This window comes from Lontra canadensis, unplaced genomic scaffold, assembly GCF_010015895.1.
Source record: "Lontra canadensis isolate GAN:19392208 unplaced genomic scaffold, GSC_riverotter_1.0 scaffold86, whole genome shotgun sequence".
Lineage (NCBI taxonomy): Eukaryota > Metazoa > Chordata > Mammalia > Carnivora > Mustelidae > Lontra > Lontra canadensis.
This window is the reverse complement of record NW_022631080.1, coordinates 8,396,304-8,467,737: the sequence shown is the minus strand read 5'-3', so window position 1 is coordinate 8,467,737 and position 71,434 is coordinate 8,396,304. Positions and strand designations below refer to the sequence as shown.

General features: G+C 50.2%; 1 long non-coding RNA gene across 1 annotated transcript; it reads left to right on the top strand.

Annotated features, from left to right (window-relative positions):
• The first annotated feature begins 37,028 nt into the window (after positions 1 to 37,028).
• On the top strand, positions 37,029 to 51,608 carry LOC116882640. Its single transcript, XR_004385678.1, has 3 exons — positions 37,029 to 37,132; positions 49,215 to 49,518; positions 51,523 to 51,608. It is a non-coding gene; the product is annotated as an uncharacterized LOC116882640 (long non-coding RNA).
• The last annotated feature ends 19,826 nt before the right edge of the window (positions 51,609 to 71,434 follow it).

Sequence of the window (71,434 nt, the reverse complement as noted above, 5' to 3'; positions counted from 1 at the left end):
AAAGCAGTTTTTATCAGAAGAAAAACAAAAAGGGAGAGAAAGCATTTGAAATTTAGGCTAATGAAAAATCATTTATTTTCTGCACAAATAATTGTGCCCAAAGCTTTAGCTATCTGAGCAGATAAACTGAACTTACTCCAACTGTTGTTTTAAAACTAGAGAATTTCCCATTGTCATACCTCTCTCATGGCAAACATTGTAAAATGAAACCATAAGGTCTCGTGTCCGTCTGGATGTTTGTGTGTGTCTTTATATGTATATTGTGCATGCACGGTGTTTCCCGCCACCGGACGGAATTGCCGGAATGAATTCATGCATAAGAGAGCTCTATTTCATTGGCTTAAAAATTAAGTGCTTCTATATACCGAATATTCAGAAATAGAATAAAAACTAACCCAACTCCTTTTTCAGTTCACAAGACGTGGGATAATCTTGGGCAAATAAAAGCGAATTTAAGGTTCGTTTAAGCAAAATAAACATGTCTTTGGAGTTACCAGCACTAAATGTCAACTAAGCTCGTGTTAATCTGTTACAGGGTTTGTCAGCAAGAAAGAGAACTTCAGATGATGGTTAGATATTTAATGCCTCGTGAAATTTTCATGACTTATCTAAACATAACTATTGAGACCAAGCGAATTAAACAGATGCAAGTAAGATAAAAGTTTATAAATAAACTTTTCAACAATATTTATGTTTTATGGTATGTCCACCTAAATTAAAGTGTCTCCAAATCCTTTTGCTAAATTCAAACCTTAGAGTTTTGCTAAGTTGAATTAGGTGTTGGGTAGTCATTAGATACCTAGATCGTTTCCAAATAAGAGACAATATTGAAGTATCAATTACTGAACACAGGTTTATCTACTTTTGGCTTCTTATTGCAGAGAACCTATAAGACACTTGGATGCATCAGTGCTGCATTGATTGGAAAATTGATAAAGGCATATGCTTCTAGAAAATTGTGTGAAATGTACTTATTAATTTGCCAATCTAAAAGATGTGGATGTAACAGACAGGTTATAAGTGTTCATTTTTTAAAAAATTTTCTTTGTTTTTCAGTAATCTGTACCCACAACGTGGGGCTCGAACTCACGACTGGCCAGATCAAGAGTCGCACTTTCTTCCAACTGAGTCAGCTAGATGTCCCTCTTTACTTTTTAGTTTTCACTGGAAATTAAGGTTTCTAAGAATTAAGCATTCTAATCGGTGAAATTTAAAGTATTAGAAATAATAAGTGTAACAATTCTGTAGGCAAGGAAGGTAAGACTTGTTTTCGTAAAAAGAGGTATGAGATAAGAAGATGCATTTTTGTTAAGGGAAAAAAAGTGAATTTGCTTTAAACTAAAACTGGTATAGAAGTGCGGGCAGAGAGAGAGAATTTTCCCTTGTATAATCAAGCTAGCTAAAACTGAATTGTTTATGATGTAAAGTGAACTTAATTTGCTTTCATCTGCTGAAAGGACAAGTTTTCTTTAATTGTTGGTCTGCTCTTAGTAAGAAATTATAAACAAAAATTTTGGTTTATCTTATAAGTAATGTGCCTAGAAAAGAAAGATTTTGTGTCTTGTCAAAATAATTTCCTGTGTTTCATACCAAGTCTTTGATTACTTAAGAATGCTGGGTGTTCCCTATCAAAAGAACTAACATTTTTTTTTGTCTTTTTTTTTTTTTTACAACTATGTAACTTTCTGTATTAGCCTGGAAAGTCTTTAATTGTTACTATGGTTACATGAATAACAATAGTTTCACAACGACCCAAGATCCTATTTGACCAAGTGTTTTAAAACCTCTTGACATTTTTGACAAGTTTCCCCCAAATCAAATTCTAAGCAAAGTCTTTTCACCTCAAACTAATTCTGGAATTTTCCAGAGGTCCCTGGAAAATTGCCAAAGATTTGTTCTCTCTCTTTATATATAAAATACGGGAGATGTTAAACTAATTAGGCTTATTTGATAGGTTAAGTTACGTGGGAAGCTTTGTCAAATAAGAAATAATACCAAGTCTTCTTCATGTTGTATTGTCTAGGTACACGATGTAACTGTTCTACAAATTGTATGAAATTCCTAAAAATCTAGTGTGTCTTGGTTTAATATTATCAATCATAATTCTAGTTACCATCTTAAAATGTATGTCACAAAGGGGCACCTGGATGGCTCAGGTTAAGCGTCTGACTCTTGATCTCAGCTCAGGTCTTGATTTCAGGGCCATGAGTTCAAGCCCCACATTGGCTCCACGCTGGGCATGGAACCTATGTTAAACAAACAAAAAAAGTGTCCTCTAGTCATCTGTGCTAGATGTCATCAGCGCAAAGATAACCAAATTTCCTTGTCAATTGCATTAATGAGTTCCCAGCACATCTTTTTTTTTTTTTTTAAAGATGTTATTTATTTATCTGACAAACAGAGATCACAAGTAGGCAGAGAGGCAGGCAGAGATGGCAGGGGGGGAGGCAGGCTCCCCGCAGAGCAGAGAGCCCGACTCGGGCCTCCATCCCAGGATCCTGGGATCATGACCCGAGCCGAAGGCAGAGGCCCCAACCCACTGAGCCACCCAGGTGTCCCCTCCTGGCACATCTTTAACCGTGGCCATTTTTAAGTCTTTCGTCATTTACAGTTATTGTTTCACTGAATGCTTTTGCAAAAGTGTTTATAGTAGTGTTTACTCTTCAAGGAGATTCGTGGAAAGTGCTCTTGAATATCGATTTCTGATAACTTTAAGATAAAAAAGGAAAAACTACCTGAACTGGGTAGGAATTTTCAGAACTAATGAAAAAAACTGGCTTTAAGCAGAGCAAGAATTAAACATGGAACAGAACAAACTGATGAGGTTGATTGCAATTTTTATGACTTTTGGTTTAGAATATTGCTGGGTCTATTTTGTAGTTCCAGATTTAAGCAAGCCTTTTCGTCTTTTCTCTTAAGCTGTCAAAAATTTGGGAAGATATACCTTTGTGAACAAGGATGAAACAATTACTTTTTCTCCCTACCTGATCCCTCCAGAATTGGGAAACCCAGTGAGCATTCTTACTTTCCTGGCAATATAGTTATTTGCATAAGTACAATAAGAATCTGTTCTCCTCCTTGTAACAGGACACAATTGGACGCATTGCTTATAGTGCCAAGGCTTTGACTGGAATGTCATATTTGAGAATGTGCACAGACTCAGATATGACCAGACAGCTTTTAGAAACTAAGGTTGACTTAATGGAGCCATTAAAGCCCCTTGGAAATCGCAGCCTGGTACCTTGGTCTACAGGGTTCTCGGCAGCCTTACCCAGTGAGCAAAAAAGGTCACTTCCTGGCAGTCTCATGAACTTCAGGATATTTTGGGGATCTTGAGAAGAGAGGCATTTACCCAAATCTATAGATATTGCAGGGAAAGGCTATTGGCAAGTCCTTGGTGTGGTTTCTTGGCCTCGAGAGGCGTTTGAAAGTTCAATCTGAGATTCCTTATGAAAAAGTCCAACAGCACAGACTTAAAGAAACTCTATGGTCCATCACTGTTCTTGCTGCACTTGGGCATATAATCGGGCCAACTTTATCGAAGCTAGACTTGGTTTTCAGGCAAATTAATCTCATTGTGGTTCTCTTTGGGAAAAAAAAGGGGGGGTAATTACAGACAGAAAAATAATGTCTCAGAAATATACCTTTGTGGCTATCAAATTCCAGTGTTCTGTGTCTTTGAGGTTTTGTTTTTTACTGGTAAACTGGGCTAGATCCTGAATTCTTCTAGTTTCCTCCAATATTTGGCTTTAACTCTTCAAGCTAACATTTACAATTTCCTCCCACCCCTCCGATTTGGAATCACTGAGAACTAAAACTGTCCTTCTTTTGAAGCCACGTAAGCTAACATTAGACAACTTGAGATAAACTTAAGTGAAATCACCACGAATGTTCATGTATGGACAGTCTTTGTGTCGGTTGCTGTTTGGGCCATGCAGAAAGATCTCCAGAGATGCTCATACTGCAGAGCAGGAATCACACTGTCAGACGGCCATGGCCCGCCCTCAGTCCATCTGAAGATGCTTCAAACTGGACATCTACATGTCTTCTCGACTGTCTGCGTTCGCAGCTCAGATACAGGGATTATAGTCTGCTCCAATCATTAACCATTGTCTTTCTTTGTCCATAAAATGCTTTCGATTAAATACCTCATTGCTTGCACCATAGGCCTAACTTTGAGAGCCTCACCGGTATCACCACTTCCTGAAGCAAGACACAACTATTTAACTGAACTGATCTATTCTTAGCACTAAGCGACTGGTTCAATGAGATGGAGAAATCTACCAACTCCCCTTTCTGGGCTATGAAACTTCTTAGGGAAATTTCAAAGTTGGGACTGAGGGGGAGCAAAACACATGACCACCCCCCCCAAATATGCTACTTTGGTATGTGGATTGTTTTGAGCCAAAGGCAATCGAGACCCAGCAGACTCAAGAAAAGCTTTTACCTCTCCCCTAACTACGTAAAATAATTTAGGGGCCCTGGCTCACAGGGAAAGAGAAGGCTATTACCAGAGACAACTTTTATCTGAATGACCCATTGGTACAGCAGGGTAAACATCTAAATTACCAAACATCTGCTTTTCTTATCATCTTGTGAATTACCCTCCTCCCCTTTGAAGCCCCCAGACCCCTACCCCATTCCTTGACTCAGAATGGAATAGAAACATCATCTGTCCTTGGGTCTCATAGTCTTAAGAGATTCCCATATGTACATCATCAAATTTGTTTTCCTCCTGTTAATCCGTTTTGTATCAGTTCACCAACCAAAGAACTGAGAAGGGTAGAGAAAAAATTTTTCCTCCCCTGCAGGTTCCTAGCGCTCCATTTGGTAACCCATCCTCCCACACTCACTGGCTGGAAACAGGACCATCTACTTTGTGCTAATAAGCTGCCTCAGTTCTAACAGGCCCAATATGATAAGAGCGTGGAGGAATGAAATATCTGGAGTAGTTAAGTAATCAAGGCAGGAATAATTAGGTAGACTAAATCCCAACAGAAATAATCCATCTTTCGGAAAGAAATGACATTTTGAAAAATTTAGAAATCTTCATCAAGCTATTATGTTGCTGAAATACGTAAGCACTTTGCATTATGTTTTCTTTCCCCACAACGCACAACACATGCGAGAGTAATTAAGGGATTTCACTCTGTCCTGAGCACTTCATCTCAATGATGGCAGCACTGGACACTGGAGACTCATATATATAACCCATCAATTAACTTTTCTAAAGAAATCGTCTGTCCTTTAAAGAGAATATTATTTTGTATCCAGGTATCAAAAAGAATTTTGCCAAATGTTACAAACCTTTGGGATGTTTTTATTTTTGTACAAGCAGGGGAGGCCAACCAGGTTCCATTTCAAAAGTTTCCCCGGACCGAGGCTTCCTTCTCATCTCTGCCCTTCTTCCCACCTCATCAATTGATATTTGTGATTAACCCACTCTGTGAAATATGGGAGCTCTTACCCTGGAATGCAGGAGAAGATTTTAGCAGATTATATCCTCCCATGAAAAATGGATTTGTCATCAGGGACTCAGAGAGGACACCGTGGTGTGTACAGATATATGGATTAGCGAAGAGCACCGTGTTGTGATAGAAGAAGAGAGTGCTGGGCTGTGCACAGGGAGTTTAGCGGTGTGCCCTTGAACTCAGCAGGGAAGAAACGTGAACCTCGGTTTTCTCATCTGTACAACAAGCCTGGGAGGGGGTTCTGCTCAAAGTCCTCTTGCTGCTTTTCACTCTTGATTCTACAAGGATGGATTTCAGGTGCTCAAAATATCTTCAAAATGGCCCCAGAGGAAAAATCACAGGAACGAGGTCTTGTGTTTCCATGGGGAGGGTGGGTGTGGGTATGTCGGGAGCCGACACTTCTGTGTCCACTCTGGCACACCTTTTGGGAGGTTCGCCATGCCTTTTCTTGGCTCAGGACTTGGGCTTCCTGCCGGGAGTTTGAAATCACTGTGCGACAACGATCCACCTGGCCTTAGGAAGCAGAGCACATTTATTCCCAGTCATTGCTTGGAGCAAGTGGAGCGAGGAGTTTAAATGACTTCCCCTAAGCTGCTACAGGAATGTGGAGCGGAACAAGCAAGAGGACCGTGGACCTGGATTCTCCACTCTGGGAGGCCACCTGCTGCCTCCATCCTTGACCCCCTCCTCTACCCCCCCCCCGCCTCCCCTCCATGCTCCCTGCAGCTCTGGGGGTGGGGGGGCGGTCACCGGAGGTCAGAGATTCTCCTCCCTGAGGTGCCTCTTGGTGGCTGGCTCTCCCTGGTGACGGGGGCAGAGACATCTTGCTAAATCCCACACCAGCCGTCCACAAGTCTGGTAATTTTCACAAGAGACCTAGTGGTCTCAGCCCACCTTTCAGCAAGATTTAATAGCACCAGACTGTTGTGGGGCCTCAAGCTACCGGGAAGAGAAATGTTTGCAAATCTGTGGTTTGGAGAAAGCTGCGCTCAAAACAACAATTCAGATCTTAATTTACAGCCTGCGGATTTGCAGGGAAGAGGATTTCTGGTAAGATGGCAATTAATGGGGCTTTATCCCAAAGCCTAGTTCATTTCCTGCCTTTTAACTCCTTTGCTGCTGTCTCTTGGAGCCACTGCCTTGGCTGGCAAAATCATTTCACGAATGAGCGAGAGCGCTCATTCATTCGTTCATTGACCCAACATCTGCAAAACAAAGTACAAGGGTGGTACTAGGTTCCTGGAACAATAGATGAATGCCACTTTGGTCCCTTGAAGTCCTTGAGGAATGGTGAGCCCAGTGGGGAGAGGTGGGTGGTAGAAACATGCTACTAGCATGACAGGAGCTACAGAAGACATGGACAAAGGAATATTGGTTTTGCAAGCAACAAAAACAATAGTTCAAGGACCAAATCCCAGCCTGAAGACTGGCTTTTGTTGACCCGCAGGACATTTAAAAAAATGTATCCAACATTTAGACACTGAAGGATTTCACAAAATAAGTCATGCTTCTTGGCTTCTCTGGAATCATTTGAAGATCAGGCAATTTGGAGACAACAGTATCGCGACCGATGCTGGGTTGTGGTTGCCCCGTTTCAATGGGACTCGTGTTGTCTGGCTAGACACAGTGCTCCCGGCGGCCGTGACCTGTGTCCATGTCCTTTCTCACCCCAATTCTCCCAGCAGCCAGCAGCATTTAGGTTTGCAACTCTTGGAATCAAGAACAATGGAGGGGCAGAGGTGAGATGAGTGACTTCGCTGCGGGGATGGGGGTGTCTGTGTCGCTGTGGGCGGTGAGTGACCCAGCCAGGCTCACGAGCTCCTCTGTGAGGGGGTCTCTTTTTTTCTTGACTCTTTCCAGTAGCTGCTTCAGGCACCCCACACTTCTGCTTCCCATGACCACTGGCACTTCTGGGGTGCTTTGTGCCTCGGGAGCTGTTTTCTGTTCTACTCCACTGGCCGCCAGCTGTGCGTGCATATTTAAGTTAAAATAACTCAACGTGAAATAAACCTTAAAATTCTGTTTCTCAGTTGCATAAGTGCTCATTAGTGATTGACTACAGTTTGGGACAGTGCAGATATAGAAAATCATCATCATCACAGAAAGTTCAAGTGGATGGCACTGCTTTGGGGTTTTGCTGAAACTGACGCTCTTTCTTTTCGTGGATGAAATCTCACACCTTGCCTGCAAGCAGCCAGCCTTCTTTTAAGAGACCATGCAAGCATCTGTCCTCCTTTGGAAGACTCCCCAGACATTTCCTTCTAGGTGGACTGGTCCAAAGCCATCTTTCTGTCCCCATTGTTTCTCCCTTATGAACCCGTCACGGCACAGAGCACACTTGGTTTTGACATCTGCAAGCTCCTTTCGGTGGGAACAATGTTATTCATGGCTTGTTTCAGCCAGAGCTTAGACCAGAGGTAGTTCCATTGGCACATGGTAGATGCTCAGCAAATGGAGAATGAATGAGGGCCTGGCGTTCCAGGCAGTGGGAAGGGTGGGACTGGGACCTCGACGGAAGAAGCAAGAGCTAGGGAAGCTTGGGAGCTAGACGGGACAGTTCTTTGATGATCAGCCTAGTGGTCAAGAGCTTGAGGGCAGGGTTGCTGGGGCTCAGGGTCAGCCACCCCCAACGGAGTACCTGCTGTCCCAGACCTGTCAGTGAGGCAAGGATGCCAGAGAACTCTTTTTACAAGCTCAGCCTCAGGTGGAATGCACATTCGCAGCAATTTCCAGGTCGAGCGAGCTGTTACCGCAAACCTCTAAGAAGTCAGTGTCTCGCAACATTGAGCAATGAGCAGCCAGCCTTGTGGGGATGAACTCGGAGTCCTTATTTATCAACTCGTCTTTTTTTCCCCTTCCCTTCTCTGTTTCCTGGTCTGTCTCACAGGCTCATTCCTGCCAACCCGCTGACCCTCGCTCCCCACCCAAAGCGGGCAATTTATACAACCAGTGTTTATACCTCAAGGTATCTGGGCTTTTCAGGTAAAAGAATTATGTAAAATGGCATGGAGCAGGAACATTGATTAAAAGAGAATTTATCATTAAAAAGGATGAGAAATGGAAAGATGTGCCTCCACAAGTCTGCTCCATGTGGGTAGGAATTCAGGCATTTTTCCTTATGGGAAGGAGTTCTAGTCAGTGCTGGGTCCTAGAACCCATGTCGGCGAAGGTGGTGGTGGTGACGGCTGGGCAATAAAGGCGAAGAACTTGAAAGGGCTATGTTTGTGTGTGCGTGCGCGCGTGTGTGCACGCACACTTGGGCACGCTTTGGGGCTTTTCATCTTGAAACTGCAATTTTCCCAAATTTGGCTAGGGACAAAAAGTAATAGGCATTTCTGTTCAAATGCAGCATGTGTCGTCTTTGATTTGGTTTCAGGGAAACACAGCTTGAGATGGAGATACGTAGCAGAAGGGTTTTTTTTTTTTTTATTCAATAAGCTTTATTGAACTACCATTTACATTCTGTAAAGTTCACCTGCTTGAAGCATACAGTTCAAAGATTTCTCATAAATTCGCACAGTTGTGCAACCGTCACCACGATCCAACTCTAAAACATTTCCATCACCCTAAGAAACACCTTGCATCCATCAGCAGTTACTGCCCATTCCCGCCCCTGGCCCCGGACAATCATTAATCTGTTACCTGTCTCTATAGAGTTTTCCTTTTCTGGATGTTTCACGTAAGTGAAATTGTACAGTACATGGTCTTTGTGTCTGGTTTCTTTTACGAAGTATAATGTTTTCAAGCTTCTTCTGCGTTGTAACACATACCAGGGTTTTTTCCCTTTTTATGGCTGGATAATATCCCATTCTGTGGATGTACCACAGGGTATTTTATTCATCTGTTGCTAGGCATTTGGGTTATTTCCACTTTGGGTCTCTGCTCTCGCTGCTGACAGAGGCGGGAGGCGGGAGGTCCAGCCATCTGCAGTAGGAACTCATAAGGAGCCGGCAGAGAATCCAGAACATTCTCCACCTGACCTGGAAAGTCAGTAATCCTGTGAAAAGTGAAATAAAACGAAGCAACGACGATGACCCAAACCTTACTTTGATTTTTAAAATTTCAGGTCGATCGCCTGGGCTTTAAAGGGTTGCCTACTACCAGCAAAGTTCTGTTCTAGGCCTTCGGTGGAAAAGAAAGCACTCTCCAGCTTACTTTCCAACTCTTGGGGGCTGTAGTTTGTGACAGCAGTTGGCAAACCACGGCGCACGAGGCCAGTCTGGCCGATAGTAGGGACAGAGATCATGCAGCCCAAGAAGGTGACAATTTTTACAGTCCAGTCCTCTGCAGAGCAAGGTCAAGGGCTTCTGGCTCAGGAGGCTAGGCATGCAGCTAATCAGATAGTAGCCCCTGTAACAAACAAATCCAAAGCCTTAGGGGCTTCGCGGTTGGAACAATAAAGGATGACTTCTTGTTTAGGTCACAGCCAATGTGTCTGGGGGGGGGGGAGGGGCTGTGCCCCACGCAATCAAGCAGAGACCCATTGTAGTGGATGCTACAGTAGTAGGTCCTTTCTCCGTCCCCCTTGATCAGGTCAGTGCTCCTGACTAACACGTGTTGTAAATGGTTGGCTGCTAATTGCTTACCCTCTAGCCACGATCCAGCTGTTTGCCCCCGGGCGGACAGGCAGCCACTCTACCTGGAAAGGATAGGCAGCCCCAGGGGGAGTCCCCAGCCAATGACCAACCAGCCCAGGGCACAGATGCCTGGCTCCTTGGCCTCCAGTGGACACAGATTTTCGGGGCCGTGAGTGCTCCAGAGCTCCTCAGGGGATCGGAGACTTAAGTTTATCTCAAAGGACCCATTTGCTTAGATTCTTCCTTGCCTTCTCCTGCTCCTCTCATTCCTCTGCGGGTTTCACCCAGGAGCTTTCTGTCACTAAACCCCGTGCACGGGAGCTGTCATATGGACCTCTGCTTTTAGGGAAACTGACCTACTCCTAACGTGTAGCTGTGCCATCTGCAAAGCATGCCTTCAAGATTAGTCCAGCATCACCGGTTAACAGATGGGAGAGAGAGCAAGAGCAAGAGAGAGAATGAGTGAGCGAGCGAGAGAGAAGACACCGTCATTCTGAACTATTTCAGCCCCTCTGCTCACACGGGGTGGGTGAAAGCTAGTCTCTCATCCAGATGAAAGACGGCTTCGAAATTAGTTTAACCGTGTGCCCAGGAAGAGGAACCAGGTTTGGGGGCCATCTGGCACGTCTCTGCCCCAAGACATCTGCCTGACACGATTGCAGAGTGAAATCTCAGATCAAGACGACACTGTGGGCCAGGTCACACGGCAGAACACGGCTACATTCTCCGCGAGTGGAGGAGCCACGGAAGCCTCCACTTCTTCGTGGCATTTCTGTCCATACCGCTGTCCCTGGCTCCCCTTTCAGGGCAGTGACAGGCAGAGACTTGTCTCCCCAGCTCCTTGCCAGGGCCATGCATGGGGCATAATAAAGAACGAAATAAATGCTGGGTGAGTGAGACCGCTGTGGGTCAGGGCAGTGCCACAGAGGGCCAGGAGTCAGCGAGGGCCTGGGTGTGGCGCAGCGGTGTGCGGGTGGCTGGGAGGCATCACCACGGACAGCTGGGACAGCTGATTTTCAAAGATGGGCTCACTGAGTAAGCAGAGCCTGCAGGGCACAGATCTAACCCTCTACGGCCTGCCTGTTCTCTCCCCAAAGGCCAGCGGCTATAACCTCCAAGACCTCCAAATGAGCAGCTCCTTCACCTGTAAGCAACTGCAAATCTTCGGATAGTATTAAAGTCGATCCCTCCTCTTCTTGATAGCACTCCTGAGTTCGTCTTGGTGGCCTCTCTCCCCAGAGCTGCGCTCCACATTCTTAGTCCGTGTCGGTTTCTCTGCCAGCTCATTAGTTTCTGAGTCTGGATGTTTCTTGGCTTGATAATCAGCAGCCCCCTTGGCTAGGGGCCTGCCTGGCTCTCATTAGCAGCTCCAGTCCTTGTAGAGATCACAGGGAACCCCCATAGAAGTCATATTTGTAAGTATCTGCTGGAATGATAACAACAAGACCGTACAGAAAGGGAACGGGAATACGGTAATTAAAAACATCGCCTGGTCACCAATGGTGGCTTGCCCTTAATGAATCACATCAAGACAAGATTCAAAGGAGATTTAAGTTTGTGTTGAGAGCTAGCAAGGGGGTTGAGTGGGTTCTTAATGCAAACCAGGCGCTGTGGGGTTAAATGCGGCATTATCGTCTTCAGGATCTTGTACTTAATTTCCCTAAAACCTCCACGTGTGTTGTCTTATTTGTCAGAGACAACTTGCCACGCATTCCGTATATCAGGTATCATAATTTGCATGTTGGGGATCGGCTCACATGTGTCTGACTATTGGCAACATGGTTTCATCGCCATCTTGGAAATTCCTGATGGAAGCATTCTGGCTGCCTTGGAGATGTCTCCTCTGTATATTCTTAGAAACAAAACAATAAACAAGGACACTTGGGAAAAAAAGGGCAACATGTTCTTTTCTCCAGCGTATTGAAAAAAAAAAAAAAGTAAGACGCCGGCTTCAAATTAATCCACAGAACTTTGAACTAAAATGAGGTTCCTTTCTCGAATGGAAACACTAGAAAACAACACAGCAGGCTGCTGGAGGCCGGAGTAGGGGAAATCAGAAGGGCCGTAGTTCCTGCAAGGAGAAGTTTTGCACTGCCATACCGTCCCATTTCTCAAACCCGGGTTCCCAGGCGCTGGTCTCTGTTAGCCCACCAGAGGTGACTCACTCTCCAGGATGTTTTGGGAGACCATACCCAGTGCCTCACAGTCAATGTACCTCTTGGAGTTCCTGAGGAAGATTCAGAATCGGATACTCTGTCTTCTTTTGCCTCAGCCACTTGTCACTTTCTTAGGTATGGGCCACCAGGAAAGACTAAGCAAGGCCCAGTTGGCTGTCATTTTGAACAGACACATCTGCCTGAAGGGGGTTTGGAAAGGAGAATGAAGGAGAAAGAAGATTCTAGAATGTTGCATCATGAGATCTATATCTATATCTATATCTATATCTATATCTATATCTATATCTATATCATGGGTTATAATGTAGTACCCACTGTTCCAATTTGAGTTCAGAGCTGGTCCTAGGAGGCTTGTTCGGGAACAATTTGAGCAGTGATTATCTTCTTGGGAGGTCTACAGGTCCCTGCTTGCCCTAAAGAAAGGCCCTAAGGAGTCGTCATTCATGAACCTCACTTCCTCAACCTTCTCCCACAAATAAAAACTGGGTTAGAGAACCCGTGTCTTCTGTTCACTGGAAAGTGGGCTGTGGGACTCCGAAGCATGCGTGCGCTAGGCCTCCTTTGGAATTCCCTCTCTGGTCTTGTTATTCTCTGTGAATCTTCTGACAGCCTCTTCCTCCCTGGTGATGCCTGTGCCCATCACCCCCCGAGCAATGGAGTGGATATGTAAGGGGCCAGGGGTCAGCAAGGCTTCAGGAAGGCGGGGAGAAGGAGGGAAGGAGGCTGCGTATCCCAGGCTTTCCGTTTCAGCCTCCCTCCTCCCAACTCAGTGGCAGGGTGGCGGTGTTCTTAATGATAATTTTTAAAAGTGTCAGGCCTCTGCTCATTTGCAAATCATTGTGTCTAATTTGCATACCCGATCCAGGAGGCCCCCTGCTCCGCATATGGAAAATGGAACACGGTATAAATAAGATAAATGGATTAGGTCAGCTGACTGCAACCGTAGCCACAGCTGCCCCACGGGCCCTGTGCGCAACAACGACGGAACGACGGAGGAGGTTTGTCAATCCGGCAATTTATTCTGCTCCTGGAAGTGGAGAAGCAGAATGTACACGCACGCACGCACACACACAGACTCGCCGACCACCCCTGCAGGGAAGTAGGCCATCACAGAGTCCCTGCACGCGGCCAGCGTGGCCTTCTGAGCCTCCCGTAGCGGTGAGGGGAAGCTGGGGGACACCTCCTGCCTTCAAGGACCACCGTCAGAGAGAAGGTTTGTGCCTGCAGATCGTGGGTGGCCCATCGAGAGCCAGTCTCTGAACTTGCTGACAAGTGAGAAAACATTTCGTTCGAAGGAGGGGGCTGGGATTCGTGCAGGCTCTCTCACCTGTGTCTGTCCTCAGAGGCCCGCTCTCCCTGGGGCCACAGGGAGTCTTGGCCCTTTCTCAGCTGGAGAAACAGTTGTCCTAGCAGCTAGCCTCTCGCTCCTGCTCCTGTGCACCTGCCAGCCCCCGTCTTCAGCCTGACCCACCCCCTCTTCCGGACGCAGGCCATCCATCACAGCAGGGCTATCCAGGCGAGCCGCAGGCGCCTCGCCTCGGTCCTTTTTTATCAGCACAACTGAAGCCAGGCACGGGGTGGGGCAGGTGGCCGCCATGGGATTATGGTGATGGGATCCGTACCTTTTGCAATTAGTTAATGGCTTGGCTATGAGGGGTATGCTTCTTTGGCCTTCTGTTTTGGGATTAATGACCTAGGATGACAGATGGAAACTAAAAATCGCACAGGAAAGGAAAACAAGCCTGGGGTGGCGGGAGAAGTGGGAAAAGTGGTCCAACTCCATGGGGTGGGGGTGCTGGGGTGGTCGTGGGGACACGGAAGATGGCATTGAGTCTGGGCGCAGGGAAGGGGTTTGGTCCAGGAAGTGTCCCTGCGGTTGGTTTAGGAGCTGGGGTTTTGCAGGAGCGGTAAGCAGGTGTGTGAGCGTGCACACACAGGCAGGCTGTGTGTGCATATGTAATTGCGAGTGTGTGCCTTTATATGTGTGTGCGCCGGTGCAGGTGTTTGCGTGTCTGCCTGTGTAGTGTGCCAGGTATGTGTTTGTGCACGGTGTCTCTGCAGTATGTGTTTCTGTGGAGTGTGCAAGTGTGTGGTAAGTGTGCATGTGCGTGCGCCCAGGCTGGATCTGGGCAAGCAGAGGTTAGGCAGGCGCTGATGAGGGGTTGAACCCCTGGGCCCTCCTCGGCAGGCCACCCTCTTGCCTCAGGACCCCTTTCTGTCTACCAGAGGGCCATCTGTCATGCCATGTGTCTGTCTCTCTTTCTCTCCCATCCTCCTGGGGCTCAGCCCACTGACCTGTCCCTGTGATGGGTCACCCTCCTTACCCCGCCCAGCCCAGGGTTCAGGATGAAACCACAGTCTCTCCTCTTCCTCCTCCCTCCTAGAATGTCTGCTGTCAGGGTTTCACGGCCATCAGACATGGGAGAAAAGATGGGAGGGGAGGGGTGGTAACTAATGTGCGGCAAATGAGGGGGACAGTCACGATCAGGAAAAAGATTTGGGGAGTGACCCCGAACACAAGTAGACACTTCAGAAAGGGTCAGAGGTTCTCAAGGGTCTAACGCTACCCGCCTTTGGGGCTGGGACTACGCAGGATGCCCTGGAGAGAAGGGCTTAACAGGTGGGCTCTCCAGTGGAGTGCGGAGGCTGCCGGTAGCTAGAAGCGCACCGTAATGTCACCGTAATGTCCCTGGGGGCGCAGGCACTGTCATGCCCTCTCTCAACTACAGACAATATGGGGGTCTTCTGTGACTCGCTGGCCCCGCTCCTCCTCAGAGGGCTGGTGTGCCCAGGTGGCCTGGGCCAGCAGCACTGGCAGGATGTGTTCATTTGGAGACCTCCAGGCTGGAAGGGAGCTATAGGGGGGGAAACATTATTTTCCCTCTAATCCTTCTCTCAGCTGAGATCCTCCCACCCCCCCCCCGCAATAGAAGACTAATAGGAGAAAAACAGACATTTGATAATATGCATACCTCCAAGGTACATGGGAGACACCCCGGAAAACTGAGGAAGTCCAAACTGGCCCAAGCCACCCCCTTAAATACCATCTCCAGCTAAAGACCAGAGAAGATGTTGGGGGAGGGGAGGCAGGTTCTGGGAGGTTTTTGGGCAAAGTACAGTAATCAAGAGTAAAGGTGTTACACAGATTTAAGTTATTGCCTTCATCATCGATAAGAGTTTCTAGAGATTTCCTCATCATCATCCTCTTCCTGGTACAGAAAGGGAGATACTCTTAACGAATGCAAAGTTCCCTTGTACAAGGAAATGTCTCTACGAAAGGGTAGCCTCTACCTGGTTTTTCGAGCTTCTCCTGTGTCTATTGCTCCTTAAAAATCATCAGCCTAAAATTAATCCTGATGCCAAAGAGGCGTATTTTGGGGTGGCAGTTTCTGCTCCCCCAAAGGGCCAATTGTAAACACTTGCATCCTAAAATTCACAATAATGGAAGCCAGAGGGTCCAGCCGCAGATTCATGATAGTGACAGTGGGGATGGGGAATTCTCTGAGCTTGTCGCCCAACCCTTGGGGTGCCCCTGCCCCCACCGGCTGGAGTCGTGACACTTAACCCTGGGGAGACATACCCTAGATGCCACACATTCTGTTTGGCAGGGGCTGATCGGGCTCCGTGCCCTTCCACCCGGGAACCATGAAAAGACTGATCCCCTTTTGGATGGAGAAAGCTTGCCCTTTTATTGGTGACCATCTTAGGAATTCACAAGTGGAAGATAATTTCTCCCAAGCCCCATTTCAGGCACGGCTCCTCGGGTTGCTTGAGGGAAAAACCCAATTCAAACGAGCTAATGCAATTTTAGTTTTATATACCCGGGGTGGTTTGGGGTTTAGGCATGGCTGCATCCAGGGGCACACACTGTAATGTCAGCTCTCTTTTTCTGTCTCATTCTCTCTCTCCCATTATTCTTGCCTCTGCTTCTCCCTACATTGTGGTCATTCTCTGCTGTAGCTCACAGCTCTCTCTGGGTAGAACAGGAAGTTCTTGCCTTCACAGCCTCCCCATTTAGCCATCTCATGGAAACAGAGCTCCTTCCCCTGCAGTTGTATGTTGGTAAATGTCTCACAACTGGCTCTTGGAATAAAAAAGCTTGGATTTGTAGCATTTGCCAATTTCTCCATGGTACCAGTATTCCCACGGGTGGGCAATTTCAAGTCACCCGAGAGTTGCGTGTCTGGCTCTCCTAAGCTGCTGCTCCGGGCTCTGCACACCCGTTCCAGGAGATCAGTATGATTACTTCTGTCTGGAGTTGAGACCCAGCCCAGGACTGAGCTCCGTGTCCAGGGGGAATGGCTGTGCTGATTGGCCGGGATTTGGTCTCTTGTGGTTCTGAGGCTGGGGTTGGAGGGAGGGGGCACAGGAAGGTGAGCTCAAGAACCAAACTGTAACGGTAGGGAGTGGGGGTGAGGACCACCAAAGAAGTTCCCCCCAAAACACCCGGCAACAGCATGTGTTCCCAGGAGGCCTTTCCCACCGCTGACACTCTGTGGGGTGCCTCGTATGTGACTCTAGCAGCTGCTTAGTGACAATGGAAGACAGGACCTGCTGCCAGGGTGACACTCTCCAAGCAGGAAGCTGAGATAAGGGACGGGTCAGAAAAGGAGCCGGGTGAGAACGAGAAGTGGGGAAGCAGCTCTCTGATGGGTCCCAGCCCATTGGGGGACCCATGAAAGGGGCATGGTTGACCCAGTTTGGCAGGGACCCGGCCGCCTTCTGTGTTCATTTCCCCTAAAACAAAGATGTCAGGGGAAGCTGCAGGCTGGCAGGGCTGCCTGCAGAGAGGCAATGTCGCGTGACCAGGAGTTGTGACCTCCTGGCCCGAGCACAGGATGTCGCATGGCCCCGAGGAGTGGTTGACTCATCTTCCCCTAGGAAACGGGCCAGGCATCCAGGTGCAGCTAATCAGTGTGTGTGTGTGTGTGTGTCTGTGTCTGTGTCTGTGTGTGTGTGCGCGCGCGTGTGTGTCTGTGCACGCCCGTGTGTGTGAGAACTGCCTGACAGGGTCCGGGCCCTCGGGCTGTCGGCTGACGGCAGCTGCGGATGGCTGTCCTGGGTCCTGTGGCCCCTTGGTGCTGTCCCAGGGCCCAGTAAGAGCCAGTTCAATGCTAAGTATAGGGAGAAGGGGCAGCTGCTCGCCAGAGAGGCTGTGCTGTAAAGCAGCAGACCTCCAAGTGCGGTCCTCAAAGGGGCAGCATCAACCCCACTCGGGAACTGGCCAGAAATGCTGATTCTCGGGCCCCACCCTGGCCACTCTTCAGGGTGGATCTGCAGGTCTGCTCTGACGGGAGAACGGCATTTGTCCAGAAACAGCTGGTGCGTAGCAGGATCTCAAGAGCCAACATCATGGTACAGGTGTGTGCTCTTTGCCTTCCGAGATCCACTCTTGACCACTTTCCATGACGTTCTGCGTTCCAGAGACCCAGCTCTGTGGACTGACATCATCGGGCTTCTTGCCCGCTGACTTTCCTTTGGTCTTGGCCTGTCCCAAGCCACAGTTGGCAGGTGGGAAGAGGAAGAGGTCAGGGTGTTTCTCCTTCGGCCCCTCCCTGCTACAAAAAAACCTGGGTCCACCATCCCATCCTCCCATCCCCGGAGCTGCAGCTCCTGCTCGAGGCCCCCCCCCCCCTTCAAGGTTCCACCTCCCCACCGGACTCTCCCATCACGCCGTTCCCTCTCCTTGTCCCTAAGGGTGCTAACGGCTTCCAGCTGCTCCTAGTTTCTGAGTGCCTCGGTATCCCTGTGTGGTTCCTGCCACCTGTCAGCATCTCTGCATGGGTCGTCTGCATCGATTTCTGTTCATCAGCCTCTCCGGGGGTGAAGGGTGTCTCCTGGCACCTGACAGATACCAGGAAGGGCATAAAGAGCTGGCCTTCTGGAGATGACAATCCATTCCTCCACGGCTCGAAGGAGACGAGGAGGAGCTGGGATGGGCACAGCACCCACTACCTATGGGGAATGTTACCAGTGCTGGTGTCCTTCACCCCTTTCCTTACTCGACCATTGTAGGTACTGTGCAAAGATTTTATTTATTTATTCGAGAGCCAGAGAGAGCAAGAGAGAGCATGAATGCAAGGGGAGGAGCAGAGGAGAGGGTCTCTAACAGTCTCCCCGCTGAGCGCAGAGCCCAGTGTGGGACTTGATCCCATGACCCTGAGATCACGACCTGAGCTCAAACCAAGAGTCGGACGCTTCTGCACTGAGACACCCAGGCACCCCTGTAATTTCTGGTTTAATAACAATCCAGGTCTGACAACTGGTAGAGCCAGAGTCGGGATTGAAATTCACGTCTGTCTGGTAACTAAGTCTGCATTTGCCACATATATGGGGTGCCTCCGCCTAGATTACAACAAAGGCCTGGAATCATCTATGGTAAGATGATGTTCTTGAGATAGATACAGACCAAGAAGACCAGGGGCATTACTGAGGAGCCACAAGGAAGATGCTTCTTCTGAGCATTCACTGACTGGGTGGTTTTTGTTGGTACAAGGAGGGACTGTGGAGGGCGCAGTTATTACTCACTTTAGCTACACTATCTAGAGTAATTCATCAAGGGAATCCGATGAGAGGGAGATTATTCCCCACTTCACAGATGAGAAAGTCGAGGCTTAGAAAGGTGAAGTGATTTTTCCAACAGCAACTCCCTCCTCCAGTCCCTATGGCTTTTCTCTATTTAGAAGTTTTCTTTCATGACACTTACCTGTAACTGACATTGTATCTTTTATTGGTTTATCATCTGTCTATTACCCACTAGAATGCAACTCCAGGATAAGCAACTTTTTTGGTCTATTTTTTCCCCACAGCTGTATCCCTGGGGCTAGAAGGATGCCTGGCACATAGTAGGTGTTCATGAAATCATTACTGGATGTGCCAATGAAGGTACAGGTAGAGTCAGTGAACTGCAAATGTGGGATTGGAATCTGAGACTCAGAAGGCAAGTTTTAAGTCTTCCACATTGTCATCACTCTGCTTACCCCCAAAGTGATACCTAGACATGTACATTTATTGAGCCTCGACTGTGCGTCTGTCTCTGTTGTTGGTGTGTTTGCGAGCACCCATGATAATGTTCTTTATGTTCCTCTAGAACTTAAATCATTTTTCCTAAAATATTTTAATGTTGAATTTCTTTTTTCTAATGGATTTTAATGTGGTTATGCCTGCTGTGCGTGTTGAGTGGAGTTCTTCACCCCTGTGCCCCCTTAAAGGTAACTCCCTGCCTGTACCCATGTGTCTCAGATCTCATGGGGACACTTGCTACCTCTTGTGCCATGATGGCAGCCGCTGCCCTGACCTCCAACTTCAGGCACAGCTCAGTGCTGCCCAGCTCATTTTCCTTAAATGTCCATAAGGGGGGGGACCCTGTCTATGTAGTGGACGTGTAATGGGTATTCAATAAACCATGTCCAAGAGAGACTTAATAACCTATATTATTGAACGGTCACAGCAACATTATGCATTATTATCATGCCCATTTTGTAGATGGGGCAACTGAGGCCCAGTGAGTAAACCAGAAGCCTGCTGACTTCCTGGGCCCCTCTTCAACCTCCAGCATAGACTCTCTACATGTTTCGAAAACTTCGGTGTAAGATGTGAACAAAGGATCCCAGCAACTGCTTTCCACTCCAATGTCGCATTGGAACCACCTTCCAATGTAGCTAGCAGGCAGCAACTTTTGCTACGAGAGGCTCTCAACTGGAGAAAAAAAATGCAGCTTGGCAATGCATTTGTAGACACAGGGGCTCCTCACCCTTGCACGCTGGCCGGACATAGGGGGAGGGGCAGCTCTGGGAATGGGAAGTGGCCACCTTCGACTTGATGACTTTGCTGGGACATACTGCAGGATGCGTTTCCTGTCACATGGCCACTTCAGCCATGAAAAGGTGCTGCCCGCCTCTTGAGTTCAGATGTTCCATCTCCTCAGACCACCTGGGCAGAATCGCACTGAGCCGGAAGTTCAGGGGCCGACTGCTGAACAGAGTGCTAAATTCTCATCTCTGTCACAAAAGTATGTGTCTCCATCACCGCCCTGGTCATTTGAGGAAGGAAGAAACTTAAAACCACCAAACCTCTTTACGGAGGGCTTTAAGGAGACCCAATAAATTAAAGTCAGAACCTATCAGTTGAGTGAATTAGGGTGTAATTCCTCACATTCCAGTGTAGCCGGTCTAATCTCAGAATTTCTTTAAATGACGAAGCTTATCACTTCCCTTCTTCCCACCCTCCATTAAAAATACAATTGTGCATTTATTCATGCGACATTGACTAAGCTCTTATCATATGACAGGCACTGGGCTAGGTGCTGAGGATTCAGAAATGAAAGAAAATGTAATTTACACCATTTAAAAAAGATATCTCTAATGGTTAATTGTAGGTGTCAACTTGAATGACCACAGGATGCCCCCAAATGTGGCCAAACATTACTCTGGGTGTCTCTGTGGGGGTGTTTCTGGATGAGAGTGACATTTAAATTTTGGCCAAAGCAGATTATTCCACCCACTGTGGGTGGGCCGTACCAAAATAGTTGACGTTCTGAATAGAAGAAGATTCACTTCCTCAAGCAAGAGAGGATTTTATAGAAGGCGGTCTTGAACTTCATCTGCAACACTGGCTTTTCCTGCCTGATGGCCTTCAGACTGGAACATTGTCTCTCCCCAGGTCTCCCTGCGGCTTCACCTTACAGATTCCACTAGCCAGTCTTATAATCACACCAGCCAATTCTTTGTATGAGAGTTACAGTCCTCCAAATTCAAGCTCATCCTATAGCAGGGCAGGCATTCTGCATAAGATGATCCCACCCCTGCCATAGCCAATTGGCTGGGGGGTAGGCACCTGCCTTGACGGGGTCAAGCAGAGCTGTTTTTAACCTGGAGGAGGAAAAGCATCAGAGCAGAAGACTGAGAAGAAGAGGTAAAGGCCAGGAGTCACTGATAACCATGTTTCCACCCAGGGGAGAAAGCCAGGCTGTAGCGAGAGAGGGCAATGAAGAGGAAGTGGGAAGCCAAGGTGACAAGTGGGGGGAATCGCGCGTGGTCCCTCGCTCCAGCTGTTTCTGGATCTTATCACATTCCTCTTTCATGGGACACTCCGGTATTCTTGCCATCAATCTTCCTTTTTTTTGCTCAACATAGGTCAAGTTGGTTTCCGTCACTTTCAACCAAATCATTTTTTAGACTGAAGGGAAAACAGAAATGAGAGTAAAAAATGAAGCTAAGGTTAAGGTTAGTGGATGAACTTGAGGCTCTGTGGCTCTGTAGACATATGACAGAACGGGGCCACATGGTTAGCCCTGAGCTTTCCAGAGGCCAGCCCAAAGCAGGAGACATGATGGATAAGATTCAGTGTCTGTACAAATCAAAAGAAAGCAATTGGTCAGAAGCAACACTCATCGTAGATTAATACGGAGACCAGACAGAGATTTCTCTGGGGTCTTTTTAGAGGGCGCACTAGGCAATTTGCCTGTATGCCTCAAAGTCTGGACCACCAACAGCAGCTCCTTGCTAGGCGAACTTATTAGAAATGCACATTCTGCCATTTGTACTCTGGGGGTGGGGCCCAGCAACTCATGTTTAAATAAGCCCTCCAGGTGATTTGGGAGTTTGAGAAACACTCCAGCACAATAAGCCATGTTCCCACGACTTCCCGTCCCAGCAGCCAGCATAGCAGCGAGCTTCACAGGGTGCTCTGTCTAGTCACAGTGCCCAATAATTGGACCCTGCTGGGTCTGCCTGTCGTGCTCCACTCTCTAAGTTGCACAACACCTGTTCTGCCCTCCCTGGGCCATTTGGGAAGAGATGATTGGTCCCAAGGCCCCACCAGTGTTTGGGCCACAGAGCAGTCACGTGACCGTGGCCTGGCCAATCATCGGGCCCAAGCGATCCAACCGAGGGGATCATATGACTCAACTGGGGCCAATCAGAAGCCCTTCGTAAGATTTGAGAAATGAATGCCAGTGGAGAATGGAGAGGGGTTTTCTTCTTTTCTTCTAGCAAGCTGAGAGGCAGGAGGGATAGGGAGATTGAGAGAGAGAAATGCAAGGGAGAAGAGATTGATTTGATCATTTTTCGGCTCCTGGCTCCAGAATCTACAATCTTAACGATTATACCTGACCGCTTCTCGCCGTAGAAGTGTCCTAAGACTTTCCCAATTGGACTCAGGCCAGAAATGAATCTTTCGAAATCTGTGGCTTCCTGGGGCAACTGACATTATCGCGGCTGGTCCCCTCTAGCCAGCTGTGGGAGTGGAGTGATAGAAGTGTGGGCTTCCGGTCACATCGCTGGAGTCGCTAGGACAAGGCTGGAATAGAGGGGCAGAGGCTTCGTTTTTAAAGAAGACCCCCCCCACCCTTGACTTGGAATCCAGCCAGGGGTGTATTTTGCCTCAAGTTGTTCTGGAAAGGGATGCCAGGAATTTGCGTGGTTCAAAGTTAAACAGCCTATGAGCTCCTTACTGAAATTTGCAGACCTGAGATGGACATCTGCTTTGGAAACTGTCCAGCTTAAAATTGTTACAACCCGACCTTACTGCAGATGGGACTGGTAGGAGCGTCCTTCATTTTCATCAGTTCTCCAAGGGTCTGTGACGCCAAAAAGTTTAAGAGGCACTGCTCCATGGTAGGCAACTCTGGATTGCTCCTTCTCCTCTGCACTTAAAGGACCAAACCGATTTTCTGCGTGAAACTCAGCCCCGCCTGGGGTACTACTTTGTACTCCTCCTCAGCAATCCCCAACCCCCACAGCAGGGAGAGAAACCTTCCCATCAGGCTGTGTCTTCACCAGGTTCTTCAGCTTCCCCACATGTCAAAACCCAGTGCGGCTAATTCTTAAAACATGTGGCTCCACATCCAAATAACACTTAATTCCCGAACTCTGGGTATTTGACTGGGAGTCTAACCTTGAACGCACTGTGGCTTAATGCCTGCCAAAGGCTGGGAGAAAAAAGTATTTATGGAGGATTTCCTGCAGGAGACTCAGTCCATATATCCCATACTCTTAGATTTATCTTTGGATTAAGCTAGAGCTAAGAAGTGAAATGGTGAAGGGGAGCTGGTAAGAGCAGATGTTCTGAGGTCAAGTTCTGGATACACCAATTACTACCTGGGCTGCCTTGGGCAAGTATCTTGCACTTTCCGGGCTCAGTTTGCTTATCTGTAAAATGGGCTTAATGGTCGCACCTGCTTCTTTGCGGTAGATTACCTTATTGGTCTTGATTCTTCTGTCCTCCTTAAATCTATGCCCTTTGTCTTATAATTTCCACTGCCTTCCCGCTGTAGCAGATTGCTCTGCTAATGCCTCCCTGTACCCCCCTCCCCCAACGCCACCCTCACCTCCTTGATTCTGGGCTCAGCCATGTGACATCTTTGGCCAGTGGGAAGTTAGCAGATGTGAAGCAGCTGATGCTGGAAGTTTGGGCTGGGAGCTTGCTTTCTTATGCCTCTGTCACTGCCATAAAGACACACCTACCGGACGATGGGACAGGTGGAGCAGGGCTGAGTTGCCCCCTCGGAGCGGAGATCAGCCTAGATCGGTTCACCCCTGCTGTGTCCCTGCCCCAGGCGCACAGGCGAGTGCAGGCAAGATCAGCCAAGTTGCCCAGCCCCGCCCGCATCAGCTGAATCCTGTAAATACAGAAAGAGTGTTAATTGTTGTATGTTACTACAGTTTTGTGATTGTTACGCCGCCAAAGCTGGCTGATACAGTCACGGTGTTGTTGTGAAGATTAAATGAGTTCATACACATGAAATGCTCAAAACAGTGATGAGGATGTATGCTTCGGAAGTCCTGGGCACAGCATGCACATCCGCCTTGCCTGTCTTGGGTTCCTTTCCCAGGAGCCTGACGCCTGTGCTGTTCTGCCTTCCACGTTGCCTCGAGCCGCCGTGTGTGGAGAGAGCGCTGGGGACTGCGGGGAGCTGAGCTGGAAGACTTCACGCCACCCACCTCAGTGCTCAGGATTTGAATGCTTTCCAACCTCTCCTCTGGGATAGCTCTTGGCTCCTGCTTTCTCTGGCTTCAGTGTCTTTGGCTCAGACGTTAGAATGGGAGCACCACAAGAACAGACTTGGTCTGTCTTGCTCACTGATCTATCCCTAGTGTCTGAGGCAGTTACGGACGCATAATAAGTTTGGGATGTGTCCAATTGGTTGACTGATTACGGGCTTCTTGGGTCCAGTTTGTTGGTCTCAGCTGGTCTCGCCCAATTCCAGTGAACTCCTGCTAGCTCTTTCTATCTTTTCCTAAGCGTGCTTGGAGCCGGGGGGTTGGGGGCAGTCCAGAACTCCATGGGTGACTAATTTAAAGACCTGGGAAAAGGGGCAATGCCCATCAACCCACCCACCCACACCAGGAGCCTCAGATAGGCGGCCATACTTAGAAGTGGAGTGGAAATTTGTCTAACGGTACAATTTGAGGAATATGGGATAGACCCTCTTTTCTAAAATAGCCACCCATCAGGGATTCCTAAAATTCTACCCAGAACTTCTGTTTATGCTAAGCTGTGCCCTTTGCCTACCATTAGCTTAAAAATGCGAATACTCTTGTAAGGCATGTCATTTTGATTATTTAACTCATTAGTATGAATGTATTTCTAGAAGTATTCCTTCTTGTAAAATTATATAATTATACTTACATAATTCATCCAGAAAGTATTTTTTCGAGCTTGCTGGGTACCAAAAAAAAATGCAAAGATAGCCTGCCCTCCGGGAGCTCTGGGCTAGTGAGAGAGCGGTTTCCTGTCCCTAGTTTTACAGAAGGTGGGCTATGATAAGCACTTGAAAAGAAATGATGCTAACGATGGCCATTTGCAAAAGTGGCCACAGATACCTCCCCTCCTTGAGTCCACGTCCTTGCACTGTGAATTCACAGATCAGGAGGTGAAGCTTTCTTCCACCCCTCGAATCTGAGCTGTCCTTGTATCTCGCTCCGGCCGATGGGGGCTCAGCAAATGTGTCGCAAGCAGGAACTCGAATGACATTTGCACACTGAGGCTTGTCCTCCCGCTACACCTGGATGCTACTGTGTTCTGGGCTTGGGAGAGTCTTGGGAGAGTCTGCTGGGAGCTGCAGACACATGGTCCTGTCACGGCCATTGCCAAGGCCAGCCAGCCTTCGGACATGTCAGCAGGGCTGCTCTGGACTAGTCAGACCCTTGACCCCACAAGCCCTCATGAACCTAGCCAAGATCCGCGGATTCAGGTCCAGCCCCGAAGAAATGACCACCAGGACCATCACTGCTTTAAGGCGCTCACTGCTGGTTTGCGGATGAAAGCCCTTTCCTGATGAAGGGGCCAGAGTCTCAGAGAGCAGAGGAGGTGGGGTGCCCCCTCTGCCTACCTTTTAATTTGGCCGAGGGCGGGCTGATGCTGCAGGGACAGTAGCCCCCATCTGGAGGAAAGGCGGGGCAACCTGTGCTGACTCCGTCTCCCAATGACTAATGTCCTCCTGTCTCCCCTTGCCATGCATAATCAGCTCCCTTCTGGAATTTCACCTGAGCTTTCCACAGTCCCTGGCTGTTTCTCCAGGCCCAGGGTTGGCCCCGACATTTCTCAGCTGCCAATCCTCTGTGACAAGCTCCCCACCCCAACCTCCAACAGCCGTTAGGGTGATTTGTCAATAATAAATTCTGAAGCAAATTGAAATATTTTGCGACAGCATAAGAACAAATGGGAGAAAACAGTTCCCATCCCCAAATGCTGATTGAATCAAATATTGCAATATCGATTGTATGATACATTTTCATATTTAATTCAATGAAAACCATGGGGTTTGAATGCTTTCCATTACCCTACAGAATTTTTCAGTTTGCTGGAGAATTTATTATTGGTGTGCCACCAAATCAGATTACTATTGAATCAGAACCCTGCCATGTTATTCAATCAAAGACCGTGATTCTAACCCCAAGAGTCGATCATTACCACTTTTCCCGAAGTGTATTTCCTTCTTCCTGTTTGACAACAGAACGGCCAGTCCCCTTGCCTGTCTGTACACTAACCCCTCCTTCCCGCACCCCACCCCCACCCCCTGGCGCTCCAAACCACTTCTGGCGGAAAGCTAGCAGAAACAACTGGCTTTTCAACATCGATCTAGGCTTTTCTGGGAGCGAATGCTCTCATCTCTCCGGATTTGTCTCCCCTTCAGGCCCTGGGGTGGATGGGCACGTGTCCGCCATCTGCGAGAGGCAGCACAACAAAGAGGCGATGAGTGACCTCTGGCAGAGAAGGAACTTGAAGGCTCATGACAGGTGCTCCCAGTGCTCCCCATGCCTCCGTGAAATCCTTCTTCTGCTCCGGGGCACCCCACTTTCCAGGGGCCTTGCTTCCCAACAACCAGCATCCTTGGGATCTGGGCTCAGGGAGGGCTGGGAGTGCCTAGGAACCAACAGCCTTCTGGGGGTTTCCTTTCACAGATACTCTGACTCCTTTGTCTACTGGTCGGTCGGGCATGTCTGAAGGTGACCTCCCTCTCCGGTCCCCAGGAATGCCTTGCAGAGTTGAGCCCAAGTTCCCTGCTGGGGGACCCCCTGTGGCACTTCACCCTGCCTTGGTCTTCTTCCTTTCTTCTTCACTTCCCCACCTCCCGTTAGGGGTTGCACTGTGACCACCCCTGCCCTCCCCAACAATTCCTACATTGAAGTCTTAACCCCAGTGCCTGGGAATGAAAAAGTATAGAGAGATAGGATCTTTAAAGAGGTAAGCAGGTTTCAGGGATCCTGGTCCAATATGGCCGGAGTCCTTACAAAGAGATGAAATTCGGACACAGGCGTGGATGCAGGGAGAACACTGCATGGACGTGAAGGCAGACATGGGGGTGATGATTCCACAAGCTGAAGTACACCCAAGACCACCAGCAAGCCATAAGAAGCTCGGGGAGAGGCCTGGAACAGCTGCCCCCCTCACGGCCCTCAGAAGGAAGCAACCCTCCAACACCTTGATCTTGGACTTCTGGCCTCCAGAACCATGAGACAGCGGCTTTCTGTTGTTTAAGCCCCTCAGAGGGTGGTTCTTTGAGACAGCAGTCCTAACGAACGAATCGACTCCCTTACCCCTTTCTGCTGGTGGAATTTGTTCTTGAAATCCCTCTCCCATGAATCGTCATCCCAGGGTCGGCCATGGAAGGCCCTGGAAGGCAGGAACGCACCAGGTCCTTAGAACCCAGTGCCCCGACTTGTCGATGAATTTTACATGCCTGCTTGAGATGGAATTTCCGAAATTCGATTAGAAAGCCCCCACTTCAATCAAAAGCCAGAGCAGACCAGCGTCTCTGGGTGGCAGGTGGCATTTGGCCAGGACTGGCCCAGCCGTGCGGGGTTTGCTGGTTGCCTCCTCTCACCCATCTTCCTTCTGTGCCCCTCACAGCTGTGGCCCTGGCTGCTTCACCAAAGTTGAATTGAGTGTCCCTGAAAAATATAGCGTAGCATCCTTTCCCTGCCGCGAGACACTAAACCAATAAATTATAAATCAGCCAGCAGCCCCGTGACATGCGGATGTAATGAGAAATGCAAAATAAGAAAAGACACGGGGAGGAGAACATGCAACACTCTCTCCCTCAGCTCAGCTCCCGAGCACCGGGGCTGCTCCCTTTGGGGCTTAGAGAAAACCATTGTTTTCTCTGTGTGTCTCTGTTGTTACACAGGCAACACACACACACGGCATTGCTACTAACGATCCACCAGAGGCTGCCATCAGGAACCCGGGAACAAAACCCAGGATAATAGAATTATCTGCTTCCTGGGGCTTATGAAAGTCCTGAGAGAAAGGGCTGGGTTGCTCCCCCCAGATGCCAATGTCCTTGGCAAAGGGGTTACCCCATCCCAGCTCTGCTCCCCTCTGGCCCGCAGTTGACAGCCAGGTGAACACTCAACTTGACCAGGCACCTCCAGCCCGGATATCACCAGTGGTCCTTCAAGGGCAACTTCTGGAATGCCTGGGAGAAAGGGGTATCTGACCCATCGACCTCTCCTCGGGTGTGGACCCCAGCCTCTGTCCTCTCTCCTCTCTATTTGTTTATTTATTCATTGCCTTGCATCCTTTTATTCAGCTATATAGTGGCTGAGAGAGGGGGTCTGGGAATGAATATTTTCTAGGCGTCTGGGGAGCCAAATGATGCTACTCAAAATGCAGGAACCGTCTGTCTTCCTTTCCCACCACCCTCTGCCTGGCGGCCGGTTTCCCACTCGCCTTCATCCTCTCTCTGCCCCTGGAGGGTGGTCGTTAAGCCCCCAAAAGAAGAGGCCTCTGGGCAACCCCCTGCTGCCCCCTCACCCCCCTCCCCTACTCCGGTGGCCTCCGTCTCTTCTCTTGTGGTCTGAATGCTTCTAACTTGCTAATATACCCATTTATCCTCAGTACTAATGTTCCCAAAGCTCTGAACACAAAGGTTGGGTGAAAACTCATTTGATGGCAAAACCTGGACCAAACACACGTGAGGCTGTTTAGACCCTTATTCCATCCCAGGGAATGTGACTATTCGTACACTTTGCTGTAAGGAACATTAGTGTGTTAGAGTGTGGGGCATATGGGGTTTCATGTACTATATGGTGAATGCACCATAAGACCTTCCTAAAAAACGACAAATTCAGAATTCTGAACCTATTGGTCCCTATGATTTGGCTATGAGGTTGTGGACCCACGTTAACTCCCATCTTTTGAGTTAATGCCAAGTGCTAAGAGCAGGGCCAACCTTTTTCTAAAGTACATCGTATTGGATATTATCAACAACTCTGCGTGTGTGCGCATGTGCACACAGGTATAGTGATCCTATTCCCACTCTACGGATGACGAAACTGAGGCCCAAAGAGTTCAACAACCGGCCGTGTGTCCCAGCTAGTAAGTGGCGGAGCCGGGAATTGAACTCCCCTGTAGTTGACTCCAAAGCCATGGTGCCTCTCAGTGGCTGCCCGACATGAAGTCCGTCCAAACGGTCCCAGTAACTAAGGACTCCAAACTCCTGATGTTTGCTCACCCCAGGTCCCAGCACCCACTCAGACTCAAGAAAGACTGGTCAAGTGGAGAGCTGGTGGGGATGCTATTTTCTAATCCATGTGAACTGGGGGCCCGGCAGGTAGGACACTTACAAGAGGGGGGCAGGGCTCCTGATAGAGAAGGAACAAAATGCCTTCCATCCAGCCCAGGGTCGGGTCAGGGAGTGGGCAGGTTCCTCTTAGAACACTGTTTCGTTTTACTTTCACTGGACTGTCTGTATGACAGGAGTGACGAGCATCTGTGCTTCTGCCCCTTTAGCAGAAGACTTCCTCCCCTACTCCTCCCCCTCAACCCCCAGCCACCTGTACTGCCTTCCTCTGCCTAATATAAGAATTCTATTCCTGGAAAACCTCATAGGGTGACTTCTCATCAGCCTAAGTCATAGTTATGAAAGGAGAAAAAAAATCGGGGGCATTCCTGAGCCCCTAAACTAAAACCAGCTTAGGCTAAAACAATACAAAAATCCTATTAAAATGGATAAAATAATCTCAGTAGTTGTCATTAGTTATTATAACACAACCTAATGAGGAATTTTCTTATCATTAATTATGCTCCAGTGTGGCCCTCTAATTCATCCACTTCGTAAGTAATAAGCAGCATACCCTTAACGCTGTGTTCCAAGAGCAAAACATACATAGGACACTTCAACGCTTATTTAATTCTACATTTAGTAACAAAATAGTGAAGATGGAAGAAATTAATGAGAAGTAGGCACTCGATGTGATACTCACTGTGTGAGTTACCATCCTAAGGGTCAGAAGAGTTGAGGCAATCACTCTTCAAAGCAGGAGGCTGGCATGTGACTTTTTGGTACCCCTGATAAGATCAGGGAGCCATGCACTTCCCTGCGTCTTGGTAAGCCCATGCAGGGCTTAGCCAGTGGCCTACTTTGTTCAATGGTATGTAGGCAGGAGTGACGGGGGCCGGTCTTGTGTTTCTTCTCAAACCTTTGTACTTCTGCTGTCTACAGATCTGTCCCCACTAGCCACAGGTCCGAGGAGAGTGAGAGCATATTGAGCACCGCCCCCTGTGGCCCCAAACCCACTCAGGAGCCTGAAGCAGAACTTCCCCACATGACCTGTAGACCCAGCAGCAGGATAAATAAAGGTTTGTTTGGTAAACTACTGAGTTTGGGGATGACTTGTTATGCAGCATTATTGTAGACATAGCTGACGATTATACCCAGCAAAGCAGAATGCTTGAACCTGGACGAGCCCACATTGGGCAGGTCTGAAATTTCTTTGCAATAGATCTGGGTTAGGACCGCTAGTGTTCTTGAGTTGTTTAGCCAGCTAAAGTCTTAGGTAATCCTGGAGAGTCTGAGTAAATCCTTTCTTAAATCAGTGGGTTGGTTAGAAACCTGAGTACCTGTAAAATTGCTTTACTTTACTGCCCTACCTCCTAACACCTTCCAAGTCATCAAAATGTCTCAATATTTGAAGAGTATGTTTCATTTTCTGCTCCTTTTGACATCAGCTGTTGATACCACTAGCAAGACCAAGGCTCAGAATCCCTGCCCCATCCACGGCATTCTCCCGAGAGAATCCGGCATCCCAGGTCCCAGAAGATCTCTTGTGACATGTCTCCAGGCCAGTGCCATGGAATACTGTCACCCTTGCATGTACCGACTGGACTGAGGGGTTGAATGGACAGTTGCCCAAGGATGACCAAGTCACAGACTGGCCAGTGGCCCATGAAGTGACCTGCTTCTGAAGCGCCATCAAACAGAGGCATAAGCGATGGCTTTGTGCAGTGGAGAGGGGGTGAGCCTGAAGGCTGAGGTTAATAAGAACCAAGTCATGGGAGATGAACTCAGGCCTATATGGCATTTTCCCTCTCTGTTCTTCTCTGACTCTCAGGCCTCACAGAGAATCCCAAGTCCTGCTCAGATGGGCGGTGGGACTCAGAATCACATTGGTGGAAACCAACACCCATCAGGCCACGGGAAGGCAGTGTAAAGGTATTTAAGGCAGCTGCTTCCAGAAGGGGGAGGCCCCCAGCCGCAGCCCCTGTGGATGCCCCACCCACATCTGGTCCAGATATCTGAGCTCACCTGCCGCTCTGGGGAGCATAATTCACATGCTAACAGCTTAACTCCCTGCCTGCCTCCCTGGGCTCCTCTGTCTCAGGGCCTTCCAAATTGGGGGAACAGAGCCAGCTACATAATTTGCCAGGCACCCTGCAAAAAGAAAATGGGGGGCCCCTTCTTCCAAAAGTAGAACACAGTTTTTTTTACCCTCTTCGACAGCATCCCTCTCTTCCCCCATCGCGGTGATTTTCATCTGCTGCATAACATTGCGCTCCCTTGGGGAGGAGTTTATTCACAGGACAAGGGCAGACCCCTCATGGGAGCCCCCCACCCCCTAACTTGGCCCACACCCAGCCCTGCCAGGGCCGCTGCCCAGCTGGGACCCTAGAGTTGGCAGAGGGTTCCCAAATGCAGTGACACGGGCTGGGGGTGGTTGGGAGAAGGTCAGGCAGGGCAGACCATTGGGACATGTGGGTGGGGGAAGGTGTGAGGGGGATGGGAAGGAGATAAGAGAGGAGGGGTGGGCTGTGGGGAAGCTATTCATTCCTCCTGTTGGTGAGGTCAGAAGGGGCCACTTGGGTGCCCCAGGTCTAGTTGTGCTTTCATCCCAACGGCCCCAGCTGGCTCAGAATCCCTTCCAACAACCAGGCCTGAGGACAGCCACAAGCCACGCAGGCAGGTAGACAAGGTACCCGGTTGTAGCATAACATTGGGAGTCGGCCTGCCGGGGTGCCAATCCCAGCTCGGCCATCCGTAGTGACTTCGAGCAAGTTCCAGAACTCCTTCGTGCGTCAGCACCCTCACCTGGAAAGTGAAGGTATGAATAACACCCACCTCGTTGGAGCGGGCACAGGGCCCCCAAGTAGTTAACACATACGAGGTGTTTGGAATGGTGTCTGGAATGTAGCCCGTTGTGTATTAGAGCATGAGATGTCCCTTCAGCGTGGCATGAGAACTCATGCTAATGACCTTCCTCAGCTAACCCCTTCCTGGGAGCTGGCCTAGGACACCATTGGGTTCACTATTTTTGGCCTGGAGCCCTGGAATTCAAATGTCCCACACCGGCATGGCCCTTGGGGGGTCCTGTCGTCCGGGAGTTGGATGCCGGAGCAGAGGAAGAGGGAAAAGGCGTGGGGCAGTCTTCTCAGCATTAGTAGGCAAGGGGCTGTCCAAAAAGTAGTAGGGGAGGCGGCCGCTGCTGAGCGAGGCCGAGTGAGGGCGGGGCTTGGCTAATTCTCTGAGTTTCGGCTGGAAGGAGGGTTCTGGGAGGCCAGACCTTGAATATTCTCCTCTATCACGCGAATGGCTTTGGACCCCGTCCTCAGGGCAGTGGGGGAGCCCTGGGGGAATTGTAATGAAATGCTGTGAAAGAGGCACGATCAGTCATTCATTCATCAAGCGCTCACTGATCAGTAAGAGTGCGCCATGCTCAGTTTTAGAGTCTGTCGACAGAGTGGTGAGCAAGACAGGCTTGTCCTGGCCTTCAAGGAGCTGACACAGTCTACTTGGGGAGCCGAGGGCTGGGTAACAAGCCCCAGGCCTGTAGGGACACAGCCCCTAATTCCACAATAGCTGTGCCTGGGGACCGTGGGTTCCTTGAGGTGCTTCTTCGAGTTGCCAGATGCTAGGTCTGCACTGACCATTTGGGAACCCCCTTTTGAAAGAGCTCCCCACCTTCCCCGGGGTTCACTCCCAATCGTTCAATAGAGCTGGTCCCAGACCTTCCTGGTCCTCAGCAAGGCGTGTGGTATATTTGAATTAAATAATCATCAAACAGGCACCCAGGGTGGTCTGTTGAGCTTGAAAAAGTCATCTTGTGGCCAAAAGGGTGGTCTCAGGTTGAGTGGTCCAGGGAGCAGCTGCCCAGACGGAGTTAGTGATTTTTGAGAGCTGACTTAATCCTTCCGCCACTCGCAGGCAGGACTATATGGAACCGGGCTTAAAATAATAACCCAGGAGAAGTGCCCATGAAAGCAAGGGGGAGGCGGGATGGGGCAGGGGCGGCAGCAGGAGGCCACACAGCTCTGATCCGTCTCCGCCTGCCCAGTGGGATACTCAGCAATGGGTGCCCGTGGTGTTGGGGTCAAAGGGCCAGTCCGGAGGGCCACAACCTTGCTCAGCTGTTGGTGGGGGCCACTCCGAGACAGATGTGACCTCAGCTCCAAAGATGTGGCTGAGCCTGCCGAGGCTAACAGCTGGAGGCGGCTTACCACACTCCGGGGAAGCCGGGCAGAGTCCCTTCGTGAAGGTTCTCAGTAATGCCTCCGTGTGTCTGCCACGAGCCCCGGAGGAGAAAGAGAAGCAGACCTGGGACTGGTGTGCATCCTTGAGGCAAAATCTCTCTCTGCCTTCAAGGCTCCCATCGGCCAGCAAGAACTTGTGAGAATTCACAATATCCCTAGAAGGAAAATCCAGGCAAGAAAAGCCCAGCTCGAGCAAGTTCAGAGGAGGCTGAGCCGATGTGTGGGAAGCTGCCCGGTTTGCCCGCTGCTCTGGGGACTTCCCCACCCAGGCCGATGAAAAAGATCCTTCCACCGGCAACGGAGAAAACCTTTTCTATTTTCCTCCTTCTTAATTTGGTGGAGAAGATGCAAATGCATATAGATTCCATCAAAATGCTCTCACCAATGATAGATATCCCCTATTTTGTTTCGCTCCCGTTTGGGTTGTTAGCATGGCGGCAATTAAACTTGACAAAATAGTGATTAAAAAACAATGAAAGGCAAATGCGCCGGCATACCAGCGTGCATCTAGACCATTCTGAAAATGATCTCTTAAGTGTTTGAAATCTGCTTTATTTTCCTACCACAGGAATGAGTTTTCAAAAAAACAGCACTTAGGAAGGGCAATTTGCCACCAGCATTCCACAGCCCCAACAAACAGTATTTCTTTCTAATGGACTACCCCCCCCCAAACTTTAGCTGCAGTTCCCAAATCAGATTCATTATCCGAAAGAACAAACGCGCGCCACAAAATGCCCAGAAACCGAGCCTTTTCCTGCCACTTTTAATAATGCAAAAAGCAAACGAAACTTCTCCAAGGCAACTTTGCTTCCCCAGGGCTTCAAGGACACCAGGTGCTCGGCTGCCCTGATCTGGGAGGTCACGGCCACAGCGGCGATGGGAGGGCTGGCTGCCATGTCCCCCCACCCCCAGAGTCAGCTGTTGCTGCCTTGTGTACAGGGTCCGTCACATCTGGCTGCTCTTGCAGGGCTGAAGCGTGTGATTCACGGGGAACCTTGTAGAGGGAGGGAGGAACAACGCGCGGCATTTTCAGCCGTGGCGTTTTCGTTTGTTTTGTGCAATCCTGATGCGTATCTGGCTTTAGCGGAGCCACGGTCATGTCTTTCTCGCTCTTTCTGATGCGCAAGCAGCTTTCTGGGTCTAATTATAGATGTAGACTGTGCATTCTGATCAATAGTCCTGAGTGTCCTCTTGCTTTAAGAGCTGGTTAGTTCCTGCCGCTGGGTTGGGTTGGCATTTCAACCTCTAGCTCTGAGTAGGGGCCTTTAGACTCCTCGAGCCCATCAGCCAAACCCCAGCTTCTCCCTGAGCGCCCTTAGAGCTTTGCAGATTGGGGGGGGCCTAGGAGGACCCATCGTGGGGAGGCCTAAGGAGGCTGCGGGCCAGCCTGATGATGGCAAAAGATCTAGGATGCAAGACTGGGGTTCAAAGACGACAGCCAGGACCGTCCTGCCCATCAGAGAACCTTTTTCTCTTTCTTAATTTGGTAGAGAAGATGCAAATGCCATTGTGGTCCTAGCTTTGGGGACTCAGAAAGGCCCTCCGTCGGCTTTCTGTTTAATCATGAGAGATGTACAGCACAGGGCTGGCAGGGAAACTAAGAGGCAGAGCGCAGTTTGACCTGCAGGGCGCAAGACACTGTGGAGCAGAGAGGTGCTTCATAAGGGTTTTTTTTTTTTTTTTTCTGGAGGGGAAGGAGTGGCTGCCATGTGTGGCCTGGTGCCTCGTCTAAGCTATCTGAATTAGCTCTGTGTCTTCTGCCTGGCTGGCGGGCCCTGTGGGAAAGCTGAACCGGGCGCTCTGTTGAGTACCCAGTGGAGGAGGGCAGGGATTGTGGGGTAAGGCAGGCTCCAAGCAAGGTGTTGTCTCAGACTCTCCGTGCCTTGGAATTTCGGGGTGTTCCCCCCAGCTCCCCTGTACTTGGACACTTCTCCAGGCTCCTGGTCCTTTTCCAGGGCAGGCCCGGGCCCAGGCTGGGCAGGCTAGGGGAGGTCCATGGAGGGACCACTTGCAAAGCAGCCAGCGTGGGTAACGCTCCCCAGGCCGCCAATCCTGGGCCTGTCCGTTCCTATGGAAACAGGCGCCAAGAGAGGAGCCAGTGGCTGGGAGCCGAGTCCCGGGCGGCTGTCAGGCGCAGCTGCCGGCTGCCCGCTGGGACCGGGAAGTGCCCTTTTCCCAAACCATCCCTGCTGGCTCTGACTCAGAGGGGGTCTCCTGGCATCTGCTGAGCTAGAAGCCGGGATGGAAGAGGGGAGGGAGGAGAAGGAGGGGAGCGAATAAAAATATTTACACTTAACAAACACTTTGATGTTTGAAGACTGTGTGTACAAATGAGGGCTGGGAACATCTTTGGTGAGGGTTTGGTGTTTCCAAGCAAATCTCTTCATCATACACACACACACACACACACACACACATGCATGCACACACACACTCGTGCACACATGCATGGGCACTCGCGCACACACACACAGTCTCATGTTCGCTCTTCCTCTTGATGGGTTTCTGTTATCACCGTAGCAGAATGCAGAGCAGGTCTTGGGAGGGCTGTGGGTGGTGTTGGACCGGGACCCAGGGACCACACCCGTGCGCCTCGGTGGGCCTTCCTCTGCAGTCTCGAGGTGGCCTGGGGTGGCTGGCTGTGGGACGCAGGAGGCAGCTGGAGCGGCCTGGCCAGATGAGGCATGCCGGGAAGGCTGCCTGTTGCAGCTGTTGCGTGGCTGGGGGGAACAGTGGTGGGAGGCCCGCATGCCAAGCTCAGCCACCGTGGAGGGAAAGCCCTGAGGCCTGGCGTTCAGTGGCTTGGGTGAGCACAAAGCCTTCTTTGGGGAAAATGGGCAGTAGAGATTTGGGTTGGGATGACTTTTAGTTTAGGGACCCTGTAAATTGGAGAGGGGGGTGGGCTGTGTTCAGGCAGAGGCAGTGGGCGTGAGGAGCCAGACAGCCTTGGTTTCTATCCCCCATCTGTCCTTTCCTGGTTAACCTTCCAGATCCTTAATTTCTTACATTGTCCCTAATAACAGCAACTCCTCCATGGTGTTACTGTGTGGGTTAAATGCTTTTTACAAATACAGAATTCATAGTATTTGCTCAATAAATGTCAGCGAGGATTATCGGGTTCACCCAGCAACTGATGATGGGGCATGTCTGACATGCATGGAACGGTGTTATGCCTGCAGAGGACACGACAGTTCCTCAGGCATGTAACTTTCCCCCACGGAGTTTATAATCTAGTGAAAAAGCCAAGATAGGGACGTTAATAATTATGAATGTAGGCAAGAAATAAAAAGTGGAAACTCAATAGTGTCCACACTGCTCTTCCTCAAATAGTTCTTTCCAGGTAAAAGTAAGAACACAGAAGTGTGTACTACACAGGGAAGTCTGCCTGATCTAACAAGTAACCCTTAAATATCAGTGTGTTTCACAGGCAGTTTCCATGAGGTGATTCAGGAACCCATCTTCCGGTTCTTCTATCTTCTAGAACCTCGAAGTCCTCCATTGGATCCCACCCAGCCAGTGGGCAGAGGAGGGACAGCAGAGAACACAGTTTTAAAGACCAGGTCTCAGTCTGTCCACATTTTACTGCTCAGAACTCCGTCATTGACCCCATCTGCAAAGGCTTCTGGGAATTGTGGTATTCCTATCTACCCAACCGGTAACTAAAGAAGGGTTTGGTGAACACCTAGCTTTGTCTCAGCCACAGTTGGATAGGGCTAGGGGCTGGGGCAAACAGCCCCTGTTGGTCTTCCATTAGTTTCCCAGGCTGCTGTAACAAAGTCACAGGAGCTGCTGGTTTCAGAGGACCCTTTCACAGTTCCAGAGGCTGGACGTCTGAAATCCAGGGCAGGTTCCCTCTGGAGATTTCAGAGGAGAAGGTGTTCCATGCCTCCCTCCTTCCTAGCTTCCGGAGGCTGCTGGTGATCCTCCGCTTTCCTCGGCTTGTAGACGCATCCCTCCCATCTCTGCCTCTGCCTTCGTGTCACCTTCTCTTCTCCGTGTTCTCTCCCCTTCTCTTCTAAGGATGCTTGTCATTGGATGGAGGGCCCGCCGTAATCCAGGATGATCTCACCTTGAGATCCTTAATTTGATACATTCCGCAAAAGCCCTTTTTCCAAATAAGGTCACATTCACAGGTTCTGAGGGGGCCTGTCTTTTGGGGAGGGCACCATTCAATCCATTGTAGTCTTTGATGTTGGCCCTTTGAACTTGGACTGAGGCTTACAGAGAGACCGGCTGCAGATGGACGGGAGGGAAGCTGTTCTCCTGAAAGGTTTGATGCTGCCAAGTGGGGCACCAGTGGGTTGCCTGGTCGGACCTGGGTCTGAGGTGCGGAGGAGGGCAGGCACCCTCCCCTGTTGCAGAGCCCAGTTCCAGAGGCAGGAGTGGGGATGCTGGCCAGTCACCACCTCCCGTGGCTGAGCCCCTGGGCGAGGCCATTAAACTGCACATTTTGCCTGGGGTGCCAAAGGCAATAGCTAGGAAATTCCAACAGGAGACCAAAATGCAGATTTTTCAAAGGCAATATCAAAGAACCGGTTAAAGGACTTTAAACCCAGAGAAGGCTATGAAAGGGGGAAGAGAGGGGACACTGGGTTTCCTGTGAGCGGATTTCTTTGCAGAGAGCTGTTCCCTTGCTGGGAGCACAGCCTCCCACAAGAAAGAAGGTTCAGGTGTGTGTGGCAGGGAGGGCGCTGAGAGCCGAGCGAGAAGGACGCATGCGCTCCATTTGGAGAGCCCCGTGATCCTTGACCCCAGTTGTGATCTGGCTCCGTGGACTGGAATCTGACGCATGGCTTTCTTCTCTCAGAGGCCAGGGCTGTTTGCCTGAGGGAGAGGGGGTGAGTGGAGGGGGAAGACTGAGAAAGAGAGAGAGAGAGGGAGAGAGAGAGAGAGCGAGGGAACTGCTCCTGCATTTTGGATGGCTCATCTCAAACACCGGGTGCTCAACCAGGGTAGGAATGCTGACCTCCTCTGGGGTTATCTCCAAAAGGGATTCAGTTAAGAGGGCTGCAGCCCAGGGCCTCCGTTCCTCCACAGCCACTTAGCCCTTAGACGCCTAGATCTTTCTGCCCGAGGATACTCTCTTAACTTAGGAGTGTGCTTGGGTCCTGGCTGGGCAGTCCCAAAGTGCTAGGGAGCCACAGCACCTTGGGAATAGTTCTCAAACAGTACCGGTTGGGAGTTGGTGGGGAACCCATTTCCTGTCTTGCGGGGGACACTCTGATGTGTGTGCTCTGCACGCAACCCCCACCCCGCAGGAAGAACCCGGTTGCCCCCAGCAGTGACCTGCTCAGGGCACCGCTACCAGTATGCGCTCCCTTCCCGCCTCTGCTGGTGTTCCCCGGGATCCCCTCCAGAATAAATCACTTGGCCCAGAATTCTGGTCCCCGTATCCTTCTGGGGGAACATAAATTAAGGCAAGGGTTTCTGCCTGAGGGGAAGGGAACCCTAGCAAATGTCTGTGTGGAATGGGTCCGCCTGAGGGCTGCAGGTGTGCCTGCCCAGAGACAGGCACCTTGCCCCATCACCAAAGATGCAGCTGGAGCCTCTGAGGGCCTGTCCAGGTTCCCATGGAAGAGCAAGCGGCTTTGAGCACAGGTAGGTCCAGGACGCCATCTCTTAATGGCACCATTCCGTCAGAATGGGTTCTATATCTTTCTGCGCCTCCCTCCCCACCCTCTCACACAGGAGGAAGCCTCTTTTTTTTTTAATTTTATTTTTTATAAACATATATTTTTTTCCCCAGGGGTACAGGTCTGTGAATCGCCAGGTTTACACACTTCACTGCACTCACCATAGCACATACCCTCCCCAATGTCCATAATAACCCCACCCCCCCAACCCTGCTCCCCCCAGCAACCCTCAGTTTGTTTTGTGAGATTAAGAGTCACTTATGGTTTATCTCCCTCCCAATCCCATCTTGCTTCATTTACTCTTCTCCTATCCCAGGAGGAAGCCTCTTAACCAGGAAGGAAAAAGAAGCCATCCCTTCCTAAGCCTCTAGGGCTGGTGGTGGCCCTTAGCCATGCAGTGGCTGGGAGAGGAGCATGGGTGGGACAGCAAGGGATGCCAGCCGTTTGGCTCATCCAAGGATCACGCCATTCCAGGGTCTGAGTGGGAATCCTCTGCGTGTGTATGTGTGTGTGCGCGTGCACATGTGTGACTATAGTAAACATGTGTAAGAGGAATGAGAAAAGTCCTGGGTCCTGGGAGCAGCAAGGTATCTCCTCCTGCTGGAATCACTTTGAGGGGGTTATGAGGGTATGCAAGGGTCCTGTGGTCCACTATAACAAGTCACCATGGATTGTGTGGCTTGCAGCAACAGAAATGTACTGTCTCTCAGTTTTACAGGCTAGGAGTCTGAAATCAAGGTATCGGCAGGGTTGGTTCCTCCTGGAAACTGAGGGAGAATCTGTTCTAGGCCTTTCTTCCAGCTTCTGGTGGCAATCCTTGCTGTCCTTGGCTGGTAGACAGATCACTCCACTCTCTGCCTCTGTCCGTACATGGCTTCTTCTGTGTGATTCTGCGTCTAAATTTCTCTTTTCTTATAGGGACACCAGTCACTGGACTCCCCCATAATCTAGTGTTACTTCATCCTCACTTGATTACATGGGCTAAGACCCTACTTCCCAATAATGTCACATTCACAGGAACCTGGGGTTAGGACTTTCACATAGATTTCGGAGAGTGTGGGAGACATGATTCTACTCACAATAGAGAGGAAGAAAAATTAAACTGTATTTTGATGCTAACTCATGCCCATGTCCTGTGTGCTGGTCGCATCTGGGAGTGTCCCTCGGACCAGATGCAACTGCCACTCCCGAGGCCAGTATGAGGTCTTGCCCTTGATCGTGGGCCCCAGCAATAAGGTGGGATGAAAGTCACTGTGGAGCCTGAAAGGAACAGTGTAACACTAGTGCCGTGGGCTCACGGGCACACACTCTTGGATGCTCTAATGTTCTAAGGGAGGGCTCGGTGGCTTAATATTCCCGGGCTGGCCAGTGAGGCAGGGGCAAACCTGGGTTATATGAAACTCTTTCTGGAGAAAACAATGACCTAGACATTTAGGAGGGCCAGCTGCTGTCTGTTGTGCCCAGCAAACCTGTCCTTCCACTTGGCTGTCCGCAGGCTGCAGGGCTCCGTGCTTGGCAAGGTTTCATTCAGTGTATTTGATGACATGATTCAGCCTCCCCCCACCCCCAGGATGAAGAGAAGTCCCAGTCTCTTGGTAGCTTCCTCATTGAGACTCGTTCCCACCCCTCTGGCTCTCTCCTGGTGCCTACGTTGTACTTCTGGGCTGGCATCGAACTTGCCAGAATGATGCCATCTCTCCGGAGGGCAGCTTCCAGCTCTCCCCTAGGCCGGCTATGAGACCTAGGTATCTGTTCTATTTGTCTAGCAGCCTGTTTGTCATCTGAAAGACTAAACCCGCCAACTCCTACCCATGCTCCACGGATCTTGTGGCTTTATAGTTCCTTGGCCCTCCCAAAGTACTAGCCAAACATTTACAAGCAGCTCCAAGGAAGCATTTTTTTTTCCCCTGGGGAGAGAAGCCATAGCCAGCTTTCATGAGGTTTGTAATGGAGCTTGGCGTCCCCCAGGAGCTGAGAACAGATCAGACATTCTACAGAGCTGGTCTAGCGGAACATTCCAGGGCTCCAGGGCCCCGGAACCCCATGACTTCGGGAGAGGGGGAAACCCCTGAGGGGTTGGAGGCGGCAGATCCAAATGAACCCCTTTATGTCCAGCTCCAGGGTCCACTTGGCTGACAGTGTGTTGCAGGTTGAATTGTGTCCTTCAAAAGTTGTGTTGAAGTCCTAACTTCCGGTTATAAATGTGACTTTATTTACAGGTAGAATCTTCGGGGATGTGATCCAGGTAAGATGAGGTCATACAGGATTGGCGTGGCCCTTAAATCAAATGATGGGTGTCCTTAGAAAGAGAAAGAGATTTGGAGACGTTCAGAAGAGAGCCCCGTGAAGGCGCAGGCAGATATGGGAGTAGTGGGTCTACACGCCAAGGGACCCCAGGGAGTACTGGTCACCTCGGAAGCTGGGGAGATGCAAGGAAGAAGTCTTCCCAGAGCCTTCAGAGAGAGAGAGAGAGAGAGAGAGAGAGCGAGCTAGCCTGGCCCTGCTGACACCCGGATTTCAGATTTCTAGCCTCCAGAACCAGGAGAGAATACATTTCTGCAGTTTTTTTTTCCTTAAATTTCTGCTGTTTAAGACATCCAGTTCGTGGCAATTTTTACAGCTGCCACAGGAAGCAACGCGTTTCCGCATCTTTGCTTTCCTTTCCCAAGACTGGACTACATTGGGTTGATGCAGCCTTATGACGTGCCTCTTAACTTAGAAATCACCCAAAGTGACTGGACCACCTCCAACACAGAGGGACTCCTTTGTTAATTATTCAAGAGGTACTTACACTGTGTGTCCATTGCCTCCTTCCGCCATCCTCCGGTCTGCAAAGAGCGGTCAGCTTCTTCGCAACGTATTCACCCAGAGGGTCAAAGGAGCTCTCTGGAAGGCCCAAGGGAGCAAGTTGGGGGCCTAAGGCCCTACACTATGTAGCTCGCTCCTCTTCCAGCCCTCCCACCCTTGCATGACCGCACCCCCCCATCCCTCCTCGGGACCTGAAATATGCAGGTTCTTTCCTGCTTGGGGTCCTTTGCATATGCCGTCAAATTTGCCCTGGGGTGCCTCTCAAACAAGTTCTGGTCATGGAAATGTCAAACACACACACAAGAATAGAAAAGAATCATAGAATGAATGTCCACGCACCCACCAGCTTGCTGTAATAATGACCAACCAGTGACCAATCTGTGAGGGCTGTGGACCTCTCCAGGCCCTTTTCCACCTACCCTATTAATTTGAAACAAATTGCAGTATTACATCATTTTACCCGTGAAGATGATGGTATCTATCTCTAAAAGACGGGGACGTTTAAAAAAGGTGATTGAAATCCCATTAGCGCATCAACAGATTTTTCACAATTTCTTGTTAGTAACAAATATCCAGAAAGTGATGTGGTTTCCAATTGCTTCATAAATGTCATAATTTTTTTAAATTGTTTGTTTGAATCGGGATCCAAAGAAGGGTCACAGAGAGGTCCTTTCCTCCTGCAACTGATTTGTTGAGGAAGACCAGGCTGTTTGTCTCATAGAGATTCTCAGTCTGATTTTTCCTGATTCCATCCTTGTCATGTCATGCTGTGTCCTACCAGCCCTTGTATGCCCCGTCCATGGGGTATTAGAGCTAGAGGCTTGATCAAGTCCAGGGGTGCTGGGGTGGGGGTAGAAAGGGTCATTGGTGGTACATTGAACTTGATGGGGAGGGCCGTGCTGTCCAGCTGGCTCTCTTCCTTTTATGAAGTCTTTCCTTTTGTTTGGATGATCATTGCCTCCATCCACGACATCAGAGGTCCCAAGGTGTGCCTGGAATATTCTTGATGCCCACTGCACCCAGTGAACTCCTATGCTCTCCCAGACCTGGTCATGTTTCCTTGTTAGGGCTCCTGAGGCCTCCTATGTTCTCAGCATAGCTCGGACACTTACCTAGCAGACTTTGTTGAATGCACGGCTGCCCTATTTGATGGTAAACCCTGCAAGGGCAGAGGCTGCTTCTGTATTCCCCGGGGCCTGGCACTCGGTAGCTCTAGCTCAGTATATGTCAAATGAAGGAATGAACGAGTTATTTCATTTTCATCCCCCCCGCTCCAACTCCCTAAAAATCCTGGCAAGGGGTTGGAAATGGGGTAGTGGAGTGGCCCCCTAGAGGAGACCCGAATCGAATCTCCAATCTGCCGTGGGGCCGTCTGACCTTGCACTGAGTTTCGGAGTGTGCCTTACCCCTTTCTGCCCTGGGTGGCATTTTTTAGAATAAATAATTTCTCACTTTCCTCCTACTAATCCTGGGAGATGCAGAATATCCATCTTTAATCACTGCCTAAAACGTAGGATTTTTCTTTCCTGGATTAGAAGATGTTGCCCTCCCAAAGAGGCCTGATGCGCCTTCCGGGGAGCCCCTTTCCTTTTCCTTTGATCTTCCAGCGACCGACCGGCTCCTGATGAATTAAACAAAAGGAGAGAAGCTTGGGATTCTGTAAGAAAACAGTCAAATGGTCCAAGTGGAGTAGGGAGGCGTCTGCCAGGCTGCCGGGAACAAGACAGACGAGACTTTAGGCCCTTGTGGCCTCTTCCTGGGGACCATTTCTGGCAAGAGGGCACAGAGGTCACATTTCCCTGGAGTCCCCAGAGCTTCTTTGGAGGAGTGACTGCAGGAGGGGCAGAAATTCCTTTCCTCCTGGGGGAAGGAAGGGAGCGAGGATCAGGCTCTCCTGGTGATAATTGCACTTAGCCCTGGGCAGGCTATGCGGAAAAGCCCAGAACAAACTCTTGCGGCCGCTGACCCCGAGGTTGGCACTAAAGTTGTCCCACTCAAAACCCAGGGGCCCAGAGAGCTCCCGACATTCTATGTTGATAATGTCAGGAGGCCTGCGTGCCAGGCAGAGGGGCCCTGCTGTCTCCAAGAGGCTCAGCCAAGCTTGGGAGGAGGACTTGGGGTTCGCCAGGCCTCTGGCACAACCTCCGGCCTCAGCAAGGTGTGGCTTTCTGTCCAGCCAGCCCAGAGCTACCTGGCACTTAGTAGAGGGAATCTTTCCGGGGATTCGGGCAGGAGCCCACCACAGTTTGCTTTTTGGCTTACCTTTTTCTAGAAACTTCCAGGGGGAAACAGATGATTTCTTCACCATCTTTTCTTTCTCTATTTGATTTAACATCAGTAATGGTATAATTTGAAGCTAATAAGACCTAGTATTAAAACCCAGCATTCTAGGGGCGCCTGGGTGGCCCATCTGGTTAAGTGTCCAAGTCTTGGTTTCAGCTCAGGTCATGATCTCAGGGTTATGAGATCAAATCCCAAGTTGTGCTCTGAGCTCCGTGGGGAGTCTGCCCAAGATTATCTCTCCTTCTCCCTCTGCCCCTCCTGCTTATGCTCTCTCTTTCTCTATCTTAAAAAAAAAATCAATCTTTTAAAAAAAAATTATTTTATTTTGTCAGAGAGAGAGAGAGAGAGAGCGAGAGCGAGAGCGAGCACAGGCAGAGAGGCAGGCAGAGGCAGAGGGAGAAGCAGGCTTCGCGCCAAGCAAGGAGCCCGATGTGGGACTTGATCCCAGGACGCTAAGATCATGACCTGAGCCAAAGGCAGCTGCTTAACCAACTGAGCCACCCAGGTGTCCCTCAATCAATCAATCTTAAAAAAGCCCCAAAACTTGGGGTGCCTGGGTGGCTCAGTCGGTTAAGCGTCTGTCTTCAGTTCAGGTCATAATCCCCGAGTCCAGGGATCGAGCCCTGCGTCGGGCTCCCTGCTCAGCGGGGAGTCTACTTCTCTCTCTGCCTACCCCTCCCCCTGCTTGTGTTCTCTCTCTTTCACTCTCTCTGTCTCTCTCTCTTTCAAATAAATAAATAAAATCTTCAAAAAAGTTCTAATATCTTAAAAAAAAAACAACAACAAACCAAAACCCAGTGTTCTAGAACTGCCTCTTGCTACTGAGCCTCATCTCTGAGGGAGGCCCCTGGGGAGTCATTTGCCACATCACCAGGCTACTGTAGCTCAAAAATACTTTGGGGACACGTCTCATGCCTGGGTCTTTGGGACCCGTGTCCCGTGCTTTCAGGTGGCTTCAGAGGTCACAGATCCTGGTCCCATGGGCCACACCTTGGTGACCAGGTGAGAAGTTGGCCACACTGGGGAACCCAGATCCACCTGGCTGAGGCACCGTGCCCAGCAGCAGGCTCGGGAGAGACCCGGGGGCTCAAGGAACCATCACATCCTTTCCAGGATCAAAAATGAGGTGCGACGAACCACAACAGCTGGATGAGCTTGACTTTCTTGCTTGGCTTGTCAACGGCCCTGGAAGGTGTTTTTGGAAAACGACTTAGTGATATGTCACCCCTCTGGCGTGTCCCCAGAGTTCACAGAGCTGATATACACTGCCAGAGGGAGTGCCACATTTCAGAGGGAGCCGACTTTCCAGATTCCTCCGTTGTGGGGACCGTCATTCTGTGACTCTGGGCACCTCGCCATGGCTTACTCGGCTCTGACTCTCCAGCTGCTAACGGGCTCCGCAGCACATGGCAAGAGCATCCTAGTTCGCCTGGTATCAGAGCAGACCCTGAGACAAAGATGTGGGTATGAGTCGTGCATCTGGGAGGACATCCCGGGGAGCACAGTGAGGGGGTCCAGAAGCAAGACAGAGAAGGGAGGAAAGCCCTGGAAGCAGGTGGGGGCCCTTTGGCGGACTGTGACACACAGGCCAGAGTGGTCCTCGACAGAGGGGCAAAGAAGCTGGGGTCATTAGGGACCAACTCCAGCTCCCTACCCCACTCAAGGCTGAGGCTTTTCCCTGGGGTGTTGCCTCCCGCTGCCTGTGGTGTGGCCTGAAGGTGGAGAGACAGATGTCTGAGAGTGGAAGCCCATGGAATGTTTGGAACCATCCACTGAGCTAAGGTGACCTCGTGGCTGGGCCAAGCGGGTGAGAGCAGGTCAGTGTGCTCCAGTGTTTGCTGAATGAGCGTTTGTTGAATGAATGAATCTGAACGTCACATCCTTATAGCGTAGAGATAATGACTTTGGCAACAATCATAGTCGTTGGGAACAAGCCTCCTCAATCTTAATTACACACAGACACACACACACACACACACACACACACACACAAGCATGCGCGCATACACACACACACAGATGCCAACCTGCCAATATTGAGCATTAAACATGTATTACGTGATTCATAATTAGCTCTGCCCCACTCACAATGCGGGGTCCCGTGTTCTTGGCAACTCCTGAGCAGACGCCTTTGCTTGTGCGTGCGCTAGAAGGAAGGCAGGGCTGTAGAGTTGGCGAAGGTAGACTCAGACTCTGGCCTCTTCGAGATCCCTTCTCTGGGAGATAAAGCCTCGGTGTCCTCTCCTGGAGCCATTGCGACGAGCAAAAGAGACAGTGTTGATAAAAGCAGTCAGCTCCGTATAAAGCCGTGTGGAATAGGCATCATTATTTCCCTTAATATTCTTAATGTGCTCAGATCAGTCATTTATTTGCAAAACATTTATTGAACGCCTGCTCCGAGCCAGACACTGTCCTAAGTGCTGCAGAAAGGGCTGTGAACAGAATAGTCAGCAAAAGATCCTTGCAAAGGCGAGACCACAGGTGATCAACAAAATAGGTAAGCTCCATTTCTAGTAGGTTGGAAGGTGATAAACACTATGGAAAGAGTTAAGCCAAGCAGGGACATGGGTAGCGCGGAGGGGGTGTGTGGGGCAGTATTTTTAGATGGGGGCCGCCCAGTGGGGCTTTCCTAAAAAGCGAGACCTGAAGGGGGTGAGAGGGCAAGCCACACTGGCATCTGGGAGAATGTTCCAGGCGGAGGGAGCAGTGGGTGAAAAGCTTGGAGGTGGGAGTGTGGGGGGGGCTTGTTTGAGGAACAATGAGACCAGTTGTATGAGCTCCCTGGGCCCAATGTAACAAGTTACCACACACCGGGGGGCTTAGGAAGACAGAAATAGATGGTGTCTCAGTTCTGGAGGCAGGGCTGTGCTCCTTCGGAAGGTTCTAGGCGAGGATCCCTCCTCGTGTCTTTCGGCTTCTTGTGGCTCCCCTCCCAGTGTTCCTTGGCTCATGGCCACGTCCCTCCAATCTCAGCCTCTGACGTCATGTGGCCTTTTCTCTCCATGTGTGTCCTTCCTCCCTGTGTCTCTTACAAAGACACTTGTCATTGGATTCAGGGGCCACTTGGAACATCCAGGACAACCTTCTCTCCAGATTCTTAGCTACGTCTGCAGAGACTCTTGTCCCGAATAAGCTCACATGCCTGGATTCTGAGGGTTAAGGGATAGGCAGATCGTTCTGGGCCCCCCCCTGCCCCCCCCCATACACACCAGTGCAGCTGGAGAGATGGTAAGAGCAAGGTTGGAGGTCTTAACAGTACCAGTGACACTTCTGCCCCCTACCCACCGACCTGATCACAGAATGATCTAGTTCCTACCACAATTTGCTCTCCATTTGCCAAATTCTTGGTCCCCACCATCCCAAGAACTTTCTGAAATTCTGCTTATTCCTTCCTGCCTTCCGGCACTGACCACAGCTGAGCCAACAGAGGACAAGGGTTTCTCTGGCTATAGACAGGATCCCCAGGTTCTCATAAGACATCCTGGTCTGGTTGCTTGGACGGTCCAAAGGATCTAGCCCAGCTTCTGAGAATTCTGCTGTGACTTCTCTCCCAGGCCAGGGCTGTGCGTGTTTCAAAGTATGCCATTCCCAGCCCAGCACCGGGCACGAGGTATCTTTGCTGAAATGACAGACAATTTGCTACCTAGTTCTCAGGTGTGGCCCATTCACAAATCTGTGCTGCCTAGAGATACAAAGAGGAGGCAGGCAGAATTCTCTGTCTTAAGACTCTCAGAGTGTCACTGGGGAGAGACGCATACACCGAAAGGGCTCTATCCCTAGTATAGGCTCCTGGAAAGAGAGAGAGAGGACGGCTCATTTCTCCACACCAGACACAGTGCTTCTGTTTGCACTATTTCATTTTCTGAGTATTTCCAGCCACTTTATCCCTTCAGCAGCCTGGCTTGCCACAGCAGGGTGGGGTTCTGGATGAAACTCAACAGAAATCTAGGCTTGTTTATGGGCTATCTTTTTCTTCTCTATTCCTTCTTCGAATCTCTTTGCTTATGCTTTGCCATCAATCATTCTCCCTACCTCAGTGCCTTCATGTTCTCTTTCTCCCTCCTCCTCATATTGATTTACTTTCAGGGTCGTTTCTAATATACTCATTTATACTAAAGTGTAAATGACTGATAAGAAACCAATGTAATAGTGCACACAAGGGAAAGGTGTAATTACAGCCTAAAGGGGGACAAAGCCCCTGTTTGGCCAGAGCCAGAAGCATCAGTCTAATCATGGAATTTAAGTCCAGAGGGAGCTGAATAGTTTGCTGGTCTTCTCCATCCCCATGAAACTACGTGCAAGCCATGCCCTTGCTGCCTCCCGGCGGGAGGCTGGTGGGCTTTGTCTCCCTGTTGGGCTGATGTTGACCTGATGTTGGTCCGGGCTCCTGCTGCCTCCTGGGGTTGGAGACGTCTTCTTTGAACTTCCTGCCTGAGTCCACACTGGAGCGAAAAGGAAAATGCTACATTCCCGTTCTCATTCTTCAGTTATTCTGGGCTTTCCACGTGTTCTGCAGACTGTCTCCCTCTTTCTTCTAGGTGAGCTTGTCACTGGGGTATTCTCTTCCCATTCCAGAGGCTGACCATGAGCTCTCAAGGAAGCCTGGGGCCCCAAGGTGCCTGGGATGGGACTGGACTCCTTGTGCTTGCCCTGACATAATCCCGCTTCCCTGCTGAGGAGCCATTGGCCATGACAGCTCCCTTGGCTTAGGCAGGACTTTTTTTTTTTTTAATGAAAAAAAAAAAAAAGGAAAATTTTTTAAAAAGGTGAAAATTCTGCCTGGAGTCTGGAATTACCCGCAAAGTCACCTTTTTCAGTGCCCACCGACACACAACGTACTCTGCCTCTGCTCTCAGCAAACCATATGCTGCCACGGCTGCTGGCCATGTCCTGGGGGATGGCTTTTTTCCCCTTCAGCAAGCCTCCAGAAATGTCATAGAAATTTATATGCTTATTCACAGAGCCGATAAAGCAGAAAACCAGCGTTTCAGCTATTTTTGTTTTGCTTTGCAGATGGAGAGTAAGAGGCATAAATCTCTCCCTCATTGGACTCCGTGGCCCCCCAGTCTCTGTTTTGCATTAGACACTGCTCAGCCCCTGGGGGGCGACTCTCTGGAGTTTGGGACTCACCCCTCCCATGCCACCACCCCCAGAGAGGAGCTGACTGCAGAAAGATTCACTCCCTAGCAACATTTACTGTGCCTTGGGTGCATGGTACCAAGGGCCCCATCACCCTCGGTGTTCAAGGGGACTCATCCTGGAGGAGCAAAGCCCACGGTAGCCTGATGCTGCCCTTGTGACATTTGTCCCTCTGCAGGTATGTAGGGGACGTTGTGTGACCCATTCTATTGTACCTCCAGGTCCTTGGCAGTGGGGTTCCGCTACCACCGGCGTTTCGAGTACTCTTGTGGTACAACCACTTGTTCCCCAACTTTGTAGCTTTACTTTGCTTGTGGTTTTCCAGGCTGGGAAATCAGGAGGGGCTTGGCCGAACAGTCTGGCTTGGAGTCTCTCCAACCAGGGCTGGACTCATCTGAAGGCTTGACTGGGCTGGACATCGAAGATGACGCGCCCATGGGACGGTCAGCTGCGAGCTCTGCTGACACTGTTGACGGGGGTGCGTAAGCAAGGACCCTCCAGCATGGTGTCTCAGGGTGGCTGGGTTTCTTGCGTGGTGGCTGGCACCCCCCAGAATGAGCGTTCCAAGAGCCGGGTGGAAGCCACATGGCCTTTTTTGAGCTCCCCTCAGATGGCATGCGGCGTCACTTCTGTTCCATTCTACGGGCTGCTGGTGAGTCACTAAGGTCAGCCCAGGTTCCGGCGGAGGGGGGCATAGACCTCCACCTTCTCACCCAGGGTGTCATAGGAGGGCTCTGGGTGGAGGAGGGACAGGTTTGATTTCAATTTAAAGCTTGCTCTGTCTGCCTGTTTGCCCCCGAACCAGCTCTGGATCCCACAGGAACTTTGCTGTGATGAAACAGGGAGGGGGTGACGGGGGAAATTCTGTCACCTTCACTAGCTGCTGAAATCCCCCTGGGTGAGGAGAGATCTGTCTCCCTCAGCAGTGACGCTCACATAGATAATTTCTGACAGGGCGGGCTTCCAGGGCTGATAAATTCCTACCATGCCAGGCATCTAGAAAATGGCTTTAGGGGACAAGATCCCCATGTGAGGGAAAAGACCAAAGTAGGTAATTCCAGCTTCAGCCCTGTTCTCGGGACAAGCATGCTTGCTTATTGGCTCTGCCCTCAAAACATCCCAGTCTAAGCGCTTCTCCCCACGTCTGCCTCCACCTCCCTGGTCTGAGCTTCCCTAATCTCTCACCTGGTCCCTCTGCTGTCACCCCCTCCTGTGACCTTTACAGTCCATTTTCTACACAGAAGAGAGAAGGATCCTTAGATCTAAGTCTGACATGTCCTTCTTCTCTTCAGAGCTTTCCTGTGACACCACATCTCTCTCAGGGTAAAAACCAGAGCCTTTCCAATGCCCTGGAAGGCCCTCTAGGATCTGGGCCCTTGTGAGTGCCCTGATGTTGCCTTCTCCTTTCCTAACCCTCATCCCTTCTCCAGCCACACTGGCCTCCTTATGTGTCTCTAACAAACCAGCCATGTTCCTGCCTCAGGACCTTTGTACTGGCTGCTCCCTCTGCTGGAATGCTTTTACCTCAGATATCTGCATGGCCTGCTGTCTTGTTTTCTTCAGGTCTCTACTCCAATACCACCCCTACCAGAGGAGTCCTCTTCTAACATTAGACTGAAAATCTCAGGCCCACCCTACCCCCTTCTTTCTCTCTCATGCCTTGCTCTATTTTCTCCATGACACTTACGACATATTTATTAGTTTGTTTACTGCCTATCTCCTCCACCGGAACGTGGGCTCTGGGAGAGCAGGGGCTACCCGTGGTTTGTTCACTACTGCTGCTCCAGTGTCTACAACAAGGCCTTGTACCTAGTAGGTGCTCAATAAATGTTGAATGAATGGAAAGATTCTAGTCCTCATTCTTGAGGCAAGAAATACAGTAACACGTTAATTTGTTTATATACGGGACTAGCAAATGTTTTCTGCAAAGGATCATGTAGCAAGCAAATTTTAGGCTTTCCAGGCCAGATAAGCTCTGTTACAGTTACTTAACTCTGCCATTATATAGCACAAAAGCAGCCAGAGCTAACGTTGAAACAGACGGGCAGGGTTGCATTCCAATAAAACTTTATTTACAAAAACAGGTGACAGGTCAGAATTGGCCCACAGGCCAGAGTTTGCCAACCTCTGGTTTAGCAACAAAAATGGCCTGTGAAGTCAAAATTGTGGCTTTTGCTTTCAGGTTCAAGCCTTCAAAGCACAGAGAAGCTGAGTGGCCCCTCTGAGGTCACACAGCCCACTGGAGGCCAAGGTGGGTGGAGAGCCCAGGTTTTGTGATTTGTACTCAAGGCTCAGTTTATCCATGTTGCCTCTTTGTGGATTACTTTGGAGATGGCTAGAGGGGACTCTAGCTTATGAGTCCACTCAGAGGCTTCCATTAGGATCACGGAAAGCTCACAGTAAGTGCTAATTACTGGAGGTGCTGGTTGAACATGGTGTTAAGTGATGGGGTCACTGGCCCTAATTTGTTGTCCAGAGATGGTGGAGAGGGGAGAAACTGAAGGATTGGGATGTAGCCCAAGAAATCAGAATCATTGCAGGTTGGGTCTAGAAGGTCTAGGAAGCCAACTCTGAGATGAAGTTCGAAGTGTAGGACAGTAGAACTAAGGAGTGCCGTTGAGATCAACCCATGCAGAAGGAAAGGGAAGGAAGTAGGAGCCAGTGGGGAGAAAGGCTGAGCTGCCATGTGCCCAGGACCAGCCTCAGCTGATGCTGTGGGGAGCTCTGGAGCTAGGAGATGGCTCCACCGAGGGGCCTTCAGTTGGACCAAGATGGCCAGCCTCCCTCTCTCCACATCAGTCACTGATGGCTGTTACATGGAGTAGAAGTGTGAGCTTAGGGGAGAGGTTTGCCCCCAAAGAGCTGAGAGCCAAAGGCTCTTTGTTGACACTACCCCCAGAAGCTGAGACAGCAAGTCCTTCCTCTGTGAAAAGGGCTCTGGTAGTGTGCAGCCAGCACAGGGGCTAAAAGAAATAAAAAGCAGAAGGGCTAGTGAGAAACTTTGGGGGGAGGGGGACCGACACCAGAAAAATGACCCACACAAGCCAAAGCCAGAGCCAATGTAATTAATTCATGGGCTGTGCGTTTAGGATGGAATTGCTCTACCTTTACTTCTTCACCTGTTGGAATTAGGTTTGGCAGAAAGTTGTAGGAACTCCGAAATAACACTGGCTTGAACACAATAGAAGTACATTTTTTTTCTGTAAATAAAACTGGAATTACACCCCCAAGACCATTCTAGTAGTTTCACAAAGTTGTCAGAGACCCAGGCTTCTATCAATTTGTTGCTCTATCCTCTTCAGCACGAGTGCACTTCATGACTGGGGATGGCTGCGCCAGCTCCAGCCATTACCTCTGCAGTCCACAAACCAACAGGAAGGAGGAAGAGATGAAGGGCATGCCCCTTCCATTGATGGATGTTTCCTGGAAGTCACACAGGGACACCATAATCCCATCAACCAGCATACTTAGTCACATGGCCTTGTCTGGCCACAAGGAAGCTGGGAAATATAGTTTATATTCCAGATGTCCTTTGGTTTGGGTCCCAAATCAGGAAAAATTTACAGATATTGGGGGTTGAGTAGCAGTGTCTGTTTCAACCTGAGAAACGCTTCATCTTTAAAGATCAGCTTTCAGGGGTCTTCAGGTCCCACTACCCCCAGTGCCCTATCTCAGGTAAGGCTGATGCCCCTTACTCTATAATCCCTTAGCACTATCCCTGGGATTCATCTGCTTCTGGCTTCGTATGGGACCACGAACTCCCTGACCTGGTGCTTTTCCTCTTGTCTCCCCAGCATGCAGCTCCGAGCCACATGGTACACAGTGGGTGTACAATAAATGCCCATTGAACAAATTCCTGGAGAAACCCAATATGCATCTTAGGAATCTGTTACAGTTCACACCTCTGTTCGTTCCATAATAATCGTACTTTTGACTACTAATGCTCATCAAACTTGAAACACCACCAAGGAGTCCCAAGGAACCCTCGTAGTCTGGAAAAAAAAAAAAAGAAAGATGACAGGTGATAGGCAGTTTCCAATGAGCAAACATTTTCACATTTTTCTCGGGGCTTAGTTACGTGTAGAATGTGGGCAAAGAGATGCCGTGCTCTGTGCCATTGATGATTAGCAGAACCACGAGTTTAACTTGGGGACTTTCGCTCATCTGCATCAAAGAGGCCTTAGGGAAAGCCTTGAACAATGCCACTAGCACCCATGGGAAGCAAGGAACGGCCGGCTTGCATGCTTCCCAGAAGTCCCCCCGGGATGCACGTCTCTCTGTTAATCAGGGCTGGAGGCACTCTGCTGCGTGTCAAGGGACTAGAGAGGGTGGCTTGAGAGTTCGGGGCATGAAGGCCATGGAGGAAGTTGTCCTTTGGAGGCTACATGCTTCCTGTAGTGGATACCGGCGGGGGGTGTCGCCAAGACCCCTTTCCCTGCCTGCTGCACCTGTTAGCGGTGATCCGTGTTGGCTAGCACTGGCTCACGGCCACCTCTGTCTCATAGGGACCATCCTTGGTCGATGGGATCTACTTTATCCAGGGGTACCTGGAGGTTACCCCTCACCTGGGGGGTTGGGAAGAGGTATGGCCAATGACCTCCACCAGGGATATAAAAGCCCGGACTCTGCTTTAAAGGGAAGGGACAACCCTGTGGGAACTTTTCCTGCTCCAGAGGTCCCTGTGGGATCAGGCGGATGTATGGTGCCCAAGCTGTCCCAGTTTTTTCGTGACTTGCATTTTAGCTCTGGAAGGCTGTGTCCCTGGGGATTGTCCATCCTGGGGAGACCAGGGTGGTTGGTTACCCCGTCTTCTGCTGAGTCCCTGTCTCTGTTCGGCCCCGTGTCTTCCCATGCCTACTTTCCCGACTTCCCTACAAGTTCCTCCGGAGACCCCACGCTCGATACCCCAGTATCCCCAGCTCAGCCTCTGCTTCAAGGGGACCTGGCCCTTTCTGGGGCTCCTCCCTCTCTGAGTGTGGGCCAGCTCTCACGAGGGCTCTTGGCTGTGGATGAGGGGCGCCGGTCCTTACCAACGGAGTTCACAGCCGAACTCAGTTTTCTGTTTGCTGGTGACTCATCACACTGGTGCCCTTTCCAGGGGCTAATTGTAGCTGGCCCCACGTTCTAGCAGGTGGGTGCCCTCTCACATTCTCCCCCATTGGTGGGCAACGTGCTTTTGGCTCGTCTCTCCCACTATTGCCCTTTGATCTAAAACCAAATTTGTTTCTCTTTGGCCACTGCTGCTTTCCAGAGGATCAGGCCCTTTCTTCCTGAGAGGGGAACAGGGTGGAGTAAGTGCAGGCTGCCTTCTAGCCCCAGTGTGGGACCCATCTGTGAACCTCTCCCTGCCAATTTTCATGATCCCAGGGGAAAAAAAATGGCTCACTGGGTGACTGGGAGGGAGATCATAAAACACTCGGTGGTGGCTAGTCTGGACCTGGTACTCAGCGTCACTTCCCCTGGGCTTCTGGGGGACAGTTTCTTCATCTGTGAGAAGAAGTGTCTGGCTTGAATGTTCTCGAAGGCTACCTCCCTCCTGCACCTCCGTGTTCCATTCCAGGTGGACTTTTAAGAGGAAATTGCTGCCTTGGCTTCTTAGCTTGCTCAACCTGTGGCTTGTCCCTACCTTTTGGTGCTTTCTGGACTTTTGCCGTAGTTCAGGTCCTCTCTCCTGGGCTGTGGCAGAGCTGTTAACTGGTCCTCTACCCCCAGGCTTTTCTTCTGCACATTTTCCTAAAATATCATTCTGCTTACATACTCCTCTCCTCAAGAACTTTCCATGGCTCCCAGTTAGGTGCTAACCAGAGCCCCACTGTACGAGACTTTCCATCTGGGAGCCAGCTCCCGGAGTGGCCCCTCATACGCGTCCTGCCACAACCTCACCCACCACGTCTTCTGATTTGGGCCCTTCCTGGCGAGAGGCCAAACAGGACATTAGGAAGGAGGCTTCATTCTGTGAAGTTTGATTCTGCCCCATGGGCCAAAATCACCTGACGCCCAGCTGCTGAGGAGAAGTGCCCCCACCCCCCCTGCCCTCTTGCACACCAGCAGCCCACTCGCTTGTCAGACACTCAGCCCAGAGGGAGGTGCGAGGGCTGGGGACCCGTCCCATCAGTCTCAGGACAAGTGCCCAGAGGAGCGGGGTCTACAATCAGAGAATGCGGTGGAATGAAAACTTGCCAAGTCCCTCGAGGGCATTAGAGGTCCAGGTCTGGACCGTGGCAGGGAGGTGGGGGTGGAGGGTTGGGCTGGGTGTCCCCAAGGAGCAGAGGGACAAACGGAGGAGGGCTAAGTGGAGACAGATGAGCCGGCCCCCCACGGTCACTTCAGGGAGCCAGCCGTGCGACGGTCAACGGAGAGGGGCTGGCTGCACACGTCAGGACAGCCGGGTTCAGCACGGGTTAACAGCCCACCGAGTCACCGTTTCACCCTCCCCTAGGGGAGGAGGCCTCAGTCTGCTGCGTGGGCCACGAGGAAAAAGCCATTTTGCTGGTTGGATCTGAGCCACGCTGTACGTCAGCTGCTGGCCCGGGAGCGCCGTTGTGGCTCCGTGTAGCTGTCAGTCCTCCCGGGGCGGCCGTGTGATAATTGACAGCTGTCTGCGGCCCCAACAGCAGCTCCCCTGTCTGCCTGCGGCCAAGCTGCGGGATCCCTTGGGGTTGCAGACCGGGCTCTGGGGCCCAACTCCTCCCTCAAGACTTCCTCCTCTTTCTGGGGAGCTGGACGTGCACGGGGAACAGCAGCTGAATGAGAGCCACAGCTTTGTTTTATTTACAGCTGGGCAGATTGGTCTTGGCCCGAGATGGCTCTCCTCAGGGCCCTGTGACCTCCTGGATTGCGGGGCATGGGCAGACTTTCCCAGTGGCCCTTGACACGGCCACTGGTGGGGAGGGTTGCCGTGTCACACAGCTTCAGAGAAAGCATGCACAGGAAAGGCATCACTCTTTCCTTGAAGGAGTACTTCAGCCTTGAGGTCCTGCCCTGGTCTAACTTGTCCATAGTGAGGACATGAGGAGAAGTTTCCAGCTTCCTTCCCCTTCCTGGCTTGGTCCTGCTATGGTAGAAGGGTACACCTAGTTGCTGGTGTAAGTTCTGCCCATTGCCTACTAGGCAAATATTTTTTATTTTATTTTATTTTTTTAAAGATTTTATTTATTTATTTGACAGACAGAGATCACAAGTAGGCAGGGAGGCAGGCGGAGAGAGAGAGGAGGAAGCAGGCTCTCCACTCCGTGGAGACCCTGATGCGGGGCTCGATCCCAGGACCCTGGGATCATGACCTGAGCCAAAGGCAGAGGCTTTAACCCACTGAGCCACCCAGGCGCCCCGGCAAATATTAAAAAAAAAAAAAAGATTTTATTTATGTCTTTGAGAGAGAGAGTGAGCATGGGTGCACAAGCAGAGGAGGGGCAGGAGAGGAAGAAGCAGACACGCCACTGAGCAGGGACTCTGGGGCCTTGACCTGAGCCACCCAGGTGCCCCGCCTACTATGCAAATCTAACAGCGATCCAAATGAATACTTTTACATTAAAGTCACAGAAAAAAGATATTCTGCCTTCTGAAATAAGAGTGTAGGTTTACTATGCAGTTAACAGAGAAATAAACGTATACATCAAGTTCAGAGTAATCAACAGTGCATTGTGCTGTCTAGTCCTAACTGCTCCTCTAATGACTAATGACCTTCACTACTAAGCTCCCCGCCTCCTCAGCCCACAGAACCCAGGGACGTCTCTTTGCTAGATCCTCTTTTCTAGGCTTCCCAGAGAGTCATGGAGAAGGACTGTGAGGCCTTGCCCCATCTCAGAGGGCTTTGATTCATTTGTGATGTCTGCCAAGGGCTTGGCAGGGAGATTGGGGGACCATGGGCTGTGTAAGTGCCATCCCCATCTTGAGAGGCTCTGTGTGCCTGGCTGGGTCTCTGGCCTCAGCCCATGTTTAAAGGCCCTTCCAGACTCAGACATTTACGGGTGATGTCTAAGGAAGTCTGTTTTCTTGAGGACTGGGCAGATGGGTTTTTCCCTTAGCTGTCTCACAGCCCCTCTTCCAACCCCAGACACTTGGTTCCTGACTGAAATCAGTTCATTGCTCTCGGGCTGGGAGGGATAGTTTAACTTCCTTTAGGGGTGGGATGAGTCCTTTTCTGATGGGGTCTGGGCTAAACAGGGATGTGGCATTGGAGCAAGGCAGAGATGCAAGGATACTTCCTGTTAAATACCGAGAACGGAGCTCCCATTCCCACCCCCCATCACTGTGGCAACTTAGAGGCTATTCCTGGTCGATAATTTCATGTCTGATATTGAGGACATTACAACAGTGGTGATCAATAGATTAATTTTAGCTGAGAAATGAATGGCTGACAATGGTCTTCACGTGATAGCCCTAACGGAGAACATAGTGTTGAATATGCCTTAACTTTCACTTTGGAAACAAAATGAATGTAGATTTCATGCAAACGTTAGAAAATAATGAAAAGCGCACACATCAGAAGCATCCGCTTGATGGTATATCACCAAATGAACAGTCATGTGACTGCATGGGACCAAGAAGGAGAACATGGAGACTGACATCATCAACATGGCAGGAGAGGCATTTTCTAGCATCTTCTCCCCAAAGAACACAGATTTTGACAATCGCACACGGACAAGACTGTCTTTGTGGAAGTCCAGGAGTCCAGTAAAGTTTCAGTACACTGTTGGTGCAAAAAAAAAAAAAAAATCTGAGATTGGATGCATTGAAAAAGGGATGAGAAATAGTTCTATTTTCCTCGAATTATTCCTCTCCCAAGGCAACCCAATTCCCCGCCAAGACAGACACCCTCGGCACACGATTTCTTCTACAGGAGAATTGAGAGCATATGAGTAAATGCTCAGCTTCCCCAGCTATGTGGGCTCCGGCCAAAGAAACCTACTTTGGTCTCACCCCTTCTAGAATGTTAAGGTGAGCTTCATGCCTATGGGGCTAGGAGGAGCTGGGAGAACAGCAGCCAGAGATCAGAAGGGATGCAGATGGAAATTTTCTAACCACTTCCTGGACTCTATCATGGAGCCCATCCCTGAGCCACTGGGGATACCTCACCTGAAGGTTCCCCAAAGAGGCTCACAGGTACCTTCAACACAATCCCCCTCCCCTCCATTCCCCTCCCCACAAAACACCATGGATGGCTCCATGTGCACACCCCTGAGGGCAGTGAGTGTGCGCCTTTGGAGATAGATAGCTGGTGAACGAGCACAGAAAGCCAGCCCAACTCTGTGCGACTGGGAGAAAGCCTACGTTTGAGCATTTGGCTCTACTCTAGGGAAAGCAAATGGGAGTCTGTCAATGCTCGACTGGGCTTTGTAGGATTGGAAGAAGTCATGAAATCTTAAGGATTCACCCCGCCCCACGCCCAAGAGAGAATAAGGGAATAAGAAGTATAGAACAGGCATATCCACAGAGAAGGTCTAAGAAATCTTCCACATCCATAGTAGGGCTGACAAGTTATTTCTCTCCTGAATCCCGTCGACAAAGACTGGAGGAAGGAACTACTTCTTTGAATATGAAGGCAGTGATGCAGGACTTCAAGGAACATGACAAGCTGAGAGAAAACATGAGAAAACCACCAAAGGTACACAATCATTTTCTAGTAAGAGATCCCCAAGACGTGGAGATCTGAAATTTGCCTGATGAAGAATTAGAAATAGTTCTCTTTTCTTTTCTTTTTTCTTTTCTCTTTTCAAGCCAGGCAGACTGCAACATACAATGCCTCCTTTGGATGTGTCTGGAGTCTTGGAAGCTTGACTATCCTACATTCTCCTACAAATGGACCGTGAGAGCTTGTTTGGAGGTTCTATACCCTTGACTGAAGAATGGTCCTCCTCTATCAGGGAAGCTCACCTTCTTCTACTGAGGGCACAGCTTTGGGAGGGACACACATGGAGCTGTGAGGGAGGAAGGGGGACACCTGCCTAGCCAGCCAGATTAGCCAAATCAACCCTGGCCATCAATGGGGTGACAGACATCATAGCCAGATCACCCTCACATCCTAGAAATAGTTGTTTTAAGAAAGCCTGGTGAGCTACAAAAAAACCATCGGCAACACAGTTCAGGGAAATCAGGAAAAGAGTACATGAAAAAATGAGAAGTTTAACAGACATAGCAATCATAAAAAAGAACCAAAAGGAAATTATGGAGCTGAAGAATACAATGAATGAAATGAAAAACACAATAAAGAACATCAACAGTAGACTTGATCGTGCAGAAGAAAGAACCTATGAACGAAGAGAGATCATTTGAAATTATCCAGTTAGAAGAGAGCAAAGAAAAAAGAATGGACAAGACTGATGAAAGCCCATGTGAATTATGGGATACCATCTAGTGGAACAATTTACACGTCATTGGAGTGCCAGGAGGAGAAGAGTGGGAGAAAGGGACAGGAAGCTTATTTAAAGAAGTAATGGCTGAGAATTTTGCAGATCTGGGGAGAGACTTGGATATCCAAGTTCATGAAGTCATAGGTCCCCAAACAAATTTAACTCTGAGATCTTCTTCAAGACACAGTATAATAAAACTATCTAAAATCAAAGACAAAGGGAGACTTTTAAAAGTAGCAGGAGGAAAAAACATTCTCTCATATAAGTAAACCTCCACAAGGCTCTCAGCAGATTTCTCAGCAGAGACTTTGCAGGCCAGAAGAGAATGGGGTGATCAACTCAAAAGCAGTCAAAGAAAGGAAGCACTGACCAAGAATACTTTATGCAACACACTGTTCTTCGGAAATTGAAGTAAAGAAAAGACTTTCCGTAATGAACAAAAAACTGGGGGAGTTCATCACCATGAGACCCGCCTTACAAGAAATGTGGAAAGGAGTTCTTCAAGCTGGAATGAAAGGACAGTAGTTAGTAACATGAAAACATACGAAAATAGCATACCGGTAAAGGTAAGCAGAGTCAGATTTGGAATACTCTCACACTGTAATAAGGTAGTGTGTTAACTACTTAACTACTACTACTTCATGCTGCGTGATCACTCTCATTGCCAAATAGTACTTCATTTCACGAGCACACCACGATTTCCTTACCCATCCCACTGTTCACTGACATCAGGGTCGTTTTCCAAGTGGGGCTGGTAAACCGTGCTAGGGTGAATGTTCTTTGCATCTGTCTTCTGGTGAGCACACGGACGCGTTGCATTGAGTGTAGTAGAGTGCAGCTGCTGGGTCAAAGATTATGTTGATATTCAGTTTTTGGTGAAATTTAAAAAATCATTATAACATTATTTAAGATCAAGAATCATTCTAACACAGAAAATACTGGAAGGAATAGGAAATATCCACGATCCTACCACAGCGATTAGACAAGTGTTAACATTTTGCTGTATTCCCTTTGTTTCTCTTATTCATGGATTTTAAAAATACAAATTTCCAAATACAGTGAAAATCCCATCTCTCCCTCCCTCCTGGCACACCCCCCCCCGGGGGCTGGCATGTCATCTTCTGCACGATTGCTTTAGAGTTGTACTACATACGTGTGTATTTACAAATGATATATGCCATAATTTTGATCGTTTTTACTTTTTACAAGGTCATAGTCTCCCGTACGCATGCTTTGTAACTTACTTTTATTCACTCAACATGAATTGTTTGCAGTAGCAAAGCAGCAGGAATCTCCGGAATGTCCTGCAATGGGAAGTTTATTCACATCGACTGAAGGCAATTGACATGTTGCAACATGTATCAGTATAGAAAGCACAGCACGTGCCTTATTAAGGGATTTTTTTTGCACTTTGACATGCTGGGTGTGAGATAGATTGTAGGCATGAGTGTGTAAATGCACGTGTATGTGTGTGAGCATGAGTGTGTATGAATGTGTGTGAGTACATATGAGTGTGTGTGTGTGTGTGTGTGTGTGTGTTTGTAAACTCTTGCATTTGAGTTCAGTGTCTCCCAGGCTGCCCTTTTGAGGTCCACTTACTCTGGGAGTTTGAAATGCCATGTGCCCTACAGACTGTGATGGCCAGGCACAGACACGCCCTCAAACAGGGCCAGATACAAAGGAGGAATTGTCCTGAGGATCCAGAAAGCCCTCACAGCAAGCTCTGAGACCCAGAGAGAGGCACAGGACAGCCCCAGGCCCAAGCCCTGGTGCCAAGGGTTCGCGGGTCCCCACCCTGTGCTTTACTATCGCTGTGGCTTGGTGGCATGCGAGACTGTGCCGCTTTCTGGCCAGATAGCTGCGACTTGGGCTCCTAGCTGCCTGTCTCGGTCAAGGTCTTGTGGTTGAGCTGGGAAAGCAGGCTTATTTGTCGGGCCGCCACGGTCCGTCTCCAGGCACGGGGCCAAAAATGCCGCTGGGCTCCTTGGAACCAGGGCTGGAATGCACGCCTTACAGTGGCTTGCTTGGTCTTTGGAGCTGTATAGACGTGTCCAGCCAGCTTCTCTGGGGCTTTGACCCCTGGTTCCTGGCTGCTACGCTTTCTCAGTGAGGCAGAAGCTGTGAATTTAGAGGACGGGGCAGGACCCACTGCTGCTGAGTTCCTATATTAAGAGAACATCCCTAAGGGTTGTTCTTCGGCAATGAGCGGGCTAGCTTGGGTCCACCGTGTGGGCCTCATGCCGTCAGCCTCAGCTGAGTGGTCTGAGTCATGGAGTCTGGTGGTCGGAGGGGCTATTGATGATTACGTCCAGAACATAATGCTCATTCTTGCAGTTTTTTGCCCAGCCACAAATACAGGGCAAGAGGAGGGTCACGTGCCAAGTGTGGTGCCTTGCTGGCGCCCCACCCAGATTGGTTCCGATTCCTTCTGCCGGGTATGTGTGTCCGGTCCCCAGCTTCAGGATGCTCTGCCGCCAACAGCTGTAACCTTTAGAAGGCTGCCTTCCGACACTGGTGGCCTCCGCAGAGGGATGGAGAGTTGAAAATTCCTAGAAGTTTTCTATCCCCACTCCCTGTCCTCATCCCAGGGCACCCAGAGCCAGTGACTGGTGTGGAGCAAGAAACCCCAACTCCGTTCCCTGGAGGCAAGACAGCTCTGTGGTGTATGTTGTCCTCCCTTGTGTCCTGGGACGAGGCTGAGGCTGGGACTTGGGTTTGTACCCTTGTCTGGCCTCCTCCTCTTTCCTCCTCTATTGCCCTGGCCCTTACTGGACTGCTGCCTTGGTAGCTCAACCCCGATCCCTTGGCTCAGCATGGCCGCTGGGAAAGTCTAATGCAGAACACCGGGCTTTGTTCAGGAAGCCAGAGTCCTGCTTTCCTCCCATTTCCACCTGCGAGATTTTCCTCAGGTTTTACTCTAAGCCTCAGTGTCCCCATCCGAAACATGGGGACAGTACATCAGAGGACTTTAGGAGGATTTAATGAGGTCTGCTCCAAAAGCACTGAGCAGGCATATAGTAATCATTTAAATGGTAGCTCCTGGGGTTGTAATGAGAAGAATATCACGTGTCCAGCATGCCTGGTGCTTAGGAGATGGTCAGCGTAGGTAATTATCTTATGTGCAGAGCAGTCGACACGGCGGGACGGACCAGGATGTAACCATACAGACGACAAGGCGATGAAAAGACAAATGCTGGAGGAAGGCAGTCTGGTGGTCAGCTCCACAGAACTCACTTCTGGGGGTAATTTTGGGGGGTTCTTTTCACTTGCATGTTTCCCCCCAAAAGCAGTCTTAATTAAGACATATCCAGACCCCGGGGACTTCTGATAAATCTGAGCACAATCCTTGGAAAAAACGTCTTGGCTAAATACGCGGACCAGATTATTATTATTTCTATTCCAAAAAACGGCGAGCATTCTTCGGCACTTTTCTTCATGATTTGTGGCTTCTGCAACTCTGGCCTGCGCTGTTGGGAGAGGAGAGCAATGCCTCTGCGCTCGCTCGCTCGCTCGTGCAGATGCCCTGGGTTTGTGCTGAGGGAGGGGAAGTGGACATGCTGTGCACAGCTGGGTCTCCTCCGCATTTATGCGTCCCTGGGGCCTCTTCCTTTTCCAAACCAAATAATTCAGACCCCGTTGTTTACCTCTGCAGAGGGATCAATGTTACACCCACAGTAAAATGGAGAAAAAGCAACCCAGAAGCTTGGGTTGAGTCCTGCCGAGTCCCGCCCCAACTTGGGGGTTGCTTGCCAAGTGTTCGCAGCCCTGGGAATTACCTTCCAGGCTTGGGAACGCTGGGCCTCTCAGTTGTGGAGTGATTTATGTGCCCGAGAGAGCCCTCTCCTCCTTTCCCATGACTCCTTGTCTGGAGTCTTCTTCCACCCCGGCCAGACTGAGCCCCGGAGCTGTGGGCAAACGGGTAGGGAAATTGAGGCAGGGTGGGGGGAGGGAGACACTTGAGAGGTGTGTATGTGTGTGCACGTGCGCAAGGCAGGTGGGAAGCATTGAAGACGACCGGGCAGGAGCAGAAGGGGCCGACGCAGGGTCTGCCTGGGCCCCTGGGTGGCATACCTCTCCTGTCTCTTCTCCCTCCCACTCCTCCTCTTTGGGCCCGCCAGACACTACCTCCTCATTTAGGCTCAGCCCCGACAATGGAAAAAACTCCCCAGACCATCCATTGTGCTTTGGGTCTCCCCGCAAACAGTGCCCGGACCTGGATTTGAGTGCAAATAGTTGACTTGAAAGGAGATTTGCGAGAAAAACCAGCAGGGTAGTGAGGTCTGGAGGTATCGATGGAAGGGAAAGACCAAGTGGCCTGTGAGCAAGTCAGTGGCCACCTGTGTGTGGACCCGGGGGGCTCAGTCCTCCTGGGAGCTCTGGGATGCTGTAGAATACGCACCTTAGGGTTGTCCCAACTGAGGGTCTGGGTGCTGGGCTGTCAGTCGTTCGTTGATCTCTACTCTGGGGGAGGGGGTCACTAGATTTCTAGGAATTCCAGCCTGTGGCAGTCGTGGGAACAATGGGCTACTGCAGCCAGAAAGCTCTCAGGCAGAGACGCGGTGCTGGCCCTTGGTAGTCAAGGCCACGTGCCCGGATGTGTCAAGTGCCGAGTGGGCGTGCGTGGGGCATGGTGACTTCTGCTACAGCGTCCAACTCAGCGTGATCTAGGTTCTCACAGTCCAGATTACCCTTTCTTTTGAACTTTCCTTTTCCCCCAAAGAGCGAACTGAGAAACTCCGGCTCCGGGAGCAGAGTTCAGGCCTGGGATCAAAAGCCTTGGGGCTATTCGGTTCCACTTTTGCAGTATCACTGCCTCTCTCAGAGGCTTCGCGCTGACATTTTCAGGAACGGAAACTAGTCGGTTTTGCTTACCCAGGGTTTCTGAAACGGAATGACCAATGAGCACTTGCTTTGCTGGGATCTGTACGTACTTGCTTGAGCTCTGCAGAACTAGTGTTCTACGGAACACCCCAGAAAGCACAGATTTAGCGGTATATATATATAATCAGGAAAGATGGGACGTGCCAGGAGGGCAAACATCACAGGAAGCTACATTTCAGCTCAGAGTCGGGGAGAGATTTTTTTTCCTCACAATTAAAACTGGAAAAGAACCCGACCGCCTACCTCTGGCTCTGAGCTCCCTGTGTGCGGGTTTATGCCAGCAGAGGCTGGATCTGTAGGGAATAGGGCAGGGGGCTTCTTGCCTTGAGTGGGAGTTGGGCCCCCCTTGTCTCTCAGATTTTTTTGTGCCGGACTTGAGGGCATTGATTCCCAGGTATATTGGGAGCTACTTGAGAGACGAGGTGTGTTTTACATTTCTCCATACTTCTCTTAGTGTCTGGCTCACTCTGGGCATAGAATGGGCTCCCAAGAAAAACCGAATGGATGAATGAATGAATGAATGAATGAATGAATGGGTTTGGGGGGGTGAGCACTGGCGCAGCAGCACTTTGGCAGGACTGATATGAGGTGTTTAGGGCATGGTGGCCAGACCAGTAGACAATGCCTACACAGATAGAACATGAGATCTGACCCTGAGCCTCAGAAATCGAAGGGACATATGATAACAACAGCTCTGAACTTCTGAATAGTATATCCCAGACACTCTCCACCTTTTTCTCATGTAACAGCCCTCACAGCATTACTAGGAGGGACAATCTTCTCAACAGAAAGACCAAAGCTTAGACAGGTCACCGGCCTGTACAGGACCACCACTTAGATTCTGGTCTGCCTGCCTCCAAGACCGGGACCGGGACCACCATGCTTCATGCTTCCTGGGGTCCAGCTCGAGAGCCCCAACTTTACCCCAGGAACATCCTGCTGCATCATGTAGCTGACAGGGCTGGGGGCAAGGAGGATTTTATACCTGTCACTGTGAGAGAGAGAAACAGAGTGAGGGAGGGAAGGAGGGAGGGAGAGAGAGAGAGAGAGGGAGAGATACTGATGTTTGTTTAGGCAGGTACAAGGCGGTAGAAAAGATAGCATACCCAGGACAGGAAGAGTTCAGTTGACCCGTTGACACTGTTTCCCAGACCTGTGTGGGTGGGGTTGTCCCCTGCTAGCTCAGAAGGAGGAGGAGGAGTTGAAGGAGGAGAAATGCAGGCACGAGAGCCAGCATGGCCATCTGGTCAGCATTTCAGGTGCATGGAGTAGTCCCGGCCATCTGCCTTCACCCATCGGCTTTCCCTCCGAGCGCCTTGGAAGTGGGAGGGGCTGCAGCCCTCTCGAACATGCAGGCTGCACACTGAACAAGGCTCTGATTCAACAGAGACCATTGCTGTCCTGATCATGGTGTGCAAAGGCACAGTTGGAGGGCACTTGTCCTCATGTCCCCTGTCTAGACCAGAAAGTTCTCTGCCTCCCTCAACAACACTGGAAACTTGAGCTGAAATTCAAGATGAAGGGGGATCTCTTGTCCCAGCAGGATACAGGTAACACCAGTCCCCATCGGTGCTCTTCCCTGTCTCCCCTATCCTCACAAGATAAAAACATGTTGAGGCTCCGATCTTGCTACATTTGTGAATGACCTTGGCAGTAGATTGCATCACTCCTTTCATTTTCTCCCTCCGCCCTCTATCCATGCCCACTGCCATTTCTCCGATTAGAGAGGGATGGGTCTATCCCCTCCCACTGGTGCTGGACTTCACCAGGTAACTTGCCATGGCCACTCAAATGTAGACAGAGATGATGACATGCCAGTTCCAAGCCTACGCCATAAGCGGTGTCATGTGTTTGCACTTGCGCCATTGCATTTCTGTCATCATCGTGGAAGAACACACACCAGGGAGCCAGCTGGTCTCAGAAGAACAAGGAGACCTGTGGGCCTGACCTGACCCTGTAGCTTGGAGTCCAGTCCAGCCCAGATCAGCCAACCTGAAGACACGTGGCAGAAGCAGACCCCCTCCAGTGGACCCTCAGACCTGTGAGTATGATAATAAAGGCTTACTATGTATATTGCAGAGAGTTGGGGGTGGTTTGTTACCCAGGAATAGCTGACTGATACAACCTGAAGCTTCTGGAAGCCACTTCCCACTTCCATTGCTTCGAAGTTGTGTCTGTGACACACGTGTCTTGCACCGCAAGTCACCGGCAAGAATAAAGGGAGACGGGGGGAAAATGTGACATCACAGAGATTCTCAGCCCGTACTTGGCTGTGTGGACTTGTTTCAGATAAATGCATCAGACTGTTAAGGTTAATTTAATTTGAGAGGATGTCCCAATCAATCACACTCTGACAGATGGGGCCGCTATGCAGGACGAGAACAGAGTTAGGGGCCTGGAGCTGGAATCACACCACCACCTTGGTTCAGATCCTGTTTCTGCCACTTACTAGCTGGGGACCCTCGGGAACTTTACTTCTCCTCTCTGAGCCTCAGTTTTGTCATCTGTAAAATGGGTACCTTTCTCATGGCATCATTTGGAACCTCAAATGAGGAAAAGTGTGTCAAGTGCTTAACGCAGCTTCTGGCAGGTGGCGAGAATTCACTAAGCCAGTCAGCTAGGGTTATTTTTAGGCACTGTCACAGCAAAGCACCGAGTGATACTTTAAAGAGATATGACTCATCCTCGTTCTCAAATTTCCACCTCAATGTTGCTAGCTCTCACTGTTCTGCCTTTGCTAAAGAAATCTCCCCAAGTCATTTATTTTCTGTGTGTGTTGGGGGGGGGGAATAATGCAGTGAGCCAGACCCCCTGGAGTGTGGCCCTGGCTCCTCCCTTAGCTTGCTGGGTGGCCTCAAGCAGCCTGCTCCCATCTCTGGGCCTTGGTCCTCTCCCAGGAGAAAGGTCAGCCTCGAACTCATTTCTAAGGGCCCTCGATCCCCATCATTCTGCATATTCCTTTTGGAAAAGATCTGGAGGAATCGAAAAAAGTTTTCGTGAAGATACTCGTTATGGTTTTGGTACGATAACGGAAGAACTTTCTTTCATATAGAGGGTCAGGTGTGGGATTGAAGAATCATAGCCCACTGGACGCAGAAGGGTCATAGAAAACTTTCAGTCTGATGATCTTTATGGAGGAGGAAAAGACGTTCCACGGCAGCTCAGTGGCTCACCCACGGGCAGGCTTGCAGGTGGCAAGTGTTGTGGAGCACGCTGGGGGGAAGAAGGAACTAACACCTCACACTCGGGACACTGTGTTCCTCCTGGAGTATAGCGAGCCCCCCATAAGCACATGTTAATATCTCATTTGATTCATCCACAGACACTTTGAGGTGGGTGCCAGCCATATCTTACACACAAGGAGCACAAGGCTTTGAGAGTTCACATAATTAGCCCAAAGGCACTCAGGTACATAGTAGCATCCCAGCTCCCAAGCAAGAAACAATTTCCAAAGGACTTAGTGACTTTGCTTCCTTGCTCGTGATAGTGGAGCTTTGAGTTCCTGGTTCATCGCAGGAAGAAGCCTCTGGGAGCAGGTTTATGTGGGCACGCCCTCAGCGCAGGGGCACGTGGGGAGGGGTAATGGGGGAGGCTGCTCAGCATCGGGGTCACTGGCAGGGTCACCATGAAAGCACCATCTGTCCTGCTCCCCGCATTGTGCCGCTTTTTTTTCCGTGGAAGGTGCGGGTCCTCCAGACTGGCCATGTCGGGCTCTGGGGTGTTATGGACTGGTTGGTGGGAGGAGGGAGACTGCCCCACCCCTGGACGCTGTTATCCTAGGCTATTGTCAGTATTAAACAAGGGACAAAGTAGGACCACAAGAGTGGCTGGGAATTAGTGAGGTCACCTCAGCGGGTCCCGTTGTTACCTGACATACTGCTGTCCCCAGCTCTTTGGAAGAACATCCCCATAGAAACACGCAGCATGTGCCCTTCCGACCTGTGAGTCAGGGGATGGTGTTAGTAAAGGTGTGTTGTGGTCAGGGCACCAACACAAAGGATGCCTTCTTGCGGTTGTCCTGATAGGGACAGAACACGGTCAAACAAAACCAGATAAAACCCAACCCAACCCAACCCTGGGAAGTTGGGAAGTGTTTCATTTTGCTTATTTTTATTTAAAAAAATTTTTTTTGAGCCCAACACAGGACTTGAACTCACGACCCTGAGATCAAGACCTGAGCTGAGATCAACGGTCAGATGCTTAATGGCCTGAGCCACCCAGGTGCCCCTCCTTTTGTTTATTTTTAAATTCAATAAACATTTTCAATAAAAACTGTATGTACATAAAGTGTACAATATGATGTTTTGATATACATTTACGGAGTGAAATGATTTCCACAGCCAAGCTAATTCACATACCCACCCCTGCACACAGTTACCCTTATTCTTTTCCATGAGAGCCCCTGAAATCTACTCTTCTCACACATTTCCGGTATACAATCCGGTATTTTTAGCTATAGTCCCCAAGCTGTACACTGGATCTCTAGATTTACTCATCTGAGATGAGCGTGACTTGGACCAACATCCCTCCATTCTCCCATCTCGTTGCACCTGGTAACCACAGTTCCACTCTCTGCTTCGGGGAATTCACGTTTTTGAGATTCCACAGAAAAGTGCGAGCACGCGGTGTTTATCTTGCCGTGTCTGGTTTATTTCACCTAGCGTCCTGTCGTCCGGGTTCATCCTTGTGGTTGCAAATGGCAGGATCTTGGAAGCTCGGTGTTTTTGTTACTACGATGATATAACAAATCGCCCCCCTCCCCGCGCCCCGACACCCACTCACAGCTCAGTGGATTAAAACAACCATTATTTCTTTCGCTTGCAGACGCTGGGGATCAGCAGTCTGGATGGGGCATGTGGGGACAGCTTGTCTCCACTCTGTGGTGTCTGGGGACTCAGCTGGAAGCCCCGAAGTCTGGGGGCTGGGGCCATCTGAAGGCTTGTACACGCACATGTCTGGCGGCTGCTGGTGGCTGTTGGCTGCGGGGACCTCAGCTCTCCTCCCCCGAGCTTCTCAGTGTGAACCCTCTTCCTGCACTGATTTGGGCTTCCTCACAGCGTGGTGGCTGGGTGCCCAGAGTGAGCTTCCGAGAAAGAGAGAAGCAGGTGGAAGCTGGATCTTTTTAATGACCTGGCCCTGGGAGTCCCACAGCATCCTCTCCTCTGTCATCTACTGGCTGGAGTGGTCACCAGCCCCATTCAGGTTTAAAAGGAAGGAATGTAGATCCCACCTTTGAGCGGGAAGAGTGGCAGTCACGGGTAGACAGTGTAGGGGACAGAATACATATATTTTTGTGGCAGCCTTTGGAAAACGGATCTGCCACCTTGTGAGTCTCCTCTGCCCCACTACCCCCACTCCCTGAAGGCTCGGCAGGGGAGAGGCGATATAAGCACCCCGCACCTCTGCTCAGCTCTGAAGGCCATGATAGGAGGAGGGCCGGGAAGTTGACACTGGCCAACTTACATGATATTTCCCAGTGACCTTTGCTGGAGAGAGTAGGGTAATGTCCCAACTTCAAACAGAGCCTTGAAAAGGAATCCAAATGTAACCTTCGCAGAGGCAGCTTGGCCCCCTGGGAAGGCTCAGCCCTGAGGGCTGGCTGGGGCTTGGTGTGGGACCCTAACAAGGCATAGGGACCAAAGACAAGGCAGGAGTCCCATGCTGGGGGAGAACACACATTGAGGCCTCCATGAATGATGACCAGGCATCTCGAGACCCTCCTCCTGACCTGGGGACCAGCTGGTCCCTCACTGGGACGATGCCCACCTTCCTCCCGTCCTGACATTGCCCATCCCCCCTCCCCTGACAAGGATTTGAGTGGAGAAGTAATTTACGGGGGTGTGTGTGTGTGTGACCCCAGGAAGCACTGCTAGCGGGGGTGTGTGTGTGTGTGTGTGTGTGTGGCGTGAGGCAGGAAAGGAAGGAAGGACAATTCAAAGTGTGTTATCAGGCCAGTTACCACCATGGGATACTGAGGCCAGATCCCACCAGGAGGCTGTGGGAATTACTGGGAGGCACGCACCTCATCGTGGGCGCATCCTTGGGGCAAGGGAGCTGGGGTCTTTGCCAGCCATTCCTGCCAGTCATGGACTGAGGGCTGCTCTGTGGTCGGTGGTAGTTCCCTGGCATTTCTGGCCAGATGAGCGGGTGGGCAGAGGTTAGGTCCATGCGCAAGACCATGGCAAGGGTGAGGGCACAGAGGTGGGGCCCCCTGCATCTGTTACAAAATCCTTTACCGTATTTCTGCGGCTCCACTCACTGACTCTTGCCTGTACCCTGCTTTGCGCTGCTCATTACATTTGAGCATTTAGCACCACTTCCAGAAGCTCCTCTCCGTGACCTTCAATGCCCTTGAATGCCTCAAATTGATGGTGCCACGTGGCCAGAAACTCTCGCCTCTGTTGCAGGGCGAGGGGTTGAGACAGCAGACCCTGTGGTGTGGGCTCTCTGGGTTTGCTCTCTGGCTGTGGACAAGTCGGTCCTCAGTTGCCTCATCTGAAAATGGGGGTTCTAAGGGTGTGGCGTTGACAGGATGGAATGAGTTATCTGATGAAGCATTATTTCAACCCGGGCCTGGCACAGAAGAGGCCAGAGGTGAGTGTTCGTTTTTCCTGTTATTTCCGGGTTTGCCCGCCTCTCTGCAGCGCCCATGTAGGCTGTTGTCCTCAGCTAAGTGCACTCCGGGCTGGTCACGGGCTGCAGGCATGTCCTCCCACATGCCGAGACTGGCTGCCTTGCATAGAAGGCACAGAACCTTCTATCCGTCTTTCAAGGCTTCGGCCGCAGGGACTGGACCTGCCACGCTCCTTGCCTCTGAGCTTACGGAAATGTCATTCTCTCTCTCTGGAAGGTTCTCCTCCACCC